At 38.0% G+C, this 72,089-nt stretch overlaps 1 protein-coding gene across 1 annotated transcript; it reads right to left on the bottom strand.

Annotated features, from left to right (window-relative positions):
• Positions 1-42,935: 42,935 nt before the first annotated feature.
• On the bottom strand, positions 42,936-44,818 carry LOC149188147 (putative LRR receptor-like serine/threonine-protein kinase At5g48740). Its single transcript, XM_089409878.1, has 7 exons — positions 44,749-44,818; positions 44,387-44,595; positions 44,158-44,284; positions 43,996-44,064; positions 43,682-43,871; positions 43,417-43,549; positions 42,936-43,286 (listed from the first exon to the last, which is right to left on the bottom strand). The coding sequence occupies exons 1-7, from the start codon at positions 44,816-44,818 to the stop codon at positions 42,936-42,938; spliced, it is 1,149 nt and encodes a 382-aa protein (XP_089266004.1).
• Positions 44,819-72,089: the final 27,271 nt, after the last annotated feature.

The following is a 72,089-nucleotide window of genomic DNA, read 5'->3' as shown; positions in this document are numbered from 1 at the left end:
AAACTGAGATAGTAAACAAATGTTTGGAAGGATATCTTCGTTGCTTTGTATCTGATAAACAGACACAATGGGTCAAATGGTTGCCTCTGGCTGAATGGTGGTATAACACTTCCTTCCATACAGCAACAAAAATGACCCCATTTATGGCACTTTATGGGTATCAACCACCATCCATCACATCATATTTAAGAGAAAATTCTAAGGTTCAGGCAGTGGAACATCACATCGAACATCAACAACAAGTCCTCCAACTCTTAAAGGATAACCTCGTGTTGGCACAAAATAGAATGAAACAACAGGCAGATCAACATCGCAGTGAAAGAAGTTTTGATGTAGGTGATTGGGTATTCCTACGGCTACAACCATATAAGCAAATGTCCCTAAAGCAAGCTAAGAAGGATAATAAATTATCACCAAAGTATTATGGTCCGTACAAGGTGTTGCAAAAGATTGGTACTATGGCATACAAATTGGAGCTTCCTGCAGCTTCTCGATTGCACCCAGTTTTCCATGTTTCATGTTTAAAGAAGGTTATAGGCGACAAGCTCCCAGTTCAAACAATATTGCCAGAACTTGACGAGGAAGGAAAAATTATATTGGAACCGGAAGCAGTCACAGAAACAAGAACTCGACAGCTACGAAATCGATCAATTTCAGAGTATCTTATCAAGTGGAAGAACTTATCCGCTGAAGATTCCACATGGGAGGATGAGAATTTTATGCAGAAGTATCCAGAACTACTCAAGCGTTGAGGACAACACTTTTTTGAAGGAGAGGGGCATGTTGGGTCCCTATAATACTAGTGATTACCCCATTACTATTGTAGTTATACCCCTTATTTATATTGTTGTGCCCCTATTACCCCCATATTGTTATTTCTGTGCCCCATAGAATCCCTCTATTGTTATTTTTGTGGCTTTATATTATTATTGTTAGGTCGGCTGGATTATATTGTGACTCCTTAGACTCCTATATATAGAAAGGAGGTTTTGTCATTTGTATCATCCAAGAATTGTTCATTTATGTAATGTAAAGGAGGTTGCCCCCTCGAAGAGGCTGAATTCTAAGGCGTGGATCTCTCTTTTCTATCTTTTTGTGAGCTGGTTTCATAACATCATCACTTTAACTTGTGGACTACTCCACATCTGATCTTGTGATGTCATTACACTCGTTTGTTACTTTCAACCTATGCACTATTACAGGCTTCCAAGGGGCACATTTCCTTTTCCCTTAATGTGTTGGAACCTTCGTCCATCACACTTGGCTTTCGGTAGGATCACACACTTTCTCTCACTCAAAGTTACCATACTTCACTATGTGAATTTTCGTAGTCAAGGCATAACATTACCACTCACTATTGGGACTCCTACTCCAAACGGTGTGAGGTCTAGTTGGGACTTTATATCGGGGATATCCCCTGAATGTTGACGGGTCGAGTATTGTCAACATGATCATCATTATTTTCAAGCACCTTTTCTTTCTTTGCAATCTCATCAAATGTTGTGTATTCTTTATTTTCCTTTTCCTATTTCATTCCTTGCATCTAGTCCTTATACAAGACCTTCTCATTAAATATGACATCTCCACTCCTAATGATTTTGTGATTTTCATAATCGTATAATCGATAACCAAAATCATTGACACCATATCCAATAAAGGTACATTTATTTGAATTTTCCTCAATCTTTTTTCTTTTTTGTTTATTAATGTGGACAGAGGCTTCATATATGAAAGTCTTTATAAATGAGTAGTTTACCTTTTTACATGTCCATGTCTCCTCTAGAATAACACCATCCAAGGAACTTGAAGGCCCTATATTTATTAAATAAATAACAATACCTACAACATCTTAAAATTGTAAGAGAAATCATTGATGCAATCTCATGCACCTTGCACGCTCAATGATTGTCCTATTCATCCTTTCTGACACACCATTTTCTTGTGGTGTTCCTAGAACTGTCTTCTCCCTATGAATTCCATGCTCTGAACAATATTTATTAAACTCCTTGCTGCAATATTCACCTCCATTATATGATCTAAGGCACTTCAACTTCTTTCTTGTCTCATTCTCAACCAAAGCTTTCCATTTCTTAAAATTATCAAAGACATCAAATTTATTTCGATTACAATATATTGAGGTATTCCTTGTTGCATCATCAATAAAAGAAAAATTATAGCTAGAGACACTGAGAGATGATACTTGAGCAGGTACCCATACATCTGTATTCACAAGCTCTAATTTTTCATTCTTCTTTTCTTTCCCAACTCTGAAAAATATGAAACTCTATTTTCCATAAAGACAATTCCCACATAAATCCAAATCAACATCCTTCAAACCTGGTAACAAATTCATTGATTGAAGAAACTGCATCGCCTTCTCACTCATGTTCCTGAGCCTATGATGCCAAAGTGTCGTATATGCTACCATGGAGGTTAAATGATCTGGATTTAAATAGGAACACAAAAAATTATAGAGATAACCATAAACACAACGATGTACTAGAAATAATACTTCATTTCATTAATGTAAAATACTGAAATATGCTTACAAAAAAAAATGGAAATAAACCAGCTAGGGTGATGGTAGCTTATCTCTGAGAAGAGATGTGGCGGCTACATGCCTCTGAATTGTGTTACAATGAGGCTCGAAGGCCTACTTATTGTTGAGAAACAATGGAAAACCATAAACATCCAAAAACCTAACCATAGAAGATGAAACGCCAAATTGTGGGCCCCGTTAGGGTAAATTGGTACATCAACTTCCCGGGGTCGTAACTTTGGCATATGATCTCCGTTTGACGCACACAATATCTCGTTAGAAAGATATATCCGAGAACTACAACTTTGGGAATAGCAACATCGGTCCATGGACCCATGTTGCTCCCAGTTTTCCCAAAAGAACGTCGTTTAGGGCCTTAAAACGACTCCGGATGTTCAGGACCTGAAAAAGTGCTAAAATAGTAAGTTGTGCTAAAATTAAGGAAACTGAAAAAGCTGAAGAAGCAATGGTGGGGGTCCAAGTGGACTTGGTAGGTGGCCACCAATATCCACCTGGATCATTCCTGCCCCCTTAGGAAGAAATGTTCCCCATTGCATTGAGTTCCTTCATGAGATGAGGAAACTTCTGCTGAACTTGGTCCTTGGTGAGCCACTTGCCCTGGTGAAGGAGTTGGCCTGCTTTGACAACTTGATACAGTTGGATATTCTGTTGGCGAGTGTGATTGATCTATATGTCCATGATCTGATCAGTTGCAACTTGTTTCATGAAATCTGGATTTAATTCTGTGGGTGTGAGTTGTTCTGCAATGTCGGATGTGTCTAGTAATGGTGGAAAGTATGGCCAAAGGCGGTCCACATTGAACACTGCGTGCAGGCCAAGGAATGGGGGAATGCTGAGCTCAAATGCATTGTCTCCCACAACCTTGGTAATGGTGTAAGGACCATATCGGAGTGGTCTCGGTTTTCAATAGGCTCTGGTAAGGTGTTCCTTTTGCAAATGCAACCAGACTTTGTCACCCACCTAAAACTTGTGTGGCACCCGATGTTGATTATGTCGCTGCTTGTACTTGTCATTTGATTTCTCCAGAATTTCATGGACATTCTGGCGAATATGTTGGATGTGCTCAATGAAGTTGTTTGCCTTATCTGTTTCGGATTGGACATGAGCCGAATCTGTGTGAGTAGCAACAAATGGCATGGCCACATCAATGGGACATAGTGACTGGAATCCCAAGCCCACCTGAAAAGGGTTGTGGCCAGTCGAGCTGTGAAGAGCTCGGTTGTAGCTGTGCTAAACATAAGGGAGGCTCTTGTCCCATGTGCATGGATTCTTTGAGTTGTACATGCGTAAAATGTGTACAATCATCCTGTTGACAACCTCTGTCTGGCCATCAGTTTTAGGATGGAAGGCTATGGACTTAGTGAGTTTTGTGTCCAGCATCAACCAGAGACTGGATCAAAATGTACTGAGGAACTGACTGTCCCGATCTGAGATGATAGACTGTGGGATCCCAAAGTGCACCCACACTCGTTCAAAGAAGATTTTAGCAGTGTCTTCTGTTGTGATATTCTTCTTGCAGGGCACCATAATGGCCATCTTCGAGAACTTGTCGATGACCAAAAAAACAAAGTCATTTCCATGCTTAGTGGAAGGAAGGCATGACATGTAATCCATGGAGATGGATTCCCAAGGTCGACTAGGGGTAGGCAACGGGGTATAGAGGCCTTGTTTCTTGATGGTCGGTTTGGCAATGGCGCAAGCAATGCATGACCTGATGTACTTCCCGACATCCTGGCGAAGATTCGGCCAATAGAAATACTTTTGCAGTACTGCCACCATTTTCTCGACCCCGAAATGCCCAGTAGTCCTACTATAGTATGCTTCCCAAATCATCTTGGCACGCTCACTCAAAGGAACACAAAGGTGACCCAGGTGGCATAACAGGGCATCATGGAGGTGAAAATCTAGAACATGTCGACCCTCCAAGAGTGTCTGGTATGTGTGGCTGAATTCTGGGTCGCTTTTGTAGAGAAGTGGCCAATCAAAAGTCTCGTGCCCACAAGAGTTCAGCACGGTGGTTAACGCCATGATCGGTGGTCGACTGAGTCAATCTGCAACATTATTGGTGTTGCCCTTCTTATACTTGATATTCAAATGGAACTGTTGCAGGTATGTAGACCACTTTTGATGGTTATCATTCTGCAATTTCCCTTGGGTTTGTATGAACTACAGGGGTCGGTGCTCTGTGTGGATGACTGTTTCCTTCCCCAGAATGTAATTCTTCCATTGTCAGTAGGCCTGCAGAATGGAATACATCTCTTTGTTATAAGTGGGATACTTCCAGATTGTGTCTGAAAGTGTCTCACTGTGATATGTCACTAGATGCTCGTGTTGAGTAAGGACTGCCCCAATAGCATAGTCAGAGGCATTTGTCTCGACCTCAAATGGTTGTTGCAAATCTGGTAATGTGAGCACTGGTGCCGTGCAGAGGTAATCTTTCAACTCTGTGAATGCCTTCTGTTGAGATTCAGACCAAAAGAATTTTTCTTTCGCTCCTCCCTTGGTGACTTGACTCAAGGGCCAAGTGATATGAGAAAACCCCAACACGAACCTGCGGTAGAAGTTGGCAAGACCTAGAAAGTTGTGGAGCTTTGTCAAAGTGGTTGGAGATGGCCAATCCCGAATGACTTGGATCTTGGCTGGATCCACATGCACCCTCTATTCATTAATAATGTATCCTAGATACTGAATCTGTGTCATGAGAAAAGTGCATTTCTCCAAATTGGCACATAGCTTGTGTTTCTGGATTGTTTGGAGAACCTGTCGGATGTGGTGGAGGTGCTCTTCCCAACTCTGGCTGAAGATTAGGATGTCATCCAAGTATACCACTATGAATGAGTTGGTGAATGGCCACAAGATGTCATCCATTAGCCTCTTGAAGGTTGCAGGAGCATTCGTCAATCTGAAAGGCATAACCAACCATTCGAAAAGGCCCTCCTTGGTTTTGAAGGCAGTCTTCCACACATCAGAGGGTTTGATTGGTACTTGGTGATATCCTGACTTCAGATTGATCTTGCTGAAATATTTTGCCCCCTTTAGTTGGTCCAGGAGGTCATCAATCCGCGGGATCGGGTACCTATTACTGACAGTGATCTTGTTCAGTGCCCGATAGTCAATACACAGTCTCCAAGTCCCATCCTTATTCTGTACGAACACGATCGTGCTCCCACAGGGCGATGAACTCAGACGGATGTGATATTTCTGCAACAGCTCTTGAATCTGCCTCTTGATTTCATCATTCTCCAGAATGGAGCGCTGATAGATTGGTCCATTGGGCAGCGGCGCACTTGGGGTTAGATCGATGGAGTGCTTGACCTGACAGTGCAGAGGAACCCCTGTGGGGGAGGTGAATATGTCCTCGTACTCCTCCACGACCTTGTCCATCTGTAGTTGTCATGCCGAGGGGCCCTATCTAGAGGTCGTGGCCACCATCTTCTTCTTTCCTTGAGGGCGTATCATCAGGAAAACAAATTTCTCGGTTTTGGAAATGAACTTACTGCATTGTTTTGCAGTAACCAAAGAGATGGCGGTAGGCGGTGCTACCTCCGGTATCCTATACAACTTATTTCCCAATGTAACAATAACAGCACGGGACCTTGATTCATACACAACATGTCACTTTCACAAGTATGGTTGTCCTAATAATACATCACAAACTTCAAGGGGAGCAATGCCACACAATACATCATCTGTGAAGGGCTTGATGTTGTATGGAAGGCAACACTACTGGCTCACGCGAAGATCCTGTTCTTGGTGAAGCCACCTGATGGTGTACGGTTGTGGATGTGTTGTGGTCGATAAGCCAAACCGCTTCACAACCTCTACCGAAATGAGGTTCTTTTGGCTTCCGCTGTCGACAATGAACTGTAGCGGGGAGCCCTTTACCCACATTTGGGAGTGGAAGAGACGCTCCTCCTCCTCTGGATCTTCGGGTTCCTCCTTTTGTATCTTCGTGGTGGCAACGGTGGCGTTGGGCTCCGCATCAATAATCTGCTTCCCTTTGTCATTCCCCTTGTCGGGTTCTGACTCAAAGTTGGAACATGCATTTGATTCTGAAACCTTTAGCTCGGCCACCAGTGATTTCTTGGCCCGACACTCACTTGTGTTGTGAGTGGAGCTCTTATGGAACTCACACCACTTTCCTGTGTCCTTTTTCGACCTCATGGCGTTGTTCTTTGCTGGCAGCTTTGGCGGGTTGTCTTGGGTCATCTCGCCTTGGCTTTGTCCTTTGTTCTATAGTTTGGGGGCACCTTTCTCTTGCTTCGAATTCGCAGATCCAAAGTCTCGCTTCTTCTGTTTAAACTTTTGCTCAACCTTGATGGCATATCGATATGATGTGCCGAGCGAGGGGATGTTTAGGAATTCTATTTCTTCTTGGATGTACTTGTGCAGGCAGACATGGTATTTGAGTACCAAATGCTACTCTAAATCTTTGATACCCAGCTTTGTGTGAAGGGTATGGAAAATATTGGTAAACTCTGGCACGTCTTGGTCCCTTCCTTGCCGCAACATGGTCCACTTTATGTATTGATCCTCATAGCTTCCGACAGGGTAGTACTGCTCCTTGTTGGCATCCCGGAATGAATCCCAAGTGGGTGCGGCTGAAAATAGTGAGCCTGTACTTTTATCCTTCAGCTCGCAGTAGGTTTCCCACCAATCCTTGACGTGGGGGGCTTCTTTGAGAAGAGCGAAAATAATATTTTTCCGACTGGAAAAATCATGAACAGAAAAATAACCCTCTAGCATATTTAACCATTTATCTATGGCATCTGCATGTATTTGACCCTTGAAGATGGGTATTTCCAAATTAACTTGTACCTTAAAGGGCGTGGCTTTTCCAGAGGAGCTATTGGAAGTCGATGCGTCGCCTTTGGGTAGCCACTAAAGGATCTGGGCAAAGTTTTCCATCATCGCGTTCCTTTGTTGCTCGAGGGCTTCTTCGAGCAAGATTTTGATAGGATCTCCTGCCCCCCTCATCTTTCTTTTCATCCATCATGGGAGGCCGTCAGGATTTGCAAGGCTGGTTTGGCAAAGGTTCGACCAGTTCAAGCCCTAACTCCTTATATCTTGACCTCGTTGGGGACATGCAAAGAAAAAAAGAGAAAAAAAAAGCAGACCGCTCTGATACCATTGATCTGGATTTAAAGAGGAATGCAAAAAATTACAAAGATAACCATAAACATAGAGATGTAGTGGAAATAATACTTCATTTCATTAATGTAAAATACTGAAATATGCTTACAAATAGAAATGGAAATAAACCAGCTATGGCGATGGTAGCTTACCTCTAAGAAGAAGATGTGGCAGCTACATGCCTCTGAACTATGTTACAATGAGGCTCAAAGGCCTATTTATTGTTGAGAAACAATGGAAAACCCTAAACATCCAAAAACCTAACCCTATAAGATGAAACGCCAAATTGTGGGCCTCATTTGGGTAAATTGGTACATCAACTTCCCGGGGTCGTAACTTTGGCATATGATCTTCGTTTGACGTGCACAATATCTCGTTAGAAAGATCTATCTGAGATCTACAACTTTGGGAAGAGAAACATCGGTCCATGGACCCATGTTACTCCCATTTTTCCCAAAAAACGTCATTTAGGGCCTCAAAACGGCTCCGGAAGTTCAAGACCCGAAAAACTGCGAAAAATAGTAAGTTGTGCTACAATTAAGGAAACTGAAAAAGATGAGAGAAGCAATGGTGGGGGTCCAAGTGGACTTGGTAGGTGGCCACCAATATGCACCTGGATCATTAAAACATTAACTAAATAATAAATACCATTGCATAAATACAATGTACTAACTTTTTCTCATTTTTCCATTACCAAGGCTCCTTTAGTGACCTTCAAGGTTTTATCTGTAAATGTGGTTACACAACCTTCACCGCCCGATTTCCTTGTTGAGATTATTTTTTTCATTAAATATAGAATGTGCCTTACGTCCTTTAATAACCATTTCTTTCCATTCGGTTCATTATAAAAACCTTACCCAATTGCAATGATTTTACAGGGTTTATCATCACACAAACAAAATTCTCCAAAATCTCCTTGAACATAGTCATGAAAATGTTTTCTACCAGGTGTTGAATGGAATGAATCCCTTGAATCTACTACTAAGGCATCAATAATATTTTCTAAAGAAAGAATCAATGCATCTTGCAACACATCACATGTAACATTCACTTCATGATTATTTTCATGTTGTGCATCTCCTTCTTTTCCCTTCCGAGACTTACAGACTTTCTTTAGGTGTCCCTTCTTCCCACATTTCGTACACACTATCCCTGATATGGATTTTCATATGCATTTTATTGACTTATTGTGATTTCCTATGCTCCTTCATTTTTCCATTTTTCTTCCCCTATTCTCTATAGTAAAAATAGTATTTCATCTCTCATTGGAGATTTTCTGTCACGTTTCCTCACTAAGGATGGAACCAACACAATAATCAAACTTTAAAGTACAAGATTAAAATATAGAGTTACTAATAGCCATGACTAAGCCATTCCAACTTTTTGGAAATGAATACATAAAAAACGGAGCCCAAAATTCATCATAAAAATTTACCCCTACAAAACTTAACTAAATGGTAATTGTGTTAAATTCATTTAAATGGTCAGGAATATATCTACCTTCTGACATCTTCATATTAAATAAATTATTCATAATAAATACGTTGTTTGGTGCCGATGGTTTTTCATATAGTTTGGTCAATGTCATCATTAGACCTTCTGTAGTCATTTCCTTTGAAATATTAAATGCCATCGACATTTCTAGACACAACCGTATTCTTCCTAGTGCCTTTCTATTGAGAAGATCCCTTTCTTCATCTATCATACTCATCAACTTCTTTAATTTTTTGTTCAATGGTAGCTAAAGATATTTTTGATACAAATAATCCTCCATTTGCATATTCCATAACTAGTATTGTTGGTTGTTGACTTTTTGAACCCTAAACCTACCACCTTCCACTATTGTGAACCAGAAACCCTTCTTTCTTGTGAGTTTGTCAACTACATAGACCTTAGACTCTAATACGAGTTGTAAGAAATTAATTATAAAAGAAATTGAAAACATAAAATATTGTGGAATCACAAACACAAAAAATCATAAAACATGAGAGACATAGATATATGTGGTTCACCCAATTTGGTCTACGTCCATGGAAAAATAGTCAGGTCTTCCTTTATTTTATCTATCAAAATTAAGAGATACAACCTACAACAAATATGCTATAATTTCCTCTTCACTCTCACACAGCCACAACACAATTCCCTTATATAAATCAAGGGTTTCCTTCTAAGGAAAAGAACCCTAAAATGACATAACTTATACTGTCAGATCTATCGCCTAATTAATGAACCAAATTGACTACGAAATTACAATATTTTAGAAGGAAATTTTTATCAAAAAATTTCTTTGGAGGGCACTTCCCCTCACCCCCCTCCCCCACCCCGCCGTGGTAAGGGGGGGATTATAAAACCATCGCCTCCCCCAGATCCCCCTGACAATGATCCTATGGGTGGGGTTGCTTCCCTATTAGGAACTGGAGTCCAACACAACTAAAATGAGACCTATGAATCAAGAAGATAATTAGGAAACACACCCAGTAATATGATCTTGTTTTTCAACTAATCAAAGGTGAAATTGGCGATAGCCATGACCCTATCATGAGGTGGAGGAGGAATCCCCATGTCACTAAAAGGAAGGTTCCCACCAAACAAATGATTCAAGGGTTGAATGTTGAGAGGTGCTACAATTTGTTAGGATATTTCAACACATAGGAAATAGTTAAGTATAACTTGGTCTAGTGTAGAGTTAGGTAAAGTGTGTTTCTTTACTATGTACTTTTTGTAACTTACAATCCGACGGTCACAATATGTAGTGATCCGATGGTTCATTCTCTCCTCGGTATTATCGACACTTGATCCGTGGCTTAACACTCGATTGGTCCATGATCTCTATTTAAAGAGCATGGAGGGTCATTTGTCGGGTAACCGTTCATGAGAGAAGCTTATGTAAATTTTCATTCTTTTATTAATAAATTGCCTAAAGTAGTCGCGTTGGCTTAGGCCGTGGACTGTTTCCCTCTTTGAGGGTTTTAACCACGTCAACAATACTGGTGTATTGATCTGTGATCTTTTTGTGAGCGATGTCCTTTGGTATTCTGTCTGAGGAACTTACCCTGTAAATTCCTACATGGTATCAGAGCTATTTGAGGGCCGCATCCGTTGGTGATCCAAATCTGAAGCCAGTAGAACTGCATCGGACTGCTGTTTCCTAGATCTACTATTTCTGACTGATTTCAGGCCGAGAGGACTGCTCTATTGTGTTAGGAGGATTGTCTAGTCAATTTAATGTCTTAAATTGCTCTACATAAATTATCAATCCGGGTATCGTAAACTGATGAAGTGTGGTGCACTATATGTGCTTAGTTAACCTTTCTCTTACTTCGTTGTTTTATAGTTTATGTTGTTTTTGGGGTTTTGTTCTTGTTGGTTTTCTAAGGTCTTAAGGATACTTTTAAAGGACAAGTATGGATAAAGATTTCAAGACAAGGCCTATGTCTTTAATGGTAACTTCCAAAACTTAGCACTTCAAAAGAACTTTAAAACATGTTATTAGTGTAAATATACAACTAGTCCAATCAAAATAAAATGCAATAATCAAATAATGAGAGAATGACTATGAGACCCAGTATCCTTGCTGCTTTAGCAAAAGGACAAGATGATTCTATCACGTCATTAGTTCATTAAAAGGCTATGTGCATCACTAATCTACAATCAACTTGAAAGCAATTTATGTACAATAATATACATGTTAAAAAGAAAATAAAATGCAGTAATTCAAACTGTACATTAATATACATGAAAATCAGAAAAAGAAATACAAGAAAATAAAGTAAAGACATCTGTACATTAATATACATGAAATAAGAAAAAGAAATGCAAGAAATTAAAGTGACAATTATACAAGGCAGGGGCCCCCTACTACCTATGAAATCAAATGCTTAAAGGAAAATAAAGACATCAAATAAAGGACTAATGACATTGGCCCAGTATCTATGCTGCTGATTTAAAATGAAAATGAAATGTGAAATCTAAGTGACACTACATAAAGGAGACAAATCACACTACTTTAATCTTTTCTTAACCTTTTTGCCTTTCAGCTAGATTTATCATGTGATAACAGTTATGAACAAGTCAGCAATGTGAGTCTTAAAGCAAACTAAACCAAGCTGTACTAAGTGATATTTTGGCTCCAATAAAGTTATTTGATTATGGAAAAAGAACCATCAATAGATGAACAACTTGATATCTAAGAGCAGAAAGTAAAATGCAAGTTAAAGAAATGATACTAATGAAAATCAAACTAGAAAAATAAAGGTCAGCAACATAGACAAGATCACATATGCCATTAGTCATGAAATCAAAGCAAAATTAAACACACTTGCATGAATTAAAATTGCATGAATGAAAAATCTAATCTACCTTACATTCTAAAAAGCAATATTTACAAAATGAAATCTACTCTACTTACATCCTAATATGCTCCATGACATCTACTTCACATCTCCTTCCATGTTGAGAACATCAAAGCTTTATTCAATTTCTTCAAAAGTACAAAGTACAAAAGCTTTCAAAAGCCATGGGACTAACAAGCTAAAAGGACTAAGAAAAGACTAAAAAGGAAGACTAAAAAGACTAACAAATGAAGGAGAGAGATCTCCTATTTATACAAAAAGATGAGAGCCATCTTATTAATGAGAATCCATGAATCTCTCCCTCTACCTCTAGAGTCCTAATCAGAATAGGAACTGATAAGACACATGTCTTCTTAGAGTTACAATACAATTAGGAGATGTGACACATATCCTCATGATCCCATGATTCTTTCCAACCAAATTCGAATTTGGCCTTGGGGTGCCACATAAGGGTCTTCTAGAAGTCTCCTTTCAACCTACACATGTCAACAACCTCAACCCATTTGTTAGGTATAAGCATATGCACATTATTTTCTAATGTTTAACCACAAATTCACTTAAAAGGCTTAGAAATAATAAATACTGGAAAAACATAAAGGTGGCCCAATTATAATGAAAGTGGGATGAATGTGGTGACATAGTAGTGAAATGGAGGTGATATAATGGACATAATAGTGAAAGTATAATGCAAATGAATGACATTTTCAAGACTCAACATACCCCCCAACTGAAGCTATTGCATGTCCTCATGCAATATACATTACATTAACTCTTTTGATCCTTGAGCTTTGGCTTAACTTTGCATGATATCATTTGATAACTTCATATTTCTGCAAAGTGTTTCACTTGAATTGCAACATGGTTGGTTCTTGTGTTACAACCATTTTTTGTTGCCTTCTATTTTGATCTTTGAACTTTGCATAATGATATTTTGATTATTGTTGCAAAGTATATCTTTATTGGATTGCATGATGGTTGGTTCTTGTGTGACAACCATGATTTTGTTTGTATCCAATTTATCCTTTAAGCATTTTTTCAAAAGCCATTGTATTCTCATAATAGCAATGTAATAATTAATATATGTTGGAAGCATGTGAGCTCTTGAATATGATATGGACATGGCAAGATATGAATATGAATGTATCCCCCCCCCCAACTGATGGTATTGGGAATTTTATGAAATGAGGAAGAGAAATGTTTTTCCAAGAATTATCATTCTAGCTTTTTATGGAATTCTATGGTCAAAAGTTAGAAAATGACGTACCTTCACTTACCCTTTGGAATGGATGAGTTGTATGTGTGGTGGCTGAAAAATTCTGATCATATTCTTCTTCAAGTGGTTGAACAAGAGGAGTCATGGATAGAGAGATAAGATGACTTTTTATTGCTTCTACTAAAACTTGCTGAATCTGCTCCAAAATGCTAAAAATAATAGTCTTCATGTCTTCAAAACTCATTGGCACAATTCCTACTATGTAAAAATATGTTCTGATGTCGAATATAGTAGGAAATTGTTGGCTTAGTGGCCATTAATGGATGCCACTAATCAACACGAGAACTCTCACCATTGATGACAATGAGAGTCAAGATGCCCAAACACATCTTGCTAGGTACGAATGAATTTGCTGATGTCGAGTCACCTAGAAGATCTAACGAACAAGGGACATTAATGTATTCCCATTGTTTGTCAGCATGAGGACTTGCCATTAAGGCATGCAAGCCTCGAGGTGTTTTTTTTTACAAAGAAATTAGACTCAAAGGACTATGGACTCAATAATTTGCATTGAAGCAGAGCTTATTTGCAGAATGAAAATGACAAGGAATGGAAAATGGAAATGGAAAATGGCAATGGAGAACAGAAATGGCAATGGAAATAAGCATGTGAATGAGCCTCTTGCTTTTATTTGTGGGTTATGAATGGACAAAAAGAGATGGAAAGTGTATGTGAATGAAAATGGAAAATATGGAGGAAAATGAGGTGAATGGTTTATTATGAAGTATGGATGTGATGGATGGATGTGATGGAGACAATAGTATCTGAAAGTTTTTCAAGTGTTTGGATCTGATTTTACATCAGCATATTTCCTCTTTGTTGCTAATCATCCTCTTATGAAACAAATTGGTCTCTTAGAGAGACACCATTCTCTTGTAGTCATTTGTCCTTCTTCTTGAAACCTGCAAAAAAACTAATACTTCTTCTGCAATGGAATGTAAGATTATCAAAGGAGAGAGGTGATCAATCTCTCTAGTTATGATATTTACACACAAAACTAAGAATTTGTATTAATGAAACAAGTTCTCAAAGGAAAAATCAAAAGAATTTATACCCGTTTTGGAATTGGTGCCTCAAGTTGATGTTGCTTCTTTTCAGCAATTTATTTCATTATTTGTCATTTCAAACTCTAATGATATATTTATCATTGTATAGATCTTGTTGATATATTTCCATTGGTACTTAAATCATCAAAATTTGATTTTGTATGAAAAAGATAGGCTGATTTGAACAATGAAGTTTTTCTGGCTGCGGAATTGGGGAACAACTCTGTAGCTAAAAATATTGAATAAAAATTTAGCCATTCATCTTACATTATTAGTCCAAAATTAATCAATACCTTCATAAAAGTGAGAAAATAACTTGTTCATTTCATTGATTCAAATTTTTTTTTTTTTCTTGACATGCAGCGACTTAGTGTGGCGACTCAGTGTGGCGACTTTGTGATAACACACAATTTGACTTCCCTTTGACCGGGGTCTTTTTCATCAAATTTGATCGAATGAATAGGACACCATCCATGTACTGACATTTCCCTAGCTACCCATGTGACTTGTTTTGCCTGATGACAACTACAACCTAGAGTTTAACAAAATAGCTGCGAAATCTGGGATTGGCTGCGGAAACGCTGTATTGGCTGCGAAAAGTGCAGAGTGTAGAAAGTGTTGTGAAATGGAGTGGCTGTGTGCGTGGAAGAGAAAAAAAATGTGCCCCTTCAAGACAACTAACTTAACTAGTGCAATTCATGGTTCAAGCTGTCAGTGGAATAGCCGCACTGTAATACGAGGTAATACAGGTAGAAAATGGAACCGTGGAGTTTGAAACAGAGCTGCGGGGTTTAAAAAAGAGACGTGAAGTTTACAGCAAAACGAGAGCGGAAATGGTGAAAGTGTGAAGAAGTGGAAGACAAGCATGAGAATGAGTTCAAATACGTGTGAGAATGGAGTGATAAGGGAATGAAATAACAGCCAAATCCCTTGGAGTCGGACGGCTTTCATACACGTTTCAGTTTTTGGCTGCGGAGATCGTGGTGGAGAAGAGACCTATGCAATTTACACATTTGAGCTGCAATTAACTGATTTGACTTTCACTTCAAATAAATCACTTGAGTTTGACGAATTTTCAGCAAAGCATATGAGGTGTATGGTATGAGAGTAACGGCAGGAACCTTCCAGATCGGATGACTGTGTACACAGCTCATCAAACGGTTGCGGATATTATGGTCACAATGAATAAGACTATAATTAGGCTTGAACAACAGCACATAGATGACTCCTATTTGGATTTCTCCTCCTCAGACACGCGGAGTTAATTAATTAATCAAACTATCAGTTAATAACTCAATTTTTTCACGCGGCGGCAAAAAAAGAGGCTCCGAAGAACCGAAGATTTCTCCCAGACCGCCTCGAATTTCCTCAAACGGTTTCTGGGTTATCTAATTAACCCACCTGGAAAAAAAACCCATGTTTTAGTTTTTTGAAATTCGTCTCCATCTGGGCAAATCGAACGTTTGAAGTTTGACGTTTTTTCTGTGTTTACGTTTTTCTGAGTTATCAATTTTTACTGTTCTGAATTGTTGCATTCGGCCTTTGAAATGGTGGTTTTATTAGAACCTCATGCCATCCAGCATTATCGACATCAACTGGTCTCTCTCCAACTGCATCAGCAGCTTAGCCAAGACACAAACACCAGGTTACTTTATTACAGCTTAAGCATTGCCAGTTAACATGCTAGCTACGATTAGATATCGTGCAACTTCCACTTTCCTGGTCTAAAGCAAGCTCCAGTTATATCTCTAGCAGCCTAAGCGTCGCCAATCAAGTGCGGGTGGGAGAAAAGACCAGTAGCCAGCAAAGGAAGCAGCTATAGCCATGTTTCATAAGTTGATAGTAGCATCGAGCATAGAGAGAGTCAAAAAGACCGTCAAGATATTCAAAGAGGCTGCTGCTAATATAAAGCAGATCCAGAATTCGATTCAATAGTTGGGTCAGCGATGGAGATAAGAGGCGGAGGTGCAATCATCAAAAGTCCAAACATTCCCACTACCAACGACAATTGACAATTCTGCCAATTTTTGTCTACTCAACAAACAAACCAAAAAAAACACATGTATAGGGATAAACAGTATGCAATGTTGTTGCATACCACTGCTCTCTCTCTAATTTTAGAGCCCACACAGAGATGAAATTGATTTGATGCTGCTGTTTGCAAGAGACATGAAAAAAACTAAAGGGGACGTAATGCTTTTGCAGGTTCGTTTTAAGGCCAAAGCTTGATCAGGGAGGCAGATTTTCTATTGAAGCCACAGCGAAAACTAGGGATGGAGATAGCCATAGATTGTTTTTCTTTTTTTTCTTCTCTGAAATTGTAAAATTTTATAAAAAGGATTAATGATTTTCAATTTCAGGCAGCAAATACTTCAAGAAAAAAATGCTAAAAACAAGACTTTGACTGAGGTCTTAGGCTGATTTTTCATCGATCTAAGCTGGATGACTAGGATAGGATCCATGTCGGGACAATTCTGGAGATGCCCATGTAGTCGGTTTTTTCATTAGATGCCTGTAACCTGCTAAACCTTGAAACAACTGCGGAATTCACAGCTAGCTGCGGAATCAGGGCAGTTTCCGCAGCTAAGTTGCAAAACCTTATTAAAACAGGATACAGTGTTTTGAAGACCACTACAAACCATAACCAGACAATTTTGGACAATTTGAACCTATCAAAGCAGTTGAGTTTCATTTTTTTTTCATCATTTTTCTTTTTTATTGAATCAATTGAAATGTTGAAGTTTATTTTGTCTCCTATTTTTTTCTTAACAATTCTTTTTCTGATCCTCCAGATCCCACAAAGTGCAAAAGGAGAGCATACTCAAGAATTATTATTTTTCTTTTTTACTTAACAATCTTTTTTCGGATCCTCTAGATCACACAAAGTGCAAGAGGAGAGCATACTCAAGAATTATTAACTTTTTTTTCAGATGTAAGAAATAAGGTCTCCTAATTACACTTCCCCGGCAACGGCACCAAAATGTCTAGTCAATTTAATGTCTTAAATTGCTCTACATAAATTATCAATCCGGGTATCGTAAACTGATGAAGTGTGGTGCACTATATGTGCTTACTTAACCTTTCTCTTACTTCATTGTTTTATAGTTTATGTTGTTTTTGGGGTTTTGTTCTTGTTGGTTTTCTAAGGTCTTAAGAATACTTTTAAAGGACAAGTATGGATAAAGATTTCAAGACAAGGCCTATGTCCTTAATGGTAACTTCCAAAACTTAGCACTTCAAAAGAACTTTAAAACATGTTATTAGTGTAAATATACAACTAGTCCAATCAAAATAAAATGCAATAATCAAATAATGAGAGAATGACTATGAGACCCAGTATCCTTGCTGCTTCAGCAAAAGGACAAGATGATTCTATCACGTCATTAGTTCATTAAAAGGCTATGTGCATCACTAATCTACAATCAACTTGAAAGCAATTTATGTACAATAATATACATGTTAAAAAGAAAATAAAATGCAGTAATTCAAATTGTACATTAATATACATGAAAATCAGAAAAAGAAATACAAGAAAATAAAGTAAAGACATCTGTACATTAATATACATGAAATAAGAAAAAGAAATGCAAGAAATTAAAGTGACAACTATACAAGGCAGGGGCCCCCTACTACCTATGAAATCAAATGCTTAAAGGAAAATAAAGACATCAAATAAAGGACTAATGACATCGGCCCAGTATCTATGCTACTGATTTAAAATGAAAATAAAATGTGAAATCTAAGTGACACTACATAAAGGAGACAAATCACACTACTTTAACCTTTTCTTAACCTTTTTGCCTTTTAGCTAGATTTATCATGTGATAACAGTTATGAACAAGTCAGCAATGTGAGTCTTAAAGCAAATTAAACCAAGTTGTACTAAGTGATATTTTGGCTCCAATAAAGTTATTTGATTATGGAAAAAGAACCATCAATAGATGAACAACTTGATATCTAAGAGCAGAAAGTAAAGTGCAAGTTAAAGAAATGATACTAATGAAAATCAAACTAGAAAAATAAAGGTCAGCAACATAGACAAGATCACATATGCCATTAGTCATGAAATCAAAGCAAAATTAAACACACTTGTATGAATTAAAATTGCATGAATGAAAAATCTAATCTACCTTACATTCTAAAAAGCAATATTTACAAAATGAAATCTACTCTACTTACATCCTAATATGCTCCATGACATCTACTTCACATCTCCTTCCATGTTGAGAACATCAAAGCTTTATTCAATTTATTCAAAAGTACATAGTACAAAAGCTTTCAAAAGCCATGGGACTAACAAGCTAAAAGGACTAAGAAAAGACTAAAATGGAAGACTAAAAAGACTAACAAATGAAGGACAGAGATCTCCTATTTATACAAAAAGATGAGAGCCATCTCATTAATGAGAATCCATGAATTTCTCTCTCTACCTCTAGAGTCCTAATCAGAATAGGAACTGATAAGACACATGTCTTCTTAGAGTTACAATACAATTAGGAGATGTGACACATATCCTCATGATCCCATGATTCTTTCCAACCAAATTCGAATTTGGCCTTGGGGTGCCACATAAGGGTCTTCTAGAAGTCTCCTTTCAACCTACACATGTCAACAACCTCAACCCATTTGTTAGGTATAAGCATATGCACATTATTTTCTAATGTTTAACCACAAATTCACTTAAAAGGCTTAGAAATAATAAATATTGGAAAAACATAAAGGTGGCCCAATGATAATGAAAGTGGGATGAATGTGGTGACATAGTAGTGAAATGGAGGTGAAATGGAGGTGATATAATGGACATAATAGTGAAAGTATAATGCAAATGAATGACATTTTCAAGACTCAACAAGGATCTGTTCCAATGAGGAACCCCTTTCGTTTCATGTGAAAAGGTTTCTGGTAGCCCTAGCCATGTCATTTTAAGATCTGGAGGTATACTATTTTTATTTGTAGTTTCTAGTTATTTTCTCTCTGTTTATTTCGGTTTATTTAGCTATTTTTTTTACCGGATCTATACCTTTCATTTCTCTTTATGTTCTTTGCCTCGCGATTTTGTACGATCTAGGTAAATCAGAAACAGAGAGGAAGGATTTTTCTCATGCATATGCTCTTTTCCGCCGCTCCTTAGTGTGATCTCGGAAAATCAGAAACATTGAAGAAAATATTTAGTTTCCTGGTAAAGCTAACTTCAAGCCACAAGGTTTGTTTTTTTTGTATGTCTGTGTTGGGTTCTACGTTTTTTGTTTTGTAGGGAAAAAGAGATTTCTTATACAAATTAAACCCCCCCGAAAAAAAAAACCCCTTCCTCTTTTCCAAAAATTACTAAACTTTTAGTTTAGCTCACTTGGTCCAAAGCTACTTTATGAGAGTAGAGGTCTTGAGTTGAAGTCTTCTTTTTGTTGAGCTAATTAGATTAAGTTTGGAGAGGGGGCAGATTTTTTTTTTTTAATATAACATTATCATCCATTTCCACACATTCCCGCACTTCGTCGGCATCTTCATCAAATTTTCTTCAGAAAGCCATAACTTCTTCATCCAGAAGTTGTTTTCAAAGCCTTTTTTTTTGAACTAGCCTAATTTTTCAAGATCTTTCCATTGGAACACTTAGTTTCAGCATCTATAGCTTCAGTTTCTGATTAAAATGGAAAGTCCATGCCAAGTTATTCTTGATAGCACCAACTACTTCCAATGGTGGTCCTACATTGTGGATTTACTTAGAAGTAAAGGTCTCTACAAAATAGCCTCAGGCCAAGAAACCAAACCGAAAGATAAATATAAGGCAGCTAAATGGGAAAATAGGCAAGATCAAGCATGTGGGTTGATAGGGATGTCTATTTCTCCAGATTTTAGATTCCATATTGCAGAACTTGATACTCCTGATGAATCAATGAAGTAGATCACTAAAGTTTTTGGAATTAAAAATGAACTTAGAGCCAATCAACTCAAAAATGAGTTGCTTACATTGGACCCCAATAATTTTTCTTGCATTGAAGATTTTTTGTCCAAGTTCAAGACCCTTAAACTTCTCTTGGAAGGTGTTAAGGTTAAGAAACAAGATAGTAACCTTATCTATTCCATTCTTACTAAGTTGAGACCAGCCTACTCTTTGTTTGTTTCCACCTTCCATTCTACAAGAGAAGCCTTCATTTCTCAAGGACAAGCCTACAAGTCCCCTTCCTTTGATTCCTTTTGTGATTTTTTAATAAGAGAACAAGAAAAACTCTTACACCTTGCTCTTCTTAATCTTGGAAACTCTTCTAAGAAAGCGTTAGCCGCCCAGCAACAACCAAGTTCAAAGAATCCTAAGAAGTTGTATCCTAAAAGGAATGGTCCTAAACCAAACAAGGGTCCTAAGCAATTTCAGCCTCAAAATGAAAAATCATTTCAACAAAATGATAAGGCAAATAAAAACAAAGGGAAGAATACTGATAGACATTGCCACTTTTGTAATCAAGATGGCCACTTAGAATCCAAATGCTTTAAGAAGATGGAAGCCTTGGAAGCAGCAATGAAGAAGCATAACATCCATTTGGAGCACTCTTCAACTTCAACTTCATCTTCAGGAATAGCACTTTCTCCATGTGGTTGTCAAGAATCTCGGTCTGGCTATGCACTAAATGTATCTTCTTCTTCTCATTCTCATGAGTGGCTCATTGATTCTGGAGCCTCTTATCACATGGCCAAAAACAAAGCCATGTTTTCTTCTTTAAATGATTGTAACACCAAAAATATATATGTTGGTGATGATACATCTCTTAGTGTTGTAGGGATTGGAACTGTTCATATAGACAATGGTCAATTTAATGATGTATTATGTGTTCCAACCTTATATTGCAACCTTATATCTGTATATCAGATAACTCATTCAGGTGAAGGTAAAATCATTGAATTCTCACCTCACGATGTTGTAATTAAGGACCTAAGAGATCCTAGACAGATTTTAGCTACTGGCATTGCTGATGATTCTACAAGGTTGTATAAGTTTCACAACTTTGGGTCATCAAATCTTCCCTCGGTATTTGTTGCTCAGAACGATGAAGTGAGCAAACTTTGGCATGAGCGATTTGGTCACTTAAACTATTGCTCCCTTCAGAATCTATGTAAAGAAAATATGGTGACAGGTCTTCCAATGGTATCTTGCAGAGACGGTGTTTGTTCTGGATGTGTACTCGGAAAACATCATCGGGATAGTTTTGAAAAACGTGCCTCTTGGCATGCCTCAGCCCCTTTATAGCTTGTGCATAGTGATTTATGTGGTCCACTTCCAGTTGTTTCATTCTCTGGCTACAAGTATTTCTTAACTTTCATTGATGATTTCTCCAGATGCACTTGGGTATACTTCTTAAAACTCAAGAGTTAAGTATTTAACATGTTCTTGGCCTTTAAGGCCTTTGTTGAAAAACAATCTGGACATCAAATTCTTAAGCTAAGATCTAATAATGGCGGAGAATATGTTAACAAAAAATTCATCAACTTTTGCACTGAGAATGGAATTCAAATGCAACATACTGTTCCATATACTCCACAACAAAACGACGTAGCTGAAAGGAAGAATCGCACCTTAAAGGAAATGGCTAATTGTATGCTTAAATCTAAAGGACTTAGTCATAATTTTTGGGCAGAAGCAATTAACTGTGCAAATTACATAATAAATCACACTCCTACTAAGGTTTTAAAGAATATCACTCCAGAAGAAGCATGGAGCTCAATTAAACAAGATGTAAGTCACTTTCATGTTTTTGGAAGTGAAGCATGGGCCCATATTCCAGATGAGAAACATAAAGCTTTAGAACCTAAGAGTGAAAAATTTATTTTTGTTGGATATTCTGAAGATGTCAAAGGATATAGAATTATTCTACTTAAGTCCAAAAATGTTATAATTAGAAGAGATGTAAAGTTTGCTAAAAATATATCGGCCTACGAGCCTAGTTCGGCGGATGTGCCATCTCTCTCTATCTCTTCTACTTTTGAAAATATTTCTTCTTTAGATGATGAAAGCGAGAATGACAATCCTCCCCCGCCTTCTCAGGATCCTCCTTCAACTCCTCAGCTTCCAAAATGGGTCTATGCTACTCGGGATGTAGCAGGTGATCATGCTAGTGATCCTACAGATCAGTGACGTACACATTCTCAATTCGATAGAGCCTCTTCTTTACTGGCTCAAGCTTCAGCGAATTATGATCCTGACACCTTTTAAGAAGCTTTAGGCCATCCAGATTAGGACATAACTATGAATGAAGAATATCGTTCATTATTGGCAAATGATACATGGGATCTTATTCCTCTACCAAAGGGACAAAAACTTCTTAGATGCAAATGGGTTTACAGAACCAAGTATGGAACAGATGGGAAAGTTGATAAACATAAAGCTCATCTTGTTGCTAAGGGTTTTTCACAAGTTGAAGGCATTGACTATCCTAAAACCTTCTCCCCTGTTGCCAAAATGAACTCTATCCACCTTGTTCTTTCCCTTGCTGCCTCTTTCAAATGGAAAGTCCATCAGATGGATGTTAAATCTGCCTTCTTGCATGGGGACTTGCATGAAGAAATCTATATGGAACAACCTACTGGCTTTATACATCAAACTCCAACCTTGTATGTCGGCTTAAGAAATCCCTTTATGGTCTCAAGCAAGCCCCTCAAGCTTGGTATGCAAAAATGGATAACTTTCTTTTAGAAACTGGATTTTCTAGGTGTCATTCTGACAATACTATCTACACCAAGAAAGTGGGCAAGTCTCTTATCATTCTTGTTCTTTATGTTGATGATCTTATCCTCACTGGTAGTGATCCCAACCTTATAAACCATGTGAAGTCCAGCCTTAAAAAGAAGCTTGAGATGATAGACTTAGGACACTTGCATTATTTTCTTGGTCTTCAAGTCTTACAATCCAAGGATGGTATTTCCCTTTCCCAGTCTAAGTATGCCTATGATCTTCTACGCCATTTTCACATGGAAGACTGTAAGCCAGCCCCTTCTCCCTTTCAGTCTGGAGCCCAACTTTCAGTCACTTGTAATTCCCCTGAAGTTGATGCTACCTTATACCATCAACTTGTAAGAAAACTTTTGTATCTAACCCATACTCGTCCTGACCTTTCCTTTGTTGTTGGCCTTGTTGCTCGGTTTATGCAAAACCCACATGAAAGTCATTGGAAAGCAACTAAAAGAATACTTCGTTATGTTCGAGGTACAGTTCAGTTTGGGATTCATTACAGTGCCGAAGCATCTCCTCTATTGGTTGGTTTCACTGATTCCGATTGGGATGGTGACCTTGATGATCGGAAGTCTACTGCAGGTTATGTGTTCACTCTTGGTTTAGGACCTATTACATGGGCTTGCAAGAAACAAGGTGCCATTTCTCTTTCTTCAGCAGAAGCAGAGTATTGTGGTGCCGTAGAATCTAGTAAGGAAGCCTTGTAGCTTCGTCAGATCCTATCAGAGTTTGGCTTTCAGCAGTAGCATCTGACTACACTTTGGTGTGATAATCAAAGTGCCATTCAACTATGCAAATATCCAGTCCAACATCAGCGTAGCAAACACATTGAACTGCACATGCACTTCATTAGAAAGCTCATTCACGACCATGTTCTTGAAGTGCAATATTGTTCAACAGATGATCAAGTTCCAGACATCTTTACAAAGGCTCTCATAGAGGCGAAGTTTACTAAACTTTCATTTATGGTTGGAGTTCAGGAAGTTGTCACTAAGGGGGGATAGGCTCTAGTGCCTCCTTCCTTCTCCTATTGTGTCATATTTGTAAATCCTTCAATCCTATCCTAAGTTGTTCTTAAGGGGGGATGTTAGGATATTCCGACACATAGGAAATAGTTAAGTATAACTTGGTCTAGTGTAGAGTTAGGTAAAGTGTGTTTCTTTACTATGTACTTTTTGTAACTTACAATCCAACGGTCATGATATGTAGTGATCTGACGGTTCATTCTCTCCTCGGTATTACCGACACTTGATCTGTGGCTTAACACCCGATTGGTCCATGATCTCTATTTAAAGAGCATGGAGGGTCATTTGTAGGGTAACCATTCATGAGAGAAGCTTATGTAAATTTTCATTCTTTTATTAATAAATTGCCTGAAGTGGCCGCGTTGGCTCAGGCCGTGGACTGTTTCCCTCTTTGAGGGTTTTAACCACGTCAAGAATACTGGTGTATTGATCTGTGATCTATTTGTGAGTGGTGTCCTTTGGTATTCTGTCTAAGGAACTTACCCTGTAAATTCCTACACAATTGGATCAATGTATTCTACCTAGTTATCCTCCTCTTGTTCATCATTTGTATTCTAGGCCTTTAGGTCCTCCTCTAACTTGCTCACAAATTCCTCTTCATGTTTCTTCCTATTTTCTTCTTCATCTTATAGCCTCCACTGATCCTCCTCTCCCATATTTTTTCTGAGAGCTTCTTCTTGTTGCTTCTTCTGAGCTTCCTCCTCTTTTCTCTTCTTCAATTATTCTTTTTTCTTCCGCATGTCCTCTCACTTCTTCTTTTCTTACTCTTATTTTTCGTATGCTTCCTCTTATTTCCTTCTCCTATCTTCTTCAAATTTCTTCTTGTTATTTTGTTTCTCAAATTTTCCTTTAGTGTGCATATTGGCCTTGAATTTATTGCTCATCTCTTGTTCAAAATCATGTCTCTACTTCCTCTTTAGCTCAACATTAACCTGAGCCACGACTTCCTATTGGGTCCCTACACGATCAATATCGAGCATATGTATTGTGTGAGAAGGGTTTGCTTCATCACCCGTTCCAGCTTCTTTGGAAGCGTTATATAAGTTCTTTGGCTTCTCTTCATCTTCTTAGGAGTCAGAAGAATAAGGCCATGTGTGCCTCAACTTTTCACAATGTTGCTTGCATACACCTTTAGGGTCATATTAATGGAATCTTATCCCTTTGAATCTAAGGAAATTAAGTTCTTCAATATCTGCCTCTATTTCCTTCATATTCTTCAATTTATACGACCATATTTGTAAAGGGGGGATGGGCCACGAGGACTTATTCGACTTCTACAATTGTTGTGACAACCCTATGCATAGTTTTTAGAAAAATTATTGCATGAATATTTTATTCATTACATACTCAACATAATATGTGGAGGCTTACAAGCTTTGAATGCTCTAATAAATGTTCCCTGAGAAAATGTAAATCAATCCGTAACTTTTTCAACAACTTATTTAGTCCTTCTAGTTAAGCAAGGTGCCTCAACTTCAAATGTCATTTGATAAAGCACTGTAATAAAGAGCTAAACTGTTTTCTAATACACTCCCCTATAGCTGACCTCTAACATTATCTTATAATAGGTGTGGACAAGAGGTTGTTACTTGGTCCATTTCCACTATAGACATGGGAATTCATTCCGAGCATAGATCCCATCAAGCAAGAAGGCTGAAATATAGAACTCGGGCTACTCGCCTTGTGAAAATATTTCTTCCTTGGCAAAATTCCTCTATAATATTTGGGCTAATATATACCCATAAGAACATGGGTAGGCCATATATACCCATCCTTCTTCGAATAATTATGTGCTTTCACACCCATACAACCCATAAAACAAAGCCATGATGTATTTATACCCTTTCCTCAATGACTTTTTTCTATAGATTCCATCGGGATTTTGGTAGAATTTGATCAACTCTCACCACCATTTCTTAAGAATTTCCTTTGTAACAAAATGAGAATAACAAGTTGCATAGTAATTTGAATTCAAATATCCCTTTAGATTTGACATATTTTAATAAGAGTGAAGGTCATGGGGCTGATACATATCAATCTCTTTCCCACTTTCCCTATTGAGGATCATATTCTTAGAATCAAGATGTTGCAGTATCCATATTGTCACTTCTGCACAAGGTAAAATTGGATACCTACTAGCAGTCTTGTAGAATATGGAATTTTTCAGATTGATGTAAATTTCCCTATCCTTTAGGTCTTCTAGGAACCCCTCCTTGATAATTTTTTTCGAAATCATCTACCATTTTAAGGTGTTGGACTTATAAATGAAGCATTTTGTGTATGAAAAAATTGGTACTTTAGCTCTTAAACTATCTGTGACATCTTCGATACGTAATTCAGTAGCCTCTTGTATTTTTCCTTTATGTGTAACTAGAGGCATAATCCCAGTGGAAGATGACAAAATAATATTTTTCAAATTAACAGTACTTGGAAATTGGAATTCACTGATGAAAAATAATAAATTAGTCCCAAAAAGCCACCTATTATATCTATACATGTGCAAAATAAGTCACTATGAAGGGACATCGCACTAGTTCTGAGCACAAGAGTACAAGATTGAGGCAATGTGTGGCTATGCTGGTCATTGGAAGTGTACTCTACACTAATAGTGGATGTTGGCTACGTGGGGCCTGACCCAGGTTCAGAAGTGATTTAGCCAAGAAAATCTCGGTACTACTGAGGTCTCAACCAAAGTAGTATGGGAGGGTGCTGGAACCAGCTTTTCGCACCCTAGGGATGTCTTGATGAAGGTTCTGGAGGTTCGCGGTCTGAACCTACGCATTTGCGCTCCTCCGTGCAACAGCCTGTGCGCACCTCTGTAAGGGGCACGAATACAATACTATCCTGATATCGAACCTTATTGTGCTATTATATTAGTGTTTTGACTTAGTTTGTGCAGGCTCAATATTCTTATTACTTATTCAACTTTCAAGTAAGTGCGCATAATCAAAACCAATATAAATGCGTAAAGATAAACAGAGCCATAGATGCACAATATTATGAATCAAACTTATATTTGTTAATAGTCCTTTTCAAGTTCAGCTCAATTACAGACCCGACTCCACCCTGCGCACTCAGCTACAAGGGTTTGTGAACTTAGCGGCGGACTCTACTAGGCCTTTGTGCACTCAGCTTCAGAGCCTCTTCCTACTACTACGACCCAATACACTTCAGATCCACTTCTATCCTCTAACCATGCCTTCGTATCTATCTATTACTGTCTGCTAAGAAACTATCTTTACACTTAGAGCCTCGCTCTATTTATACAATCCCATGGTCTGTGGACCATGGGTAGGCCGACACCACTTTATATTATTTTACAATTCTTAGGGTGGACAACCCTATGACTCATCCTAGACTTTTGCGCTCCGCGTCCATACTTCACAGAGTCTTTACATTACATTGACCAAAACTTGGGCTTTAAGCCCCAAAAACATGTGGTGGGGGGATTCGCTGCCCAACAGGCTCCCAACACAATCATCGTGACTCGTCCTGAGTCACTCTGTTGGTGCAGTGATCTTTACGTGAAGTCCATCCAACTGTTCCTGTGTTGCGCGAAGGTTTGCAGCACATCGTTCTGTCGTCTGTTGGATCTGCTCCACTCGCTCGACTAAATGCTCACTGTCAGGGGCAAATCCCTGTCGTAAAGCATGCATCACTTTCATCTATGCGAGTTTTCCTTCGATGTCAGTAGTGATGAGGAAGGCCTCATCAATCCAAGGCTAGACAGGTGCTTTAAGTACTGCCTCTTTTTGGCGCACGACATCCACTTGTTCCTTCAATGCCTTCACCTGTTGTAGCTTCGCGAGCCGTTGGGTTAGGACCACTATCTGCGCCATCCCGTGCACACTATCATATTGCATTTGAAGTTCCCACGCCTCTATTTCCAAGCACTGTATGGTGGGGTCCACCTGTAAGGAAGTGAGGACCACAAAGGATTCTTCCAACATAGTTGTACAGGTCTGCATTGCCTATCCTATTTCCTCCAGCACCTTTTGGATAGTGCCAGCCCGTTGTTCCTGAACTTCCAATGGCGTGGATGACTGCGCCTTTAATTGCAGTTCAACAATATGAAGGTTTAGGTCCAGCTGGATCCTCGTTGCTTCCTCCTTTGCCTCGCGGAATCCACTGGCCAATTTGTGAATTCGCACTTCGATTTGTAGGTCTGTCGCAATTTCTAGCTCTAAGGCACAACGACATGCTTCCTCTACTATCTGTTCCAGCTGCTGATTCTGCGCCAGTGCTTCATCGCGTTGTAGGCTAAGCTTCTCGATGTTGATTCACTGTTCACTGAGAATTTGCACTGCGCGTCCTTCCCTAGCGCAGAGTTCTGATGTCGCTCTGTCTTGCAGCTGGTATAATATATCCCGCGGAAGAGTAACCAAGTTTAGGCCAAGTCCCTTGATCTGGCCCACCGCAGCTCTGTCCTCCATGTTGTTCACTGTTAGTGCTCCTTCTGGTAGCACGACGGTGTTAGCCATTTCGGCCTGCAACAACTGCTCTGTTGCCGATGTACCCGCGGCAGCATAGGCGGCTACCGTTCCCTCTTGTGGGACCCGCACCTGAAGTTCTTGCAGTTGCGCCCTGAGGGCCCCTAACACATTTTGTTGCTCCGTCATTGCTTCCTGGAGCGCCTCCCTGGTGACCTCACGAATCGTGTTGCTGATGTCGTATAGGTCACCTTATGTTAGTGTAATGAGTTCACCATCCAGTTTGGAAGCCTTGGTCTTCTTCCGTGGCCCTGTTCGTTATGTACCGCACAACCGTTTCAGTTGTACAGGTGTCGTGCTTGGGTCCGCTCCTTCTGCCGTGTCATCTGTTCCCTATCCTGTGGTCAGGTCTAGGCCTCTTTCCTCCTGTGTCATGGTGGCCCCGATGGCCGGTGTTGTTGCTGCTTTTTCGGCAGCCTTGGTCTGCTTTGTGGCAGCCTTCGCTACCTCGCGGAAGCCCTTACCTCCTCGGCGAACTGCTCATTGTGTTTCTGTTGTGCCAGTATCTTGGTGGCATCCTTTTGTTTTTATATCGCTATCTCATCGCACACCACTAGATCCGGGGTGAACCACTTGGGTGGCCATGAGTCGACCACGGCAAAAGAAGCATCATCAATCGTGATGAAAGGGAGTTTGGTCCAGTTCTGCTCTGGATCCTTCCACGCCTTGATATACACATTGTGCATATCTGCCTTAAAGTCTGAAAAGATCCGTAGACTATCGTAGACTGTGGGGAATAGTCATGGACTTTTGTTGATCCAAATTTGGACGCTTGCCTCCATGAGCACCCAGAAAATCTTGGTCTCACGGATCCTTGTGGCGTCCTTCATCGCCCAAAGCGACGCATATTTTTCTGTCTGTAGCAAGTCCTGTTCGAGGGGGGGGAACTGACTGTCCTTAGGCAGTTTGCCTATCACCAATAAGATAGACAAGAGAAACCATGCGTAGTGGAAGGTCTTGCACTGCTCCTAAGCTTCTTTGCAATTGTTTAGGAATTCCTCACAGAGGAACTCGGCCCAGTTGAATTGGACCCCCTCCGCGCATTGTTTGGCCAACACGATGACTTTCACTGGTACCTCGTAGCCACGAAATTTTGTCATCACCTTCCCGGCCAGCAACTGGGTGGCGACGCGCACCCCTTTGTTTTGAATGCTACTAATTACATAGCCTCTCTGCTTATTTTCCAACTTGTATTTCTTCTTCATGGCCTCTGTGAGTGCCAAATCTCCAATTTTTCTAGCTATTTCTATGGGGTCCCTTCTTGTACAGGGAAGCCAAGAAATCCTATGAATAAGCTTCACCGTGATAGGAATAGGCTCCTCCAGCCACAAGTACCCATCATGCACCAGGAAAAGTAGTTGCCTGATGACAAAGATCGTGATTGGTGCCCGGTGAAAGTGTGGAATCCATAGTAGGTGGACTAGCCTAGCCTCCTCCATATCACACAGCCATTTCCGTGGCTCTAGTGCTGTAACTAACCCCTCCTTGCTCTATTTCATGATTTGGCTAGTCTACAAATGTGGGAACTTTTCGTTGTCCGCGAGGTCCCAATCTTCAAATTTCATTGTGGGCACGTGGCCTAGAACCGATCCTTCAAACAGAATTCTGTCTGGGAGGAGCGGGCTTTGGTGTGCACTCTTAACGACATCCAAATCTTTGGGTACTTTTACTCTCCCTTTCCACAGAGGGACATACTTGGGCAGTTTTGCTGTAGCTCGCACTGGCTGAATGTCTTCCTTCATTTCTTCATTTGCCTCGATCTCTTTTATGAATGCTTGGATATCCTCCTCCTCATCATCTGTCTCAAGATTAACAGTCTTGCCCTTGTCTTCCATAGACAGTTTACCAAACCGCAGATTACGCGAAGACATACAGACCGGTCCTACTGCCTGTCGATCCTTTTTGGGCCTCGGCGTCTGAGGCGATTTTGGAATTTCTAGTGCATCCCCCACTGACGGCATAGGGCTATGTGGGGCTCCCTCAGTTCTCGACATCATTATGTTCAAGAATTCCTGCGTCTCCTTCGGCAATGTCTCAAACATTGAACTTGCTCTCAAAGCCTCTAAATTGATAAGGTCCATACAGAATTGATAGCGGAACAACTGAATTCTGAAAATGCCAAGGGTTGTTTGGTCGATAACCACCTGTGATTTATAGGCCTTTTTGAATTCAAATTCGACCGTTCCCCCCTCATTCGGCTCATTAATGCGATATCAGCGATAGATCGTCCCAAATCTAGTTCTGACTTCGTGTCTTAATTTCCCACCGCCCACTCCTCGTTGCCTTAAATTGGACATCTTGTCATGAACAGTGACACCAACGGTCACTTCCTAGCCTACTTGCGCAGCAGGTAGCCCCTTATGCATGGGCACGACAAATGTGGCATACTGATCCTGCGCACAACCTCCTTGTCACGCAGCTCCCCTACAGACTCTTTTATAGTCCTGCGCTCTCTTTCAACTGCTTAGAGTGTTGAGACTGTGCTCCCTACGGATAGTCAGGTGGTCGCACCACCTGTGTGAGGCTTCAATTCACCTTCCAACCCGTCCGTGGGCACTCCTCAATTACCCTCGCAACAGTCAGCGCCTCGTGTTCTTCCTTATGCGGTGCACTCCCCTGGTTACTTTGTCTGGTAAGGTGCAGTCGCAGCCATGGTAGCAGAGCCACAAATTCTCGGCAGCCATCTTCTAATGTAGTAGTATGGCTGCCCATATCTTGTCTTTTCATTCTTAGTTTCTTGATGCAACATGCTTGCATGATTTTGGTTTCCAGTTTGGTCATTTCTTCGTCTAGTAACTCGCTTTTCTTCCTCAGTCATACCCGATCTTCTTCGAGTTCACAAAGCTTACGGTTCCCTCGCCGAATGGCTTCCTGAAGCCACATATTTTCCCCTTCACGTAACTACATAATTCCTTCGTCCAGTTCCTCGTGTACTATCCCAACTGTGGGAGTTGTTGCATAGGGATTCCTTTCCTTCAACATTATGGTCTTGACTTTGCTTGTCGGCTTCGGAATCATTTCCGCGCTCAGGTTTTTGTACATGGCCCTATAGGCCCATCGGACCGCTGGTACGCGCAGGTCGCAATCAGTTCGTCTCGCCTGGTGAACCTTGTTCAGGATTTTGCATACCTTCTTGAATGCTTCTACGTGGAACGTTTCTGGTGTGCGTCACTTTTCCTGCTGCTGCGTCCTGTTCCGATTTTCGATCCTTAGTTTGGGGTGTGTTCGTGTGGACTGTAGAACACACATTTGTACCCATCGACACAGGTGGGTGCGCAAGCTGCTTCATCCTGGCTTCCAGACTCTCGTTTGAAGCTGGTGACTTCCAAACTGTAGGCGCATCATCCTTCTATATCTGCACAAGTCCTCAAAATTTTCTTGATGTGTTCCCCACCAGCATGCAGGTGTTGCATGCAGCGCCCACTTCAACGCGTCGAACTGTTGTTTTTGGGTACCGCGTTTTCAAATTTTCCCAGGAATTCATCCACCATTGTCAATCCATCATATGTCGGCAGTTCCCTTGCCTCTGTTGTCACGTAACGCAGTGATCTAACCATCATGTTGTAGTTTAACGTTGTCACTTTGTGCAACCAATTCTACCATTGTTTTACTTCTTCGTCTGAATCCGAAGTGCAGGAGTTTTCACGCTCACACGAGATTCTCCCATCTGTAGTCGGATTCACCCAATCCTGGTCTCGCACAGTTATCTTATAAATACCATCCAGCTCATCGTCTCTTTCATCGTTGCATTGGTTCAGTGTAGCGTGCTCCTTTGGCTAGGTCCAGTGGGACTACTATGCGTAGTGACTTTTTCTCGAAGATCATTTTTCACTTCTTCAGATTGATGACTTTTTTCATATCAGTGGCCCAGTCGATTCCTAACAGCGCTAGATAGGAATTATTGTCATCGACAATCTCTATCACTTAAAAATTCGTCTGTGTGCTCACGCCTTCAATATCAACTGTTACCCCTTGCAACCTCCCCATGGGCAAAATATTCTATTGGTTCTCCATTCATAATTGAATAGGGGACCACTATAACATGGGCCTGCCCATGCATTCCCATGTTTGCTTCGGTAACACATTCGCGTCCAAACCCAGATCTAGGATTACCTGATCCATTTCATACTCACCAATCTGTGCAGTCAATCTCATTTCCCTCCCGGTGTGCAATGCATGCTTCCCCAATTTCTGAACTACGCACAGTTCTCCTGACCCCGTGCACCTAGTGATCAACTCCTATAGTCCCTTAACTACCTTGTTGTCGCGTAGCAGTTTCATGCATGTCCCCAGAAAGGTAGTAAGCATTGAAGGATACATTCCTGGCTCTAGTTGATCCTTACTACCTGAAGTGGACGGCTCCGTGAATCTCTTCTTAGCTTCCACGAATATCTCTTTTGCGCGTTCTAAGTCAAAGTCAGGTTCCTTTGCAGGAGCCTTGCGAACCCATGTATCTTCCTCGGGTTGCTTCCCCTTATCCTCCCCCGTGGTTGCACCGCTTCTGAGCATCATGTTCACATTCGAGTCTTCTTCATGCGGTTCAGACCTCATCATTATTCTGAGTCAGAGGAGGCTGGAATACCTCTTTTTCGCACATCTGTGTGATCAACATAGGGAAATATATTGTTTCATGATCAAACTGAGCACAGTACGAACAAGATATCCTCGTCGGGTTGGTACAATCGTGGGCATAGTGCCTTGGTCCTCCATAATTGTAACAAAGTAACTATCTGTAGCCCCTTCCTGGTCCCATTCCTCCTCATCCTTGACCTCGCCCCTGAAATCCAGTATGCGCCATCCTCGCAGCTGGGCCGAGGGCTCGCGTTTCTGTATGCATCCTATAGGCTAGGGTTTGATCCATCGTTAACTCATAGCTACGACAAGTGCACTCATCGTGGCCTACCGACTTGCAGAAATTACAAAACAACTTCTAGGGAGTCGGTGTATACTTCTGCAACAAATGACAATTATTCGTCATGTGCTTTCCTCCTATCTGACAGATCGTGCACCATAACGCGAGTGCCGCACTCATCCCTGCCTGTGCCTCTGGTCTCAACGGAATTGGCCCCCCTCCTGCCAAGTAGTTCGCGAACACTGGACAGTGATTCTTGTCATGGCCCTAGCCTTTGCATTTTATACACCATACTTCCTCGTGTGCCTCTGGCCGCGATGCCCTATCCTGCTTCAAACTTTTCATTTCTAGGCATAGATTCTATAGTTGTGCGTGGACTTGTTTAACTCCCAACCCAGGGTCTTGTATTAGGGTCTCATGCAACCTCATCGCCATTTCCAATGCTTCGGCCTGGGTGGAAACTTTCTGTTGTGACAGCGTCGTCCTCAAGTGCGGTGTCAGAGATGCCACAAACCATGTGCGATGTTGTGCATCCATTAGCATCATATTGGCCTCATGGATCGTACTCTTTAGCCTTTGGTCCAGATCCCAGGGGGTCTTGCCTGGAAGCATCGCGATCTCTTTAAACCCGATGATTGACTGTGTCTCTGAGTTTGGCCTGCTAAATTCTCTGTTCAACGCATTTTGGATCTCTGTTATCCCTGCGTTTGGGTGGTTGTTAGAGTGCTTGATATACCATGTCAATGCGCGATCCTGCATTGTGCTCACCAATGTATCCTTCTTAATATTTTCATCCGTGCAACTTGCACTTCCCATACTTCTCTTACAATGAACCAGACTTGGTCTGGATCTTCATTCCCTATTCCTTTGAATACAAGTAGTTTTATCGCGCTCGTCATGCTGAACTGTCGGGGTGGTGGATGTGGAGTGGGTGGAGATGGAGGTGAGTGGGGTGAAGTGGGAGGTGGCATGGGTGGAGGTGGTAACCGCAGAATGCGATGCCTTATCAAACTGACCGCGCTTCTCGGAGAGACCTTAGCGAGCTCTTCCTCGCTCTCTCGCGAAGGTGAAATTAAGGGACTGTTTTCTAACCCTTCACTGCTTTTGTAGATCATTTCGCTCCGCATTGTCCCAAACATTAATGTATTCACATGACCCTCTTTTCACACAATAGCATCTTAATTCAAGTATTTAAAGGCTTAATATACTTACCTCGCGGTCGCTTGAGAAAACATCGTTCTGCTTTGTTGTAGCTCATGGTCCTGTCTACCGCAAACTCAGTGATAAATCCCCCTATTATCTGGTCGAGCCAATGGTCCACATCTCACATGAACTTATCTTCTAATGCCTCTAGTCTACGCACTAATTCCAGAGTCCACACGATTGGTTTGTCAAGCCTACACCTGCCCTGGCTATCGGTTCACTTTTCGATCCACTTATATAGCTCAAACATAAAGGATGCAAAGAAAATTTCGTGGATTTCTGTATACACGTAGTGATCCAACCACTTTTTCTCAGATACTTGCGGAGTTCTATTTTCCCGTGTCGCAAACTCGTGAATATTCTTGTCCAACCACTCTTCAATTTCCTTCTTTATAGGGTTCCAATGGCACAACATCAAACATCCCTTAGGCAAGTCCCGGTCCCGGCAATAGAACCATTTGTTTGCCACGTGGGGCCTCACCCAGGTTCAAAACTAATTTGGCCAAGCAAATCTCGGTACTACTGGCCCTTTCGGCAACAATCCGTGAATTACGGACTGAGGTATCACCTGAAGTAGTATGGGAGGGTGCTGGAACTAGGTTTCTGCACCCTAGGGATGTCTTGATGAAGGTTCTATAGGTTCGCGGTCTGAACCTGTGCATTTGCACTTCTCCATGCAGCAGCCTGTGCGCACCTCTGTAAGGGGCATGAATACAGTACTATCCTGATCTCGAACCTTACTGTGTTATTATATTAGTGTTTTGACTTAGTTTGTGCGGGCCCAATATTCTTATTACTTATTCAACTTTTAAGTAAGTGCATGTAATTAAATCCAATATAAATGCATGAAGATAAAAAGAACCATAGATGCATAATATTCCGAATCAAACTCATCTTTATTAATAATCCTTTTCAATTACAGACCCGACTCTGCCCTGCACACTTAGCTGTAGGGGTCTGCGCACTCAGTTGCGGACTCTACTAGGCTTTTGCGCACTCAGCTGCAGAGCCTCTTCCTACTACTACGACCCAATACACTTCAGATCCACTTCTATCCTCTAACCATGCCTTCACATCTATCTATTACTGTCTGCTCAAAAACTATCTTTACACTTAGAGCCTCGCTCTATTTATACAATCCCATGGTCTGCGGACCATGGGTAGGCCGACACCACTTTACATTATTTTACAATTCTTAGGGCGGACAACCCTATGACTCATCCTAGACTTTCACACTCCGCATCCGTACTTTGTGGAGTCCTTACATTACATTGACCAAAACTCGGGCTTTAAGCCCCAAAAACATGCTGTGGGGGGATCCGCTACCCAATAGTGGAAGAGAGACAAACTTGTGCATAGGTTGCAGGATTAAGTGATAGAGGTTAGTTTCTTAGGTCCTAGAGATGTTCACTACGTTCTTACAAGTAGAGAGGCTCGTCCTTGGGCTGAAGTCATATCCTCTATTGGTACAAGTTAAATTCTTAACATCTAGGAATATTCTTTGTTCTACATGGGAAAAGAGACTAGTGTTCAGTGCAAGTCACATCCTCACTCGAAAGAGGGTTGGAGGCTTTTCTCTGGAAGTGAAATCTATGCTATTAAGGAGATAATTATTTTGTGATGAGTGCAGCTCACATATATAAGAAGAAATGGCTAGATGGCTTACTTTCTAGGAGAGTGAAATGCACTAGTGGAGGGTTTGAACAGTTTGAGGCTAGCACAATGCATGGAAACAAAGATCTGCTTAAAAATCGATTAAGTGTTTGATGATAGAATGTGAGAGGAATCATAAGGATGAAAATACTAACATACACACACATATATACAACCATAATCATGACTAGAATGCGAAAAACTCAAGAATGTGAAGGGACACTAAAAAAATCAAGCAAGAACTAAAGCAGTACTTGTGGGAGTGAAATTTAAAAGTGAAACAATTGAATAAATTACCTTGAAGGATAGTGCACTTGTAAGAAATAGTGAAGGATGATTCATGTGCTCTAAAAATGCACAGAGCTCCAAAGTGAAAGATAAGTGTGAGATAAGCTCTGACTAGGTTCTTTATATAGGGAGAGCACAAATTAGGGTTTGAGAGTATGCTATTGCATGTCACAAAAATCAAGGGATAAGAATAATGTAATTGTTACTTGAGAGTGCGATAATGCTATCTTTATAAAGTGTGCTCTAGCTATATTTGGAAAGTATGCTCCAACTATCTCTAGAAGGTGCATTGTGGCTACCATCAAGGAGTGCACTCAAGTTGTCAATAGGAAGTGCACTAGACTGACTCCCAAGAAGTGTCCTCTAACTGTTCCTAAGGAATGTGCTCTTCCTATCAACAAGGAGTGCACTCCATTGTCTCAATGAAGAACATTTCGTTGTCTGCAAAAAGTGTGTTAGGCATATCTTGATAAAGTGTGCTATGACAGGAACATGAGTTAGCTATAAAATGCATGGTGCATTGACTCTTATATTTTCTTGGGGAAGACTTGAAAACTTAGAAAAATATGACCACACATGACTTTTATGATTAAAAAAATAATTCACATGATCATTATGGGGCTCCAAATTTAAATGAAGGAAATTTTTTAGAGGATCTTATAGTAGCTACAATAGAAACCATTTTCTTGGACTCAAAAAAGGAACCAAAGACTTGAAAACTCTTCCTCAATCATGCCATTAAGGAAGGTTGTATTCACATCCATTTGATGTATCTTCCAACCCATCTGTGTTGATAGTCCTAATATAGATTTGATCGATGAGTACCTTGCAACAGGAGCAAAGGTCTCATCATAGTCAATCCCCTCTAACTGTGAAAAGACACGAGCCACAAATATAGCCTTATGCTTCTCCACACTACCATCTACAGCTTGCTTTACCTTGTAAAGCCAACAAGATCTCACCAATGACTTGTCCTTCGGTCTTGGGACCACATCCAAAACACTGTTATGAACTATGGAGTCATACTCCTCCACCATGGCATCAACCCAAATTGGCTGTTGCACCTATTCCTTAAAGGAAGATGGCTCTGTCATAGCACATTCGCCCATAAGAGCCATGTATCTAGTGTACCTCTCAGGTGACCTCCTTTGCCTATCCTGAGAAGTGGGTGCTCCCACATTCTCCCATGCATCATCCAACAATCTGTCAACCTCTCTGGTGCGCTTTCTTCCCTCTCTAGAAGACTCTTCCTGAGTGGATGTCTCCACTCCTGGATCCTCTGCATGTGGCTGCTCCACATCAATTTGAAGCTCCTCAACATTAGGAGCTAAAAGCTCCTCATTCGCATGTAGCTCAAGCTCTCTCTCAAGGGAAAATCGCATGGCCTTCTCCTCATTGAATCTGACATCCCTACGAATCATTGTCATCTTGTTGGTCAATAAGTACACCCGATAGTTATAAGGTGTATCAATGTACCCCACAAATATCCCCAACTCTGTTGTCAGCTCAAGCTTCTTTCATTCATCTTTGGTGACATGGAAATATAGCAATGACCCAAAAATCCTGAAGTGACCAACATCTAGCCTCTTACTGGTATAAGCCTCCTCTGGTGTCTTCATCTCAAGTATCTGATGTGGGCTACAGTTCTAAACATAATTTTTTGTGTTGCATACCTCAGCCCACAAGTGAAGTGGTAAGCCCTGATCATGCAGCATTGCCCTTGCTACCCCTACTATGCTTCTGTTCTTCCTCTCGGCCACCCCATTCTACTGAGGGTTATGGGGTGCTGTCAACTCCCGTTTAATCCCTTTTGCTGCACAAAAGTTCTTAAACTCGTTTGAGACGTACTCACCATTGTTAGCACTCCGTAGAGCTTTAACCTTCTTTCCCGACTCTTTCTCCGCCAATTCTTTAAACTCACAAAACTTTGTGAAGGTTTGATCCTTTTTCTGCATGAAAAATATCCAACATTTATGAGAATAGTCATAAACTAATATAACATAATACCTGTGTTTGGCTGTGGATATTGTCGAGAGTGGTCCACACAAATATGAATGGACTCACTCTAGGATAGCCTCTGCTTGACTGTCTTTGTCGTGAAAGGAAGACTTGGTGTATTTTCCTAAAGTACACCCCTTGCATGTATCAACTTGCTCAAGCGTACCTTTTGGAAGACCAATAGAGATCTGCTGCAATATCTTCAAAGGCCCATGATGCAAGTGACCCAATCGCTTGTGCCACAACTCGCCAATGTCTCGACTCCGCACCCTTTATGCTTTTGTGCTCAAAGAAGCACACTCCTCTACCTCCAACTTATAGAGATTGTTCACCCGAATCCCTATCTTCTTTACTTGACTCATGGCTATGTGTCGAAGGAACACCTTTCCTTTCGAGAAGATCACATCATAGCCTCTATCCTCAAGCATGGTAACGGATACCAAGTTATTCTTTAACCCAGACACATACATAACATTCTTCAAGGTGAGTAGAGCCGCATGCTCCCTCTAAAAATTAATCGTGCCCAATCCAGTAACACTATACCTCCCGTTGTCACCCATATCAATATGCATATGGAGATATTTCTCCTCCAGGTCACTGAATAACTCTTTTCCACCAATCATGTAGAATGAAGCTCCACTGTACTATACACTTCCCATCACTAATGAAACCATGCATGCAATGAGGGAAAATTCCAATTTGAATTGAGTGGCCAAAGCCTCACCCACCGCTCCTCTTGAAGACTTCTTCATGGAGTTCTTAACTGGAAAATTTGTAACAAAATGACCGAGCTCATGACAATGAAAGCACTTAAATTTCATCATGTCTTTCTTCTTACCTCCATTATAAGAATCTGATTTGGAATGGGAATCTTTCCCTTTCCCCTTTTTCTCCTTAATCACTAAGGCACAATTCCCTTCATCATCAGTCTTTGATGAAGAGCCATCCCTGGTGTTCCTCTTGGTCTCCTCCTACATCAAATCCAACCACATTCCTTCCGAATCTAACAGCTTCTCCTGACCATTGACAAAGTCCTAATAACTATGCCAACTCTTTAGGAGTGCTGGAATAGAAAGACTCACCATATCATCCTTGAAAATCATGATTCCAACACTTCCAAGTTCATCATGACACTAAGTGTACTTGGTCAAGTATTTTGGAATCGTCTCGCCTTTCTCCATTTTGATTTTTCGAAGTTTATCCTTCAATGCTAGTTTCTCTTGGAAAATGTTGTTTTGATACAAGTTCGTCAATTTTTTCCACATAGCATACCGAGTTTCTTTGCCATGGAGACTCGAGACAATGTGGTCTCGAACTCCCTCAATGATTATCCACCTCGCCTTAACCACACACTTCTTCCATTCGACCAAATTCTGTGCATCTGATGTTGCTGGCTTAGGAATTTTTTTATCAACGAATTCCTTCAAGCCATTATCGTCTAGCACAACTTCCATTGAGTCCCTCTAGGGTATAAAATTCGAGTTTCCTTCCAAGGCATACTCGAGATGCAAACCGAATGACATCTGTCGATCTTGAAGTATGTATTGCAAATTCGAATTTCACCTATAAACCAAAACTCAAAACTTCAAAATATCCTCTAGTATGTTGTTCTCAGCTCTGATACCATGTACAAAATCCTACAGATTCACAAGCTCATGCAATGTACTAAAGCATAAGACAAGAATCTACTTTTACTTTCAACCAACAGAAGCCAATAGATCGACGAAAATAATATGAACAAGAAGAAGATAAATCAATGGCAAATAAGACAAGATGTATCTGGGGAAAGCCATTGCTCAGAACCCCACTATTTGTATTGCATATATCCGAAATATGAGTGAAGATACAAAGCTTGTTCTCACTAGAACAATTCCACACAACTATGCTCAACTCTCTCAGCTCACAAGCTAGCTCTTGGCCAACACTTAGCCAATTCTGAAGCTCTTCAAGCCCCTAATCTCTTATGTAATTCCTATGAATATCCCATATTTAAAGGGAATTCATGCTTCTAAAACTGCGAAATCCAAACATATGATCAATCTCTTATGCATGCATGATATTTACACTCTAATAAATAATACAACTGATAGTACATTGTCCCTACACTCTAGTCTAAACTAGGTCTTTCTCAGAATCGACATGCATGAGTTTCTTATGACGGAAACCTCAGTTAAATAGAGTGACACTTGTGGATGCACTAGCGCACCAGATGACTATCAACTCTCTATTAGTTCCTGAAACAGTTTGGAGCTAATTTAACTGAACATAACTCAGTAAACTAAGTGATCTAATTTCCAACTCAATTTAAACTCATACTGGACCCCCGAAACTTAGGGATAACATATACATGACTACAGAAAGACTTCCAACTCGAAATTCCTAAGAGAATTAAGTTAATTGAACTTAATTAACTATTTATAAATTGTTATGAGAATATAATTTGATTTTAATTCTCAGTTTAATTCAAGGACAAATTAAATTGGAATTTCTTGTTGCCATTTCTCAACACTCTCTGCTAGGTTCAACTACTTCTCCAAGGAAATACTCCATGACTTCATTATTTGTGAGTGCCAAATCAATCCTTCTCTTCCATGCTAGGAATTTTGTCGAACCAGCTAAGTTGTTGCTTTCCTTGCAAAATGTAGCCATGCTATTTGTAAATTGAGACATAGAATATAATATACTACTTACATTGTTAACCAAGAGTATTGTTTCTTGATGATGTCTCCAACTATCTTGAAGTTTTCAATACCTTCAAGGAGACTTCAAAGATCTCCAATATATATTCTAGGATGCCTTCAATAAATGATTTGTCCGAACAACTTCAAGAGATGATACCAAAACTCGTTGTTGCTTCTTCCTTGTCAAGATGAAGTATACTAGAGAAATTCCAATGAGAAATTTGTTCTATAGTCACTGAGAGCTTGATGATGGGGTCTTCTTCAATTTAGTAACCCTCCTTCTAGATCAATGGTCTTCTTCTTCTTTCCTTTTGTCTTTGTACAAATTATTCCCCTCCATCTACGTTCTCTTGTTCACCTTAGCTCTAATACCATGTTAGAAAATACAATGTCACAACTTATTAATTCAATTTGTCCTTGATCTTAATAATTTCTTGGGAATTTTATTTATCTTTTTATGTTTCTTTATTATATATTCTTCATCAAAGAGTTATCAAATACAAAACAATAAAAAAGATAATATATATAATTTACCGTTTTAATAATAAAAAAATAAAACTAACTACAAAGTTTCTTGGTTTTGTTATCTTTTTATGTAAAAAAGGCTTATATAGAAAATCACTTCATCAATATATCCCTAACAAGACTAGAACTTAGATATAAAACATGTTATGCTATCTTCCGTTCAATCATATTACTGACATTTATTCTATCTTTCATTCAATCTCATTACTGAAATTTAAACATATATAGTTTACAGTTTTAATAATATAAAAGATAAAATTAAAAGTGATTTGAAAAATCACTTTTAAAGGTAAAGAAATTCTTTAATAATATCACACCTAATTTAAATAATAAAAAAATTAAATACAAATTCTAAACAAATTATTAAGAAAATAAAATTTAAAACAATAATAAACTAACATAATATAATATTACTAAATAAGCATTCATTCAAAATTTAACGAAGTCCTAAAAATCGATTGTGGATTATGGTGAAAGCAAGATTGATGCGCCATAGGTGAGATTTGTATAGTTGTTACATTCCCTTCAGGTTAGGCCCTCAAGTCACAATGGTCTCAACCTTGATAATTAACTTTGATGATAATAAATATATCTTTTTAGGAAAAAAATAAGAATTATACAAATCTCATCCATGCATGTTACAATTGTAAGTATCTCACGCATGCGAACTAAATTGATTTAAAAGGAATGTTACATATTTGCATTTTTAACTACAACATTTGAAAAATGAATGTTCGTTCCATTAATAAATTAGGGAATCAAGAATTGATATTATATAAAAATATCGGAAAATGTAGAGTTCTAACGCAAGATAATTAAACAATAGAAACGAGCAGATTATTATTTTCGCAAAAAAACACGGGGGAAATTAAGGCAGTGATGGCGATTTACTATCGGAGTTTTAAAATGTTAAATACTACGGATTTGAGAAAAAAAAACAGTACATAATTTTTTTCTAGGAAACTTGGCTAAACATTCTCGACCGTGTTAAATAAACGATACGTGGAGTACAAGTTTTTAAGAGGATTGCCAAATACATAGAACCACAGAACCTATTGACAGAATTTAAATTGAGTGTTCGTATCGACCAAAAGCCTTGATCGCCAACCTCCATTCAATCCATCTCCACAACGTGCCACCTTATCTCCCCACTTTTGGAATGTTGGAGCTGTTATCGCTCCACTCCATTCCTCTGCGTTCCATCGGATCTATTGATAAATAGAGCGGGGTGACCAACCGCTCGGCACTGTCGATACCAATTTCCTCCGAAAATGAAACAGAAGCTTTCTCCTCAATTTTCATACCTTTTTTGAGCTCTCTCACAACTTCACTCACGCTCGGCCTTAAAGACGGTTTAGCCTCAACACATCTCATCGCTACTTTCGCAACGCGAGTGATGGATTTCAGATCGTAACTACCCTCCAATCTCTTGTCTATAATTTCAGCTATTCTCCCACCATTTTCATCCATCTCCACTACATACTGCGTCACCTGTAATAAACTTATTGTTAGACTCTAATTCAGATAATTATTGTGAGACAAAACTGCACTGTAAAATATTCTAATGTCACATTATATAATTTGATTGATATTTCAGGCGACTGCTGATATGATTCCTTACCCAACGAATGATGTTTACTTCATCTACCGGTAGTTTTACATCTATGGGTTGCCTACCGCATATGATCTCTAGCAAAACCACTCCAAAACTATACACATCACTCTTCTCCGTCAACATTTGAGTGCTGTAATACCTGCGAAAACGTGCCCCACAAAAACTTGGCTAAGTGATTACCGTGGAAATGAAAAATAACGATAGTGCCTCTGTTCTTAATAATTAATTGATATGCAGTGTGAGGAAAAGCAGTTATAGATATGTGGCATACTCTGGATCCAGGTATCCTGGCGTTCCTTTCACCGCAGTGGTAACATGAGTAGCCTCCCCATCAATTGTCATCCTTGAAAGACCGAAATCGGCCAGTTTTCCGTTCATATTGCTGTCTAAAAGTATGTTGGCGCTCTTGACGTCCCTGTGAATTATCTTTGGTGTGCAACCCACGTGCAGATATTCAAGTCCTTCAAATACAAATACCACAAATGTCATTAACCATGATTTTTTCGTGTAACTATTACTGAAAACAACCAGAGCTTAGATTACAAAAAATTGTTGTACATAGAAGAAATGTAGCGAATGAGTTACCCTGAGCAGCATCTAATACTATTTTGAGCCTCATTTTCCAACTTAGTTCGGATTCTTCTGCTCTGCGACCTGGAAAAGAAATTAAAAAGCAAATATACCTTCCAGCAAACAAAGCTATTCTATTGATTGAAACAAAGCATACCTTCCAGCAATAGAATTTACCATAAAGGTGATCTTTTAGCGACCCTTCCGACATGTAGTCGTAGACCAGCATAACTTCTCTGGTTTCGGTACAGTATCCCAATAATGATACCAAGTTCCTATGGTTGATTTTAGAAAGGAGATCAACCTGTTCATGAGATACCCATAATACTAATTAGAGTGCAGCCATAACTGGCATTATGAGATTCAACAATGTAAACTATATTACAAAGTAATATCTACAATTTACCTCATTCAAAAACTCGTGAATTCCTTGTTTGGAAAACAGTGAGAGCACTTTTACCGCTATAAGATTCCCTTCCGGCAACTTACCTAGGAACACAGACCCAAATCCCCCTTGACCAATCTTCTGAATATAGTCTTGTGTGGCAACCACAATCTCATCTAGAGTGAAGGCACGCGAATTTGTTGTATTTCGAACCATAACCATAGAGTACTCTTCAACCCATTCAGGAAAGGGAAAGTTAGAAATTTGTCAAAGCACAATGCATAAGATAATTTCGGTTAGAGGGCACACTCCCACTATGCATGTCATATCTTAGCGTTTGTAATATTAATAGTGTTTAGTAAAATCGGTACAGGAAAGACTACCATTGGTTCCTTTGGAAGCACCCTGTTTTTTCCTCCTGCATTTATTGCGATAGACAGCGATACCCGCCATTAACGCTAAAGCGATGATCAGAATTCCGTTTAACGTTGTTCCGACAATAACCTTCAATTTATTCTTGTTACTTGAATTTCAACGAACAATTGTGGAGAAGTTGTGCAGGGATTACACCGCTGAAATTATTATTCTCTATATTCCTGTGGTAATCAATTAAAAAAACACAATTATTTGCACTTTACTTTGAATATCAACTTGGAAAAAATACATAATAAACAACGAGAATTTGGGAAACGTACAACACTTGAAGGTTTGGGAGGCGAGATAGCCACTCCGGAACAGTACCGTTCAGGTTGTTGTTTTGTAAATAGCTGTAACAAAATAAACTTGTGTATATTCAAAATGCATATATATGTTTAAGAATAAAGGTCGATTATTTATTCGTGTAAAGGAAACTTACAGTGTTTGCAACAGGGTCAAATTGGAAAGATCAGGCAATGGTCCCGTCAAATTGTTATGGTTGAGTGACCTGCCCATTTCAACATGAATGGTTAATGCTAAAGATCGACTGAGAAAGAAACTGTGCTCTTTCATAACCCGCATCATCAAATCCTATATTCACATGCGGGGATTTATCAATTGCTAATGCTTTTTATATCCCCACGCGGGTGTTTATCAACCGTTAAGATTTCCTGTATGAAAGAAAGGAAAGCAAAATACTTTCACTACACATCATCAAACTCGTCACTATTGGCATGTATTTTAAGGGGACGCGTTTTATATATTGATTATCGGATTATAAAGTAAAGTCAATATTGGCTGCTCTATTTTAGTATTCTACGAAAATATTTGTTGGGTATTTTTAAATGGGGAAAATACCAAAACCAAACAAACAGATACCACAGAGCCAATGCTCTGTTTTCTTTGTTCCAGGATCTTTGCACAGGGAAGCTTTAAATCAAATATACTCATAACAGTCCATTACACAGCATAAAAATATTTCTATTGATTAAGATATAAAGCCTCATACAAACATTCATCCTCTTTGCTGAGAGGAATTCACCAAAAACAATATTAAACAAAAACTCTGTTTTCACCCTTAGAAATTACTGAGCTGGGTTTACTGCTGTAAATCCCCTTTTACATTCACTCCCCTTTTACATTCACTGCAGTGAAAAACACTTTACTGCTGTAAAATAAGATTTACATATGCATACAAATGCGCTCCACCATTTTCCTTATGCACTTCTGTGCAAAACCACACATGGTTTTTCTTACACCTCTGTTTCACAAAAATGCCACACAAAACATTACAACCCTGTTCTTGTCTTTTTACACACTGCTGTGTGTTTCACCTTTTACTGCCCCATCATTTTACAATGCTCCACAAAAAGATTCAACCCACGAGCTCTTTTCATTTGGCTCACACTATTCTCTTTCGCTGTTGCGCTCTTACATATCTCCCATGTGTAACTAAAACAATACAGAGCACATTTTCTTTTTACTGCTCCATCGTTCCATTTACAATGGTCAATTCCATAAAAAAATTACACACGGGCCCCCTGTTCTTTTCTACACACTGCAGTGTGTTTCATTGCAGATTCCATTAACAAAAAAAAACAACGAGCATATATTTCATGGCTCGTAATATAAAAAATATAACACACAGAACTCTATACTATCGTGGGTTTTTTAATACATATGATCACCTACAAAATAAATGCACGCCGTATATAAAACTTAAAACCATTACCTACACCTATGACAATTTATTAATAACAGGTATGGTCAACCCAAAACTTGACTTTTACTTCACGCAACAAGTTTGATTTGATGTAGGCGGGGAGCAGCTTCATTGATGAACGGCGGAGGACGGTCAGGCTGATCGGACGGCGGTGGTTGATATCGGAAGGCAGTTTAATGCTGAGCTTTACCTCCCGATGGGTCAAAGTTGCCTACGTCAGGCGAGAGCCACGTGCCTGCACCAAAACGCATCGGAGCTCAACAATACGGAAACCACTTTTCATGGATGGCGGTGCGATATGATTCTGGGCAGTTTTGTGGTTTTGCAGGCGGTTTTGGGTGCGGCGTGCTGCAGCGTTGAAATTAGATTTCAACACTCCCCTTTAATTTCAACTGCTGGGCTTTCAATCTTATCCAAGCACTTCCTCACATAGAGGGGTTCACCAATCTTCCTCGCATAGAGGGATTCACCAACTGCTTCTGCTGCAGTTCATAAACAATCAAAGTTGTCTTCCTCTTAATAGAGGGATTAACCTGAAACTGTGCTTAAGAGCACCTTCCTCATGACAGAGGGATTTACCAAACTATGCTAGAGAGCATCTTCCTCTGAACAGAGGGATTCACCAATGACTATGCTGAAAAGCATCATCCTCTTGATAGAGGGATTTACCATACTATGCTGAAAAGCATCTTCCTCTTGACTGAGGGATTCACCATGACACTGCTTTACATGCAGTTTCAAAAACAAACAATCATTGCACTGCTGTGTGTGCAAACTCATTACATTGTTCTTTTATGCTGCTGCATATTCTCTGCTGCACTGTTGTGCCATCTTCTTTGCTGCGTCTACCCCACACTGCTGTGTCTACACCTGCACTGCTTGTGCACTTTTCAAAGACAAAATACTCTGTCTTTTCTGGAACAATTACACTGTCCCCACTTACATGTTTACACTGCTGTGTGTAAACATTTCTTTTACCTCTGCTGCTGTCCATTACCTTTCATTTCTTAAACAAAAACTTCACGCTGCTGCATTTTCTTATTTGCACTGCTGTGTTCTTCACCTTCTTGCCATCATGCTGCTGCCCATAACTTCTTGCTGCTGCATTGCCTCTGCAATTTGCACTGTCGCTGCCTTTTGTTTCATCATACTGCTGTGTGCCCATGCTCGAGTGCTTCAGGAAATAAAAGCTACGTCAATCTTGCGGTCAATAAATGAACTGAGTTCAATGAACCATCTAACTACGTCATTAATGTCGTATTAGAAACGGATGTCTGTATAATTTTTTTTAACCGAGTTCAATGAGCCATTTAACCACGTCATTATTGTAGTATTAGAAATGGAAGTCTGTATAGTTTTATTTATTTCCTTAAGTCAACATTGTAATAAAGGATTATGACGTTTTTGTTAGTGATTTGGAATGGAAAGCGACATTTATTTAAAACACGAATAATTTTTTAAAATTTAAATTTTTATTTTTTAATAAAATATATAAACAACCCACATCACGTATTTGGCTTATCAATATCAATACCTTAGAAAGTCTCTTTAAACTTATTTTTATATAATTATTGTTAGTACTTAACTTTCGACTATGGAATGATTCTCACGCAATTGTAACAAAATATTAATACTAATGATAAAAAGTCTTTGAATTGAGATTTCTGTGATCCATATCAAATTTTTGAAAAAAATTTCGGCGAAAATTATTGGAAAATTTTTTGTCTACGCGTTTCGAACTAACCAGTATGGTTCATCGTCAAAACAATATAATTATTGTTAATACTTAACTTTCGACTATGGAATGATTCTCACGCAATTGTAACAAAACATTAATACTAAAAAGTCAATCTTTGTAAATTATGATTTTCGACGCCTTTATAAAGAGGATGTTTCAAAGCAGTTCGTTAACTCAGTCAATCAAGGTTTTTTTATTTTTTAATTATATTATTAATTTATAGTTTTATAAAATATTTTTTATATAATTTATATACCAATTTAATAAATTAATAAAATGTTCTTAAAATTAAATAATGATAATTATTATAGCAGGATGATTTTGGATATGTTCAAGTATATGTTTCCGAGCAATTAATTAACTCAGTCCATCAAGGTTTTAAAAATAATTATATTATTAATTTATAGTTCTATAAAATATTTTTTTTGATAATTTATATATTAATTTAATATTTAAATTAATAATATCTTGGCATTAAATAATAATTATTATTATGCCATCATGATTTTGAATATATTATTAATTTATAATTTTATAAAATATTTTTTTAATAATTTGAACAACAATTTAATATTTAAATTAGTAATGGTTTTAGAATTAAATAATAATAACTATTATATTAGGATGATTTTGGATATGTTCAACATATATGTTTCCAAGTAGTTAGCTCAGTCAATCAAGGTTTTAAAAAATAATATATGTTATTAATTTATACTTCTATAAAATATTTTTTTGATAATTTATATACCAATTTAATATTTCAATTAATAATGGTGTTAAAATTAAATAATAATAATTATCATACATGATGATTCTGGATATGTTTAACACTTACATAATTCTATAAGACGAATATGATTCAAGAAAGATTTTTCTAAACATAATTTATACCTAACTAACTTTTTCATGACTTTATTTTCTTATTTTTGGAAAACAAATGGTAATGTTTTTTTTGCTATATACTTTTAGATGGGTTCTTCCAAATCTTAACAAAAAATTAAGAAGCCACTCTTTCTCAACTTTATTATTAAGTAATTAAGAAAAACTAAATTTAAAAAATAATAATCCTCTAATATGGAACTAAATTTAAAAATTAATAATATCTTAATATGATTTTAGTAATTAGAAACTGAATAAATAATATAATCCAAAAATAATAATACTCTAATATGATTTAAGTATCTTGAAATCTAATAAATAATATGATCAAAATTGCTAAGAGTAATATTTCATGCGAAATATAATAGCTATCTTCATAGATGAAGGCATCAAAATTTTGGATTCTTGTCATGAAAGAAGAATCTAAAAAATGCCTAGAGTTATTTTTAAAAAGAGCTTAGTAAGTTTATAATTGTATGTTACAAGAGGTTTCAAATACAACATTTTCCAAAGCGCTTAAGAGTATAGCTTCTACAAAATGAACTTAATTTGTAAAATATAAAAATTTAGTAAAAAGAAATGCCTCTTATCAAATTCAACTACTTTCCTACTCTAACTCCATCACCTCCATATTCAAATTTTCATTTTCCAAGGGCTAGTGCATTATTGTGTCTTCTAAGAGTTTCTTCTCGTTTGAATTCATTGATTATATCTAATTGGAAGTTCCAAGTTTATCAATTTTAGGAAAAATATAGAGAGAGTGAGAGGGGGGTGGAGGTGGAAGGAGAGTGGTGAGTGAATCAATATTTTTAGTTCATTTTAACTATCAACTTCACATTCAGAATTTTGTAAGCTATTGTCATTTATGCAACCCTCGTGTGTACATGACTTTAGTGAATTAAACATATGTATATCTAGATTACTAATTTTTCATAATTTCCATCGGTGATTTAATTTAACCATTACGTAAATATTTCTTTAGTCATTCATTATGCAGTATTCATGAGCAGTAAAGAACAAATAAATCATGTACACATAAGAAACACATCAACACATATGGACACTCAAATTTCAGGTGGAGACCCAATGTGGGAGAAAAACACCGCTATTGTCGTCTTTGTAATCTTCTTTTATTATAAAGAAATGCTTCTTACAAATTTTGTACTAGGCCAGACTCTTACTGGCATGCAACCTCCTACCTGCAGGAGGCTACAACCTCCACTAATTCTTCAACACCCACTGGAAGGGAGCTACAACCCCCTAATCTTGTTTACCCGCTCCTACTAGAAGGGAGATCCTACCCCTTCCCTGAAGGTTATAACCCTTAGCACCATGTGGATCATGTTTCATAATGTTTTACACTGGATCCACCAATCAATCAATCATCGAAACATGTAGACCACCTTTCATCATTTTTCAAACTGGACCCACACGAACAATAAGCTCAACCAATATACCAAAATGAATCAGAATCTAAATATAATCACTCAGCCATCACGGACTACCAATCACTAATAAAATGAATATTGAACCAATCCCAAGCTACCAATCAACCACTAACTGATCAAATCAAGGCAAATCAACACATCAAGATAATACTCATCCATTCATTGATTAATCATTGTTAGATACCAGACAATCATCACAAAATCAATGTGCAGTCATTTCAAACCCTAATCAAATTGACTTGAGAATATATACGCGACTATTTTAAAACAAACATGTGTATATACATGCTTCCTCATAAAACCTACGTATTTATCGAAAATCATTGAATACTAGATACTCACAAACTGAATCACTGAACTATTAAATCACTAAGCACAAATTTGAAATGAGTGCAACATCTAATTAAAAATATAGTAACACTAAATCACCGAATATTCAATCACAAATGTGCAACATCATCACTGATGAATATACACACGTTACAATATTTTGAAAAACCCATCCAACAATATTTAAAAAAAATCAAAACATAAGGAAGTTTAGTCTAAATTGACTTGAAGGAGCTAGACAAACCCATCCAACAATATTTTAAAAAAATCAAAACATAAGGGAATTTAGACTAAATTGACGGGAAGGAGTTAGACCACGATAATTTAAAGATAGACTACTGTAATTTAATTTCTCTTTAGATTAGTTATGCTGACTTCAAATTTTCGCACCACTTCAATTAAATTTGTGGAGTGAATCACTTATGTTTTCGACTTGATATTAACACCCCTTCAACTAAATGTGTAAGGACCTCGAGTTCTACCCGAGCGCGGGCGCGGTTGGGCGTCAGGCGAGTCGACGGGCACGCGGTGAATGAAGGCGTGGGCGACGGACGAAGGCGCGGACAACAGGCGAGGGTGTCGGGTGAGCTGGCCTGCACGACGGTCACGGGTGCAGGCGACCAACGAGTCAGGCTGCACGATGGGCGCGTGGGTGGGCGCGCGGGTGCGTGGGTGGGCGTGCGGGCGCATGGGCGGGCGTGAGCGCACGGGCGGGCGCAGGGTGCACGACGGGCGCTGGCTGCACGATGGGCGCGTGCTGCACGGAGATGTGACGTTCGAGTGAACCTTATGCGACGAAACGATGGCAAGTTTTACGACACTTGAAGAATGTGATGGAACGATGGAGCTTTTATACCCGATGTGCGTGGAGAAGCATGTGGGCAGGCCGACACTTGCTTGGGCACATACAGGGGTGCGTTAATGGTATTTTGGGGGTCGGCTGGAGTGCCACCACCCACACATAAAATGCATATATATTAGCATGCGTTGAGGTTCATTTGGGGAAGTAAGTCGAAGACAACTCGCATAGCTCAAGGAGTGAAGAAGAAGTGCGCAGTTTTGAAGAGGAGATGCGCATAGCTCATGCGCATTATTCAAGGGTGCATTCTTGGTGATTCTTAGAGCCGGTTGTGGGTTGGGCAAGGTGTGCCCAGGGTTGTCTTGTGTGCAGAATTGTGCCGGGATTGACAAGGATGTCTTGGTGACTCGAGTGAGCACCCATCCTTCGTGCAAGGCGTGCACATGGTTATTGTAAAAGGCTGATTTTCCTATATTGTAAAAGAAGCTAAGTATTGGCTTGGAGCTTGCCAAGCATTAATTGTGATGATTTTATTATGAAGAAAGATTGATTAATATATATTGTCAGGCAGACTTGTTCGGGAGCTGCCCCTCCCCTTTATACTGTGCAATTGTTGTTGTCTTTTATAATGTTGTGGATAATGAATGAGTATGGGTGTTCATTAGTATAAAGGACAAACATAATTTTACTTGGTTGCGAAACACAAACTAAGTAAGGACAAGTGAATTAGGCGTAGTCCATGAATGTTAGTATTGGTGAAAAGAAAGCATTCGGTGGTGCCGCACCTCACTATAAGCGGTTGGAAGACTACCGCAGGTGTAGGGCCGTGACATGTGGTATCAGAGCAGGGTTGCTCGTGACAGTGGAAAGGGTGCTTGCAGGTGAAGGAAGCCGTTTCACACAAGGGGAACAAGGGTTGGTTCTAATTGCAGGTGAATTGGTGAAGCTGTTGGATGGTCGAAACTAGATTGCAAAGAAGAAATAGGTTGTTAGAGATGGCAGCTGAATCTCAGGCTGGATCTAGTCACGTTGTGAAAGATACTACTATTGGGTTCATTGAAAGGTGTTGGAAAAGATGGAGGATATGGAGACCTCTTGGGATAAGAAGATGGACTTGCTCGCTAAGGAACAAGAGGCCAATTCGAAGATAAAGGAAGAGCTCGATGAACTCCGAATACAACACGATGAACTCCGGACACAATATGAGTACACTGATCTTATGTGTACACAACTTGAAGTAAGGGTCAAGGGGGTTGAAGAAGCAAGGGATCAGGGTCTTGCAGAGATCGTGAACTTGAAGAAAACTCTTGACAAAGCCAAGGATGAGATCCCAGTGCTGAAGAAGGCCGTGAGGCATAACTCAGGTGGAGGAGTGCCTCATGTGAAGGTCAAGGAATCAGAATATTATGATGGCACAAGGAATGCAAAAACTCTTGGAAACTTTATATGGGACATGGAGCAATACTTTGAACGGTTGGGTCTATCCAATGATGAGACAAAGGTCAAGGTAGCTGCTCAGTTCTTAACAAAGGATGCTAAGATGTGGTGGCGAAGGAGGTTGGATCAGATTGCCAATGGCAGTGCTGATGACATTACTTCGTGGGATGACATGAAGAAGGCTTTGCAAACCCATTTCAGTCCTTAGGATGAAACATGGGAAGCAAGGACAAAGATTAAGTACATAAAGCAGACAGGGAGCCTACAAGCATATTAGCGAGAGTTTGCAAGTGCAGCTCTGGAACTTCCTGACATGGCGGAGAGGGACAAGGTGTTCAACTTCATTATTGGGTTGAAGCCTTTGGCACGCAATGAATTGAAGAGGCATAAGATTAGGACACTTGAAGAAGCTTTTGCTGCTGTTGACAGGTTGGTGGAGCATTATGATGAGACTTCTGATGATAGGAAGAAGAAGTCTGATAAACCGAAAGATAAGAAGAAGGATGATGCTTCGAAATCGGATGATAGTTCGAAGACGAAGAAAGCCTTGAAGTGTTGGATATGTGTTGGACCACACATGGTGAAGAATTGTCCTTCTAAACCAAAGGTGGCTGCTATTGCACAATCTGATGCGAGGAATGAAGGTGCTTCTGTGGGGATGATGCAGATACTTGGTGCTTCTACTACTACGGAGGTGGTCTCTAGGAGAGATCCCGAGAGGAACAGATTGGAGTATGTTCGAATGAAGGTTGGAGGTGCTGATGTACTCACTATGGTGGATAGTGGGGCTTCTCACAACTTCATGGGTGAAGATACTACGAGAAGGATTGGGCTAAAATTTGTACCAGCAAAGGCACAAATGAAGACAGTCAATTCTCCTCCTATTGAGATTCTTGGTATAGCTGAGAGGGTGGACACTACACTTGGTGAATGGACAGGGAAGGTTGACTTCACTATAGTGTGGATTGATGACTATGAAGCTGTATTGGGGATGGAATTCATGAAACGATTTGATGCTATGATTGTTCCACATTTGAGGAAGCTCTACATTTATGATGGAAGGCAAGATGTACCCATTGGTGTGCCAACCATTGGAGTGACAAGGCTTGATTGTAAATTGGGAGTGATGCAAAAGGAGGATGAGAAGAGAATGGGAGACATGAGTAAGCGGTTGTCTACTATTGAGGCAAAGCTTACCGAGTAGTCATTGGTCATCAGGTCACTTTCGGATAGCATCTTGGATTTGTCAAGAAGGATAGAGTTGGTTGAGGATGATGATGATGATGAGGAGGTGTATGTGAGGCCAGATGACCAGAAGGACGACCGGGTTGCTTATCTACAAAGGATGGAGATTGAGGATCCTGATAGATGGATTGAGTTGATTAGTGAGGGAGAGCCTTCAGGCTCTACTCCCTCTACATCTTCTTAGATGGATGAGAAGATGGGGCTCATTGTTAGCTGCTCATGGTAGTGAGTCCTTAAACATGTGGAGCAGGAATGACTGATGGTGCAGGGATGGCTTGGCATCAAGCATCATGACATGTTGCAGATGGATGGAGTTTCCATGGACCTGAGCATGGATTATGGAGATAGATTCCTGGTGAGTCAAGAATGTGGCAGGATGTTTTGAGGAACAACTGATGATGGCATGAGGATGTTCACTCTCATGATTTGAGCGTGACAGTTGGATTAGCTACCCAACTAGTTCAGACATGGGGTCGCGAAGTCTGCAGAGGTGTGTTGGCATTTTGTTGGAGTATCATGACAGAGGTTCACATGGTGACACATGATGAGGTCGACACGAGATGTTGCAGTGGAGATTGTGGCAGAGGGGTCGATGATCTTGGATCGAGATGATATCTGATGGAGGATATACCGTAGAGGTGTATACCTTGGTATGGAGTACTTGGTGGCAGTTGGTCACTAAGGTGAGACATGATGGAGATGGAGTTCTACATATGTTGCAGGGATGTTTGCCTTATGTGGAGGAGTTGACATCATGGATAGTGATGATCTTGGTGGATGGCTACCGGGATGGTATGTTGTCGAGGACAACAACGATTTCAGGTGGAGGAGGATGTAAGGACCTCGAGTTCTACCCGAGTGCGGGCGTGGTTGGGCGCCGGGCGAGTCGACGAGCGCGCGATGAACGAAGGCGCGGGCGACGGACGAAGGCGTGGACAACGGGCGAGGGCACCGGGCGAGCTGGTGTGCACGACGAGCATGGGTGCGGGTGACCGGCGAGTCGGGTTGCACGATGGGCACGCGGGCAGGCGCCCAAGTGCACGGGTGGGTGCGGGCGCACGGGCGGTCGCAGGCTGCACGACGGGCGCGTGCTGCACGGAGATGCGACGTTTGGGCGAACCTTATGCGGCGAAACAATGGCAAGTTTTACGACACTTGAAGAATGCGATGGAATGATGGAGCTTTTATACCCGATGTGCATGGAGAAGCATGTGGGCAGGCCGACACTTGCTTGGGCACATACAGGGGTGTGCTAATGGTATTTTGGGGGTCGGCTGGAGTGCCACCACCCACACATAAAACGCATATATATTAGCATGTGTTGAGGTTCATTTGGGGAAGTAAGTCAAAGACAACTCGCATAGCTCAAGGAGTGAAGAAGAAGTGCGTAGTTTTGAAGAGGAGATGCGCATAGCTCATGCACATTATTCAAGGGTACATTCTTGGTGATTCTTAGAGCCGGTTGTGGGTTGGGCAAGGTGTGCCCAAGGTTGTCTTGTGTGCAGAATTGTGCCGGGATTGACAAGGATGTCTTGGTGACTTGGGTGAGCACCCATCCTTCGTACAATGCGTGCACATGGTTATTGTAAAAGGCTGATTTGCCTATATTGTAAAAGAAGCTAAGTATTGGCTTGGAGCTTGCCAAGCATTACTTGTGATGATTGTATTATGAAGAAAGATTGATTAATATATATTGTCGGGCAGACTTGTTCGAGAGTTGCCCCTCCCCTTTATATTGTGCAATTGTTGTTGTCTTTTATAATTGCTTTGGATAATGAATGAGTATGGGTGTTCATTAGTATAAAGGATAAACATAATTTTACTTGGTTGTGAAACACAAACTAAGTAAGGAAAAGTGAATTAGGCGTTGTCCATGAATGTTAGTATTGGTGAAAAGAAAGCATTCGGTGGTGCCGCACCTCGCTATAAGCAGTTGGAAGACTACCGCAGGTGTAGGGGCGTGACAAAATGTGTCTAGTGAAACACTTCTACTTTCGAAGCAAGATTGTTTCAAACTCAACGCATGTCATTGTTTAAGAGCATGGGGTGACTTTTTTTTTAGTATTATGGGGAGTTTTTTTTAACAGTATTTAGTAATTTTTATTGTAAAAGGTAAAAGATTCATTTGAAAAAACTAAAGACCGGAAGTATTTCCCAAATATTATTCTAGTATTTCTTAATATAAGTTACATGTTATTGCAAATTAAGGAATTGAATTATTAGAAATATCTTCAAAATATTTGGTGGTTATATTTTGCAAAGCATATTATTCTAGTATTTCTTAATATAAGTTACATGTTATTGCAAATTAAGGAATTAAATTATTGGAAATATCTTCAAAATATTTGGTGGTTATATTTTGCAAATAATTTTATTTACAATGATGGGTTAGTGGTAGAATATTTATTATTATTATTATTATTTAAGATGGCATTTTATATTATTTAAAATAAAAATTATATAGAAATAAAAAATTGTTAGTGGTTTTATTGAAAGAAAATTAAATTATTAACATAAGTTTAAAATTCTCCTAAAACCTGGTTTAATTAAAACAATTTGTAAATAGAAATTTATAAATATAAGTTAGTTATATCAAACTTTGATAGACATTGACATGAGAAAACAAAAAAGACATTTAATGCTGTAAGTAAAAAGGAGTAAGTTATAATAATTGTTGGACACTCCTTGGTCATTATCTTCATCTTGAGGAGAAGGGGATGTTAGCATGGTTAGTTTGTGGTCTATACTATCGATTTTTTCCTCCAACTCGGCCAATCTAATAAAATTCTCATGTTGTGTCATCTTGCACCTCTCCTTATGCGACTTACAATATTTAAATGATATTTGGCTTCTTGCTACATTTCTAGTAATATCGATGGAGTGATGAGTGTAGATTATGGAGTGCATGCAATGCACTCAAGTATAGTGGAAGTTGGAGCCTCCTTTTGTGTGAGTTGGCATCATATGAAGGTGGGGGGTTCCCTCCTTGGGGGTTCTCATTGGAATTGTTATTTCTTTATATTGATTGTTTTTTGCTAGTTTATGTGAGTCTTGAGCAAACCATTTTTATGTGAGTTGACAACATATTAAGGTAGGGGTATCCTCCTTGGGGGATGTCATTGGAATTTTTTTTCTTTACAATGTGGTTTTTTTCTTAGTTCATGTGAGTTTTGAGATGATTGGCACAACTAACTTGGGGCTTGAGTAGTTGTGACAACCTAGTGGCATCTAAGTCATCAAAATCACCGAGGGATTGCACTTGGCATGGGCCACACCAACCGTTAGCATCACCATATTTTTTCCCTTAAAATTTCAAACTGGTGACCTTTACACCATGTAGTACCTTAAAAGAACACCTTCTCACCACCTTATCACCATATGTTGTTGGAAGTAATGCTTCCATGTCATGTGTAGTTGTCATTAGGAGTTCGAGTCCATCTAAATGTTATTGTTTCCAATGCATGAATTGTAGTCATAGTCTAAATATATTGAAATGAGTAATTTATGTCCTATATATTTGTACCTAAGGTGATTATTAATAATGTGATTCATTATTTCCTATCAATCTCTCCATTTCCAATCAATCTCTCCATGTTCTTGATCCCAAATTAATAATAGTGTGATTCGTTATTTCCTATCAATCTCTCCATGCTCTCGATCCCAAATTTTGTAACAAATTATTGGTTCATCTCCTAGATCCGCGTGTGAGAACCAGTGATCAAATTTGAAGGGCAGGTCTTAATTTCATTTAGAAGGGCACATATTCAGATCACACTTCTATAATGAAAAGCATAAAAAAAAAGAGCAATTCAATTGACAACAATAAATTATTTTCAAATTTCTTTTTATTTTTTCACCGAAGAATGGTGGAACAACAACCCCATGGATGTTGTGTATAAGGCAGGTCTGATATGAGCTGCAACTAATATATCGGATGCATTTACCATTAATGGATAAACATGAGACCTATATTCCTGCTCCAGTTCAGATAAGGATTAATTTTGTAGAAAATTTTTGTGACCAGAACGTTCAAGCCAATATACAAGTAGCTCAATCAAATTTAACTTTATTGCATGAATGAAAAAATTCAGTAAAATTCTGAACGGGTTTAGGATTCGACAAAAGAGTGTACAAAGGTGTATATGTTTTTGGTATCTCCTTTTTTAATATGAAAACATACGAGGAATTAGGAATCCGCAAACAAATCAAATCCAGTATGTTAGGAAGCATGTTGAATGCGCTCCTCTCCAAGCATAAATCATGCTTAAACCTTGCTTGATAGGCGTTTGCTGAATGATGAATCTATGCTCCTTTCGAGCTTAAATCGTCGTCAAACCTTGTTTTGGGCAGCCTTCAGTCACAACCCAGTGAAATTACAGACCTAATACATGGTCCATATTGACATCTAGTCGCTCTCAATTGAAACTACCAAATGTAATGGTATCAAAGGGTAATTGTGACATAATAATTAATAAGAACTTCCATCATATGCACAACTAGAAAAAACAACTCAAAAAGAAACTATTGTTTTTGAAATGGGAGCAACTCAAAAACTGCCAAATGTAATGGTATCAAAAGGTAATTGTGACATAATAATTAATAAGAACTTGCATCATATGCACAATTAGAAAAAACAACTCAAAAGGAAACTGTTGTTTTTGAAATGGGAGTTTTTGAAATGGGATTTAAGTTTTAACATGAAAAGAAATTTACAAATTCAACATTCCTAAAATTCTAATTTCAGAAAAAATGAAATTTAAAAAAAAAGTTGACAATTTGACAGCACTTCTTAAAAAATTTTAAGATATTATTCCAATTTTTTTTTTAAATGACAAAAATCAATTTTAAAATTTTTTTTGACTGGTAAAATTTTCTCCCTACTTCTCTGAGCTCTGATGTGTTCAATTTTGATCCATAGGAACTGCTGAGGAATGAATGACAATCAGAGAGTTCGTTGCTGTGTCTCGTAAGAGTTTGATGGACGTGACGTTCTTGACTTTTTTTGTCTGCGGATTTATGCATTAAAAATTTGCAACGCTGTGTTTTCTTTTTTATAGGGTTGAAATTCAAGCGAGATTCAAGATCTGGTGGCTCCACAATCATTAAAGTCATGGATCTTAACGTTGATTTGTTGCCGATTAATTGGTTACGCAGTAGCCGCACAAGCCTATCTAAGATTCATCAGTTTCCATTGGGTAAATATATTTATGGTTTATCTTCATCTAAAAGTTGGAAGAAGGATGTGAATATGAAGATATGGACAGGTCGTAAGTAAAATAAATCGACCTTTGTTTCTTAAAATGAAATTAAGAAGCGCTGCTAGTGTGATAGTAAATTTTCTAGAAAAAAATCCCGCTTCCGTTTTGCCTCTCTGAATTTCCCTCTCCGAATAAGAGTTGAGTTGCTGCATGGAATAGCACATCTGAATAATTCCTAGCTTTGCAAGGAAAATTCTTTAGTTCGCAGGCTTACCGTCAAAGCAGCAACTGAACCAACTTCAATCCCAGGTTTTTTTTTTTTGTAAATTCAGATTCTTGTGTAAAATGGAATATTATCCATTAGAAAAGTTTAATGGCATAACTTCCACACGTGGAAGGTTAAAATTTAGTTGCAAATGATGAATAAAAAATTATGGGGGCTTGTTAATGCGCTGAAAAAGAACCTAGCAATCCTGCTCAATTAAATTTTTTTTTTTCCAGAAAAGGGAAGAAAAAGCAAAATCTATTATTTGGTTTTCTCTTACATAAATTTGGGAAGAATTAAGTCAAATATTTGGAGAGAAGGTTGTGAATGTATTGCTCACTTTAAAATTACAATTGTTCAAACTGAAAATGCATGAGGACACATCTTTGACTACTCATATAAATAAGCTAAAATCTCTGATAAAGTAGATGATGAAGATGCAAGGGTGATGTTATTGAATAATTTATTTTCAAATTATGACAATATTATTTTTAGTTTAGGTTAATTGTTTTTTAAATTTTAAATTTATGGATGAGATGCTAGCCACACTCCTAGCAGAAGAAAAGATAATGAAAGTGGGAGACATTGAAGGCAATTTACAAACTGGAATTGCACCCTTTTCAAAAGGGAAGAAGAAAAACAAAACTATCGGAGACAAGGACATAAAATGTTGAATTGCAAAATTAGTGTCAAATGTCTTTTGAAAGAAAAACTGAAAGAGAGCGGATTTAACAAACACAGAAGATATATCAGAATTTATGTCTGAAAATTCTCTAGAACCTGAGAGTGAGGAAGAACACACTCTTATGCCTCTCACACTCTTCTAAGATTTATGCATCTACATGCAGTCTTATTATGTGGTGTGTGTTGTAGTTTTATTATGTTATAGTGTGTTATTGTCCAAGTGTAATGTGAAAGATGAAATGAAGAACCAATTATAGAACATATTAACATATTCTCATATTGGTTGTTCTTGATGCATATGGTGAAACAAGAAAATATTACTAATTTGATTATGTATAATTTGTTATAAGCTGGTGGAATTGTGTGGAGTCAGGGACATCAACTTACATGTTAATTTGATTATGTCTTTAAGAGGTCACCTTGTATAATTGACTTATGAATATATTCAATACCCAGACTGCCTGCCTAGATAACCAGGGAATACAACGGAAGGTCATATGTTCAATAGATGGAGGTGTGTCAATAGCATGGTTCAGTATCAAGACTCACTCGTCATGCTCCGGGAGGCCAAGAAACGTCAATTCTGAAAAATACCTCAAAAATGGGTTGAAGCGGTTATGTCTTAAATGGATAAGTGAGAACTCAAAGATGTGGTAGTGAAGAAAGAGTGTTGTTTGCAAGATTTCAGAGTGGGTGGTAAGTGTCGAAGAAGACCAGCTAGACAAACATTAATATTCTTGATGTAATATGTATTTTCAATGTTTTTCATGTAAGCATTAAGGGAGAGTGTTGGAAGTAATGCTTCCATATCATGTGTAGTCATTAGGAGTTACGAGGAGTCACTTTAGATGTTGTTTCCAATGCATGATTTGAATTCATGATCTAGATATGTCGAAGTCAGTAATTTATGTCATATATATTAATACATGTGGTGATCAATAATAGTATTAAATGTGATTTATTGTGTGCAATCAATCTCTCTTTACTCTCAATCCAATTTTTTTTAACATAACCTCCATATATATAAATATAATATTTATTAATTTTTTTTAACACAATTTAGCTTTTTTTCTTGGTTTTAAAATATTTTTAAAGTTTGTATTTTAAGTTACACAGGGAAGTTTAAAAAATATAATATTTTAAAATTGTTTATTTGTTTTGAACTTATTAAATCTAATTTATCGTTTTAAAATGATAGTAAACTTTGGGCGTTAAAAGGATAAAATAAATAAACAAATTTTTGTCTTTAAAAAACAAAAGAAATAATACTCATTAATTTTAGAAAATATACAAGAAATTAACGGATTAATTTTGAATATGTGAGATTATTTTATTCATGCTTTTAAAATTTTAAATCATTGATATAATAATTTACATTGGTTTGTTTCTAGGTTTTTATTAAAAAAAAAAAAATTGATTTTGAAAAGAATAAGAGAAATTAATTTAATTTTAAATTTTGCATTTATAAAATTGTATTATTCGTTTTCTTTAATTTTAAATTAATATTTTAAGAGTTGATATTTATAAGCTAAATGAAAACTTCTATACTAATTTTCACAATTTATTTTATAAAAGAATTAAGATATTTGGTTAAGAGAATTTTTCGGCTAAAATCACATGATAGAATAATTTCTCGGCGCGTTTGGAACCAACCAATGTGGTTCATCATCAGCACAAGTTGAAGAATCAGATCTAGAATGATTGTTAAATAGTTAGAGTAGAACTTCCAAAAGCTATAATTATTGACCAGGTAACGGCTAAATTGGCTAACTAACGGCTATATTAGATGAGGAACGGCTAGTTTGACTGGACAGAGGGAAAAGGGGGAAAAAGACCAATTTGTAACTTAATTTGAGGTTCTTATTAAATTAATAGTTAGTTAATTTATTAAATTACAAGTGAATTTATATAATACATATAACTACTAAGAATAATTTTGCATCTTAGATTATAGTAACATTAAAATAATTAGATAATATTTTAATTTAATTTTTTATTAAAAATTCTTTTATAATAAACCAAGATCTAAGAAAATTATTAACTAAGTTGAATTATTATATAAATAGTTAGTTGTACTATTACTTATTATACGAGCTAGAAATAATCTATTAAGGGACATACTTGATAACTAATATATTATTAATCTAATGAAGTTAATGTGTTAACCTTATTTTAAATAAATTCAAGGATATTATTAATAGGTTTTCTACTATATCCCTACTAAGATTATTACTATTAATTGTATAGGGTATTAATATCTAAGTAATCTACTCAGTTACTCGATTTAGGGAATTAGTCAATGAAATGCATCTATTATAGTTTTAGAATTAATTTAAGGGAAGGGTGACTAATTTACATAAAATCATTAGAATATAAATTGGTTATTTAAATATCTAGAAATATACCCTGAAGGAAACAAAAGGATAAATCAAACAAGGCAGGAGGCTAAAGAAGGAAGGAATCAAGGGAAAAAAACCTCAAACCAGCTATAAAAAGAGGGAGGGGGAGGAAACGACTAGGAGGTGAGGGACCGGATCTAGCATCCGCTGATCTTCCACCTGTCATCTCTATTGAGATTGCTTGGCCTCCTTTTAATCTCAATGGATTCCCTAAATTTACGGAGGTGGAAGTGCAAAATTCTAGCAATGACATTGGCCTCCTCAATACAAACATGATGTTTGGTCTTCTCCGCATGCTCAGCTAGTGCAGAAGACTTAGTTCTTCCGTGCTTAAGATCAGCTGCACGCTCACTGATTCTTTGATTAATGGAGCGCCCAGTCTCACCAATATAGGGGGTCCCACAGGAACAAGGAATAATATAGACCCCTTTCATGTCCTTAGGGTCGATAGGATCCTTCACCAATCGAAGGGACTTAAGGATGGTGTTAAGGGGTCTAAAGATCGAGGGGAGATTATGCTTCCTTAGAATCCTCGCAATCCTGTCAGTGGTCCCTTGAACAAAAGGAAGATGGACCCCCAGGATACATTCTTTAGGTTCTTTTTTAACCACCGAATTCTTGGAAGCTTTGAGGAAAGCCTTTTGACCCATGTACTTGTTATAACCATTCTCGACAAAGACCTTGAGAAGACGGGATTTTTCTTTCTCAAAGCTCTTTTCATCAGAGATCCTTAGGGCACGAGTAGTGAGAGTGTTGAGAACGCCCAACATCTGAGTCAGGAAATGATGGGAACTGGCATGGAGATATTGCTGAGTATGTGTTTTCTTTCGAAGGACCTGGTGGGATAGGGAAATATCCATATTCTTAGAAATGAGAATATCAAGGAAAGGGAGGCAACCATCAACTTCATGTTCCATGGTGAATTTAGTGGCGGCGGACGGACTGTTAAGATGATGGAAGAAGATATCTAACTTTTCTTGGCCATGTGGGTAGATGACATTAATGTCATCTACGAATCTTTTCCAAAGCTTAGGTAAGAGGCGAGAGCTTTGGATTCAAAATCTTCCATAAAAATATTAGCAACGACAGGGGATAGGGGTGAGCCCATGGCAACACCATAGGTTTGTTCAAAGAACTCACCTTCAAAACTGAAAAAGGTAGAAGTGAGATAGATCTCAACTACTTGAGAAATATCGAGATCTATTAAGCGCTTGATAACATCCAAAGCCTCATTTATAGGGATGCAAGTATAGAGGGAGACTACATCAAAACTAACAAGAATTTCCCCAAGGTCAAGCTTAAAATACTTGAGCTCATCAACAAAGGAAGCAGAGTCTTTGACGAAAGAGTCTGTACAACCAACTAAGGGTTTAAGCTTAAAGGTAAGGAACTTATCTAGAAGGTAGGTCGGACCACCAATGGTGTTGACAATGGGTCTAAGGGGAGCCCCTTCTTTGTGAATCTTAGGGAGCCCATAGATCCTAGGAGTAATAGGATTGCTCTCAATGAGTTTATGGCAAAGGGAACTCACAGAGCTACTGGATTTGATGGCAAGAGCCACCGTCCTAGAAATCTTCTTAAGCAGGTTTTTGGGAAGCTTTTTATAACTACCACTATTATGAAGATGATCTAACATCTTCTTGTGGTAGTCCTCCTTGTTAAGAATGACAACAGCCCCTCCTTTATCAGCTTTCAGAACAACGATGTCCTTGTTCTGGTTTAAGGATCTGAGGGCCATAAATTCATCCTTGCTAAGGTTACTCTGAGGGGGCTTTGCTTTCCTGAGGATCACAGCGCAATCTTGTCTAATAGTGTCCTTAATATTATCAGGCAAACCCCTGATCCCGAATTCTATGTCACAAATAATGTCATCAACCGTGATCTTCTTAGGGGCTAGGGAAAAATTTAAACCTTTACCGAGAAGCCTAAAAACAGAAGGGGGAAAGGAGAAACTGGATAAATTAATGACTTTATTATTATGAGAGGAAGAGGGTAGATTAGCATTATTATTATTATCATATTTATTAGATATAAAATTATTTTTCCTATCAAATTTATTTAAATACTTTGATTTACTATTACTCTTCATAATCTCATTGTTGTAATTAAGAGGTAAATTTTTAATATAGGACATATTATTATCCTTAAGAACATTACTATTATTATTATTAATGCTAGCTATATTAATAATTTCGTTCTCAGTAATTAATGCTATGTTATTGTTGATACTCTTATTATGATTTTTATCATTATTATGATTAGCTATATCTTTGATCTTATTATCAATAGTTAATATTATATTATTATTATTATTATTATTATTGAACTCTGATTTGAAAGACCACTGCAAAGGACAAGGTTTGACTCTTCATTTTTACTACAGAAGGGCCTAGTTATACCGGCCAGAGGAACCAAGGGACCAATGGGTTCCATCGAAACAGTCATCGGGTTCAACGAATCCTACAAAGACAAACAACTACGCGAAGATCCTGGCGTATTACAGCCAAGACCAGCGCTGGAGCCTGGGTTATTAACAGCTGACTGTGATAAACCATCATTCCAATTGGAAGCGAGCGCGTCCCCAGGCAAAGGAACTGTCTTAAAAGAAGACAGATCATTGATGGACTGATCAGGGTTCACGCATGGATGTGTAGTAGGAGAAATAGAGTCTGAATTTGAGAGGTTATAGAGTGGAATGAGGTGATCTGAAGAGTTGGCCTCTACATTGGAACCCACTGAATATTCCAGTGGAGAAATAGAACCTGAAATCGAGAGGGTCAGGGGTGGAATGAGGTGATCTGAGGAGCTGGCCTCTACGCTAGAACCCCTTGAGTATTCCATAGTTGTCAGCATGGGGGAATTTAAAGGAGCAACAGATGCTTCACTGGATAACTAATTCCAGAGGGCACAAATCTGATTAGCTGAGATGTGGCTACAGGATGACACCTCCAATGATTCGAAAGGGCTCACGGACAATGCAGAATTCTGCGCTAATTTATGAAACTTCGCAACCTGTTTTTGCTTCCTTATCTCCTCTACACACAGATATTTCAAAGTTGAAGATGAATCTATTCTGGCCCAGAGGGAGGCGGAAATCAGGTACGAAAAATCCAAATGCAACACCAGAAGATTACGGGAAAGCAAATCTAGGGTTTTTCTAACCTTACCGATTTTAGATCTTACTAGAGCCAGGTTGGATTTTAGGAAAACCTGATGGTTCCGAGGAGTATGGAGGTGGTGATTTATACGAGCAAAGACAGGGATGATGGAGGAGTCTCTGCATCTTTTAAGAAATGCTAGATCTGACCTCAACTTCGAAACCTGCCAGCGTGCCCGTTCAAAATGATGAACCTTAGATGCAATGGCTTTTCCGTGTAGGGATTCAATAGTTGAATTGAGGCTTCTGTGATCCATGTCAAGCTTAAGAAAATTCTTCGGCTAAAATCACATGATAGAATACTTTTTTGACGTGTTTCGAACCATCCAGTGTGGTTCATCATCAGGACAAGTTATATTATTTAAGGTACTAAAAAACAAATAAACCTTAAGATTACGAGTGTGATGTTTTGAAGTAATTTTTTATAGAGTTTTTAAAGTAGAAATTGGTTATATTATTTTTAGTTATTATTATTGGTTATGTTAACATTATTCAATTAATATAGATCACTTAGGAGTTTCAGGGGCAACTCAATTGGTGATCAAAGTAATGTGAAATCTATGAAAACTAAGAGATCCAAGGTTCAAATCCTCTCGGTTGTGACCCCAGTTATCACTTCCCCCCGAGATAGTCTAATTAATATTGAAATTAAAACATATATAAATGTAAACGTGTGTAATGTAAAGTTAACATATAATTGTTTCTTTAACATGTTACTTCTTCATATATTATTATTGGTATAATAATCAACAATACTTATTATTATTATTATTATTATTATCATCTCCATTAAAAGTATTATTATATTAGACCTTACATATATTATTTATTACACAGAATGACAATTCTCAACCATATTTAGAATTATCAATGAAAAATTTAGAATACTAATCAATATTCATGGAATATGCCATCACAAGATTTTTATTCAACATTATTATCAAAGACTTAAAAATGTTACAAATTGGAGAAGCCACGACAACTATAAATCAAACCAAAGGAAGGAAAATTATGCTACAATGAGTTATCAATGATTAAGAATAGATGGAATTGAGTTCAACTCAATGGACCATCATCAATATCAAAAATAAATTAGGAATAAAGGAAATCCTATTATTGGGTTTCATCACATGTAACATCCTTAATTGTGAATATTTGATGATAATTTTTTTTGAAGGAGGGTATAATGGTATGACCCCAATGGGGGCATATATGGGCTTAAATTTATATTAATGTGTAAGTGTATACACAATAAGATCAACCTAATAATAAAGGCATCGTATGTGGAATGTGTGGATATGTATAGATAGAGATCAAGTAGTATTTATTTAGGATATGTGATTTGGATATGTGAAAGTATTTTTGTATTCGGAGGAAGTTCTCCTATTATTTAAAGAGTTACTGTGTAATTTATCTCTCTTATATATATTGGAGTTGTGATACATGCTTAGTTTCATGTACATGGTGTGTTTTTTTATGTAGTTTTTTTTAATGTATTTGACTCATAAGAATAGATCATCCTTCCACAAAATTTTTTCTAAGGCACTTGGGTCCTTTCTTAGTTTTTGAATGGTATTTATGTTTGGATATTTCTTCCATTCTATAATTGCCTCTTTCACCCAATGAAATTGTGAAATAGAGATAGCACATAGTAAACCTTATGTTTCTTCTTCTTTTCTTGAATGTGCGTCTACCACCATACCATGTTTTTCCTTATTGTGGATAATTTAAAAATCATAACCTAGCATCATTGTAACCCATATTTTCTGATATTTTGAAGATAATCATTCCTCAAAGACATACTTAAAATTATTGTGATCTATTTATACATTAAAGTGTCTTCCTATTAGGTAAGGGATCATTTTTTAACTACTTGTAGTACAACCAACATTTATTTCTCATTAATGGGTTTTAGAAAGTTTTTCCCTTTAAGTTGGATGATTTTAAAGGAAATAGGCCTTCCTTATTGCATTAAAACTCCATAAATTCCATGGAGTAAGGTGTCACACTCCACCACAAATGTTTTTGAGAAATCAGGTCTTGCTAATATAGGAGTTGTAAACAAGCCTCCCTAATATTTTCTGAGGATTTGGTTCATTTTTGTAGTCCAAGAAAATGATTTACTATTTGATAGTGATATTATAGTTGTTATTTGACCATAATTCTTGACAAATTTGTTATAATAGCTTGTTAATGTTAAGAATTCTCTATGTTTTTTCAAGTTTTTTGGGATTGGTCATTCCTTCATAGCTTTAATTTTGTTAGAGTCCACTTTGAAACCATCATGATACAACATGACCCAAGTGTTTGACTTACTTAACCCCAAATGCACACTTAGAATGATTTTCATATAGTTGTTTCTCTCAAAATAGTTTAAATACCTTGTCAATATGTTGTACATTCTCTTACGAAATATTTGTTATATATTAATATGTCATCAAAAAATACCAACATAATTTTATAAGGAAGGTTTTTAAAAGAAAATTCATCAAACTTTGAAATGCTGAAGTTAACTTGGTAAGTCCAAATGGCATAACCAAAAGCTTGTAATGACATTCATGTATTCTAAGTGTTATTTTGGGAATGAATTCTTATGTTAGTCCTATATAAGGCCCATTTTAACTCTAGAACCCGTTATTATTCGCTATATATATTGAGTTATTATATTTATACTATCATATTGTTATGTAGGCTAGAACCTCTCATGGTTCCATTTTATTATAATTCTTCCCTTTGAATCCTCTATAAATACTGAGATCTAGCCTTAGAATCATCAAATATTGTTTTGTACATTGTATTAATTGTAAAAGGAGGTTTCCCCCTCGAAGAGGATTTTAATTATTGGTTTCTTATCATTTTTAAGGTGCAAGTTTCATAACATTTTGTATCAAAGAACTTGATCCTAGAGTTTTATTGCTTGAAATAGGTTGTCTTGGAATTTTCAATATAACTTTTTTTGGGAGGTTTTAGGCAATGAAACTTGGATAATATCAAGAATACATATTAGAAAATATCTAGTTCAAATTTTAGATATTGTTTTGTTATATTTTCAAAGATACGTTCCAAGGGAGTTAGAATTTCAGAACTCTCTTCAACTTAGTGTAACATAGGTCAATTCATCATTTTCACTACAACATTTTTTGTAAGATTTTATACTACAAAAATTGGATAAAATTTAGGTGAAATCATGGCGAACATCTAATTAAAATTTTAGATCTTGTTTCACTACAATTTCGACTATATGCTCTAAGTAATTCTAGGTTCCTAAATGCCCTTGAAATTAGTTTCAAAAAGGCCAGTTTTGCATTTTCACAATAAATTTTATTTTTTTATGTGAGGCTTAATATAGTGAAACATGGATCATATTAATTAGAAATATTAGGGAATTCCTCGTTCAATTTCAAATTTTGTTTCACTATACTTTTGTAGTTATGCCATATGGAATTTAGATTTTGTGAAAAGTCTTAAAATAAATGGGCAACTTTGCCTTTGGTGATTTTAAGACTATGAAATATTCAAGGGTTTCAAGAGATATATAGAAGTAACTTGGGTAGAATTTCATAGTTATATTTGAATAATTGGACATGTGGCATGCTCTACAAGTTTGCTCATGGGAAGAGACCAAAAATAAACAAGTTTTGGGAAAGATATCTTGCACTTGGCACCATAAATTTTGTTCACATCTATTGCAAAAAAGACATATCAAAGTATTACATAACAATTTATTAGATGCAAAAGGGCTCAAATCTCAAATATATATCAATAAAACTTCATTCATTCTAATATTCTCCAAGTTAAATTACATAACTTAGTAGTGACCTAAATGTTGATTAGAAAATCCATTTTTTATTGGTGATTGAAAGTTATTATAAAGAGGAGTACTATTATTAATTCCAAAATGCCTCCAAAGAAAGCTACTACCTCAGTTAAATCTACTAAAGGATCATCCTTTAGTCATGAACAAGGTGAAGAATTAAAATTTAGGTTATCTCAATTAGAGAAGAAAGTTATTGAAATAGATGGCAGTATGTTGAGAAAGGTGGATTTATTGGGTTCTTAAGAAAAATTTAAAAGAGACATGGGAAAGAAGATCAATGAAAATAAGGAATAGAAAAGAATATGAATCAAGATAAGGAAGGAATAGAAAAGAATATGAATAGAAATAAGGAAGAAATAGAAAGTAAGATGAATGAAAATAAGGAAGAAATACAAAAATCCATGATTACCATGGAAACATTTCTCTTGAAAAGGCTTGCTAAAAGGGATGTGGAGATACAAGATAGTTGTGGACATAAGGAGAAGCATGCTATTGAGAATCAATCTCATATGGGGAAGTGTTCTATCACAATTGGAGAGAACAAATATTGAATCAAAAAACCATAATCATGAATTGTCAATCAAAGAGCCACATCATAAGGGTTTCAAGTCTGCACTCAAGAACTACTAAATTACATAGACTAATATGAGGAAGCTTGATGGTAATGATATTGTAACATGGATATTTCATATGGAGTAATACTTTTGATCTAAACCAAGTGGCAACCTTACAAAAGGTTAATATTGCATCCATGGTTTTGGAAGAAGACCAACATGTATGGTATCAATGGTTTTGTAAAAGGAAAAGGATTATTTTAAATCTTAGTCCATTTTTGCATAATAATTGATAACACTTTATGGGGATATTAAGAGAAATACAATCTATAATCAACTGGTCAATCCTCAAAAAAGGGTCTAGTTATAGAGCACATTCAACAATTCCAAAATTTGAGTCTCAAAGTAAAGAATATTTTAGAGGACAATATTTTAGACTTATTTATGAGAACTTTAAAGGAAATCATCCAACATGAGTTGCATATCTTTGAACCTATATCCATAGATCATGCTTTTAGTATGGAAAGGAAAGTTGAAAGTTAAATTATTGTCACTAGAAAATCAATCACCAATAATTATATCTAAGATCATTCTACCTCTCGTAAACTGACAAGTTTGAATCCTCAACAATGGACTAAAGAAGAGTAAGGGGACAATGTTTTGATTGTGATAAAAAGTATAGTAAGGGGCATAAATGGAGTGAGAATAAAGTATTCTACATATATTTTGAAGAGGAAAAGATCAATAATTGGAACCACCACAAGATATACAAATAGAAGAGACTACTCCAACAATATCGCATCATGCATGGGCTAGAATCAATAATTCTAAAGCCCCTAGGAAAGAAGGATATATCAAAAGGAAAAAAGGTATAAATTTTGATTTATTCAGGAAGAATCCATAACTTCATCAGTTACAAACTAGAAAAACTTCTCAATTGTTTCACAAATTTGTCACCAAAGTTTCAAGTAATGATTGCAAATGTAGGGACCATAAATTATTTAGGGAAGTGCCATAATTTTAAGCTCAACATGGGGTAGTGTTCATTGGAAAGTTCCATGATTGCAATACAAATAGGTGGTGCTAATGTTTTATTAAGGGTCAAGTGGTTACAATCATTGGGAACAACCACCTGTAGTTTTCTTTTTTTTTTATAAGATTTACCTCAAAACGAAAGGAAATTGAGCTTAGAGGTATCCAAGGGAAACCATCTAAAGTGATAAGCTCTAATGGAATGAAAAAGTTACTCAAAGAGGGGCACTAGTGTGTAATTGAACAATTATGTTCACCAAATGTTCAAATATCAATATCATCTATGTCAAGGGATCTCCATAATTTTTTCAACAATCATCCCAACGTATTTGGATTAATTCCTAATGGTATTCCACCTAATTGAGATCATGACCATGCTATTCAGTTACAACTAGGAAGTATACCAAAGATAAATGAAGAAGGGAAAATCAAACTAGAAGTAGAAACAATACTTGAAACAAGTATTAAGAAACCAAGTAACACAACAATTTTAAAAACCACACCAGTGCAAGAGATGACATGGGAAAATGACTTATTCTTACAGAACCACTGGTATTAGTCAAGTGTTGAGGACAACACTTGTTTGAAGCATAAGGGCATGT

This window comes from Pinus tabuliformis, chromosome 3_1 (genome assembly GCF_031772625.1).
Source record: "Pinus tabuliformis cultivar Carrire ecotype Pingquan chromosome 3_1, CPIR1, whole genome shotgun sequence".
NCBI lineage: Eukaryota > Viridiplantae > Streptophyta > Pinopsida > Pinales > Pinaceae > Pinus > Pinus tabuliformis.
Note: the sequence above shows the minus strand (reverse complement) of the source record. Positions and strands in the feature narration are given on the sequence as shown.

Coding starts and splice junctions, on each gene's coding strand:
- LOC149188147 (XM_089409878.1), bottom strand. CDS start 44,818: ATGGCGGGTATCGCTGTCTATCGCAATAAATGCAGGAGGAAAAAACAG. Junction 44,596..44,748: donor TGCTTCCAAAGGAACCAATG/GTAGTCTTTCCT, acceptor AATGGGTTGAAG/AGTACTCTATGGTTATGGTT. Junction 43,550..43,681: donor CCAGGATACCTGGATCCAGA/GTATGCCACATA, acceptor ACGTTTTCGCAG/GTATTACAGCACTCAAATGT.